We start from the raw sequence: 60,948 nt of genomic DNA, 5'->3' as shown, positions 1-60,948 counted from the left end.
ACAATAAAGAAGAGAAACAAAGTCAGAAACGATAGAAAAATGACTTAACGTACAACCCGTCGACTACTCCATTGAGACAAATAGAGGTAAAGTAACCGGAAAAGAGCCAATGTTGATATATGTTGTTGCAACACATGGCGAATGTACAACCCGTTATCTTCTCCATGGAGGTATAAGTGATGGGAAAAAAGTGTCAATTTTGAAAAGTGTCCAGGCAATCACAAGAACCACGTTCTCCCTTTCCTTGAGAGTTTATTTATTTTAAATTTTTAAAAACCACACACATATTTTAATTTATCCCTTTTTTGAACTCACCACTGAGTAAAAAAAAAAAAAAACAACAACCCCAAAGTCTTGGTCACAGTTAGCAGAGAGTTTACACAGTTATGAGGTTAGGAATGTAGTTTTCTATGACACCAAGGAAGGGTGAAACAGTGGCAAAAAGTTTGTGCAAAGTGCGCTTGGAGTCAAAAGTCCAATGGGGAGAACCCATTAAAAATCTGAGTCTTTGGTGCAGTGTGCTGTTCCCTTTTCATCTGGGTTTGGTTCCCTTTCCTAATGATGAAGGTCTTAATTGACCCCGAGAAACGGCTCCGCTTCCTCTGGCAGCTGGGCCTCTTGGACTCCGGTTCCCATCATCCCAGACACAGAGACACCATCTGCGGCAGAAAGACAAGACAGAACCATCAAGTCACATCCCAGCTTTTAAAAAAAGCAATACTGTATTTCCTTAAGTCTCACGCACCATCGAATCTAATGCGCATCTGTTCCTGGTTTGAAAGTGTCATTTCCTGTTTAATTGTGCAGTTCCGTTGTTAAAATAAATTTCCTGAAACACTCTGGGAAAACTCTCAATGGGATGAAACACTTTAGCCTCCTGGAGGGCATTTGGAAACCATTTTTAAAAAAAAAATCCCAATTTTTTGAGTGTTTTCATTATTTGATTCATTTCCATTTTTTTTTTCATTTTCCCCCCATTTTTTATTTTCTTGACAAATTTTTACAAGTTGTTTTGATTTTGTCGAAGGCTTTCATGGCTGGAATCACTAGGTTCTTGTGGGTTTTTTCGGGCTATAGAGCCATGTTCTAGAGGCATTTCTCCTGACGTTTCGCCTGCATCTATGGCAAGCATCCTCTGAGGATGCTTGCCATAGATGCAGGCGAAACGTCAGGAGAAATGCCTCTAGAACATGGCTCTATAGCCCGAAAAAACCCACAAGAACCTGTTTTGATTTTTCCCCATTTTGTATTTCTTTCAAAAAAATTCAAGTGTTTTTAATTTTATTTTTTCAAATGTTTTAATTTTTTTCAGTTTTTCATTTTCTTGGCAAACATTTCCAAGTGCTTTTGATTTTTTCCACATTTTTTAATTTTTTCCCATTTTTTTCTAAATGTTTCAAGTATTTTTAATTTTCATTTTCTTGGCAAATATTTCCAAATGGTGTTGATTTTTTGATTTTTCCTAAATTTTTCAAGTGTTTTCAATTTTTTTTAAAAATGTTTTCATTCTTTTTCAGTTTTTCATTTTCTTGACAAAATTTTCCATATGGTTTTGATCCCCCCCCCCCCACATATTTTTTAGTATTTTCCAAATATTTTCCATTTTTTTCTACATTTTCTAAACTTTTTTGCAAATGAGAAAATTTAGGGAAAATTGGAAAAAAATGAAAACTTTTGGCAGGAATGTTGTGCTCAATCAGGGCTGGGAAGTACAGCGTTGGCTCCCCATTTCTATCCCATCCACCCCGCTTTTCCCTACTGATTCCCCCCACTGAGCAAATGAGACTCACGGAACCGGATGCGAATGGGCCAGATCATGATGCAGCAAAGGAAGAGCGTTGCCACAGCAGCAATGCCTCCTGTGACGGCTACCATCACCCAGTGATAGAAGTTCACACATCCGGAGCAGCAGAAGATTGTCCTGGGTTCAAAAGCAGGAAGGAGAGAAAGAAGGAAAGATCAACATTATCCCATCCGTGAACGATCAAGGACTTGTGGGACTATATACGGGAATGCAACACGTCTGTCACTTACGGGCAAGGATGCATGTACTGAATGAGCATCACTCCCACCCCGTTGGCCACTTTGTCCGTGAAGCTCATGGCCCCGTAGACGAAGGCCCCACTGTGCTGCAGGAGGAATGAGGAGAATGAAATAAGAATCCATCATGTCAGCTTCAAATCGACCCTCAACGTATATGTGTGTGTGTGTGTGTGTGTGTGTGTGTGTGTGTGTATATATATATATATATATATATATATATATATATATAGTATATATCTGGGATGCGCTGTCATGTCCCTCTATTTCAAAGTGGTCTAAAAAACTCCAGGGTCTCTTTATCCAATCAAACACTGGAAGCAAGGAGATCGTTCAATAGGTTTATTTGATCGAATCACCCTGCCGAGTGAACAAAGGAGTGCCACACAAAACTTATACTCAACACTGTCAGCTGGAAAAATGCTGCATTAGATAGAAATACATTGCATGTACCTCCAGAATGTGGAAAAATGCAATTCTAATGCACATGTGTTCACAGCATAGTTCGATGAAGGGTTAAAACAAGTGGAGATGTGAACCTAGAGGGACAGCTGTGTCTGGACCATGTGACAGGCACGACAAGGCTTGCATCATTTCCTGTGGTCCCTGGAGTTAAAAAATTAGAGTGGCAGGTATGTGCACTTCCTCTTTGCCATGTGGATCTCATACTGAAATCCATAATTTTGGCCCCCTGACTTAGAGGTGAGATTGACTATTGGTAAGCCACAGGAGCTCTAAATGAAGACACCACAATACAATATACCATAATGTAATATAATATAAATAATGCAATATAATATAAAAGTATACTGCAGTATTATTTATCATCAAACTATAATATAATTTACAATAATATAATGTAAAATTATATATTGTAATCTACTACAATATAAATGTAAAATTATACAATCACATAATGTAATATACATATTATAATAACACACCACAATATACCTTGTGATATACTGTAACTATCCACATACCGTGTTGGAGCCAATGAGATCTGCCGTCATGGAGAGGGAGGTCACCAAAATGGTGGCTGATCCGGCCCCGAGGAGGACGGCTGCCCCATAGATCTCCACCCCAATCCGGTCAACCAGCGTCAACCAGGAAGCAAAGGCCAAAATGATCAGCAGCCCCAGGAAGTAGGTGAGCTGAAACAGGTAGAGAGGGCAGGTTTATTTATTTATTTATTGTTAGCTTGGGGAACCGTCGATGCCCAGGTTATTTGGAAAAGGCATTTTTTATTTTGGTTGAGTTCACAGTGCTCTCTGGACGTAAGTGAACTACAATTCCTCTAAATCATGGTGAATTCTTCCCAAGCCTCTTGTTCAGTTGCTGATGTATTCCTGTTTGTTGTGTGCCATAGGAAAGGGTAGGAAAGGGTTAAGTGGGAGGCAGTGGGTGGGGTCATGCAAATTGGGAGAGAAAAAGGAACCCTGGGATGTCCATTCTGGAGAAAAAACAGAACATCTCGGATGAAATGGTCCCCGAAAGAAAGCATTCCTTGGGTAGTTGGTGGAGGACATTAGCAGGGGTTGGACTACATGTTCATGGCGCTCGCTATAACCTGCAATGTCAGTGGAGGGAGAGCCTTTGGAGGCTTCTCAGCACTTGGAACTATAGCCTGTTTGTGGAGGCAGGAGTCTATCTGTGTAAGAGGACACCTCCGCTCATGCCCATAGCCAGGATTTTGATTTTTTTTGGGGGGGGGGCTGAATTTGATTAGGGGGGGTCTGAGTGAAAGAGGGTCTACCCTAGCAAACCTTTTGTATCGTTACCCCAATACCCCCATGCATATGACATATATTGAGCATGGTGATCAGATCATGATATGAATAAACATAACAGTTTAAATGATGTACCAGTAAGGCCTTTTCGCAGACCAACATGAGAATTGGGGGGGAGGGGGCTGAAGCCCCCAAAGCCCCTCCCCCCCCCCCCCCGGCTACATGCCTGCCTCCGCTGCATACACACATACATTCATTTTCACTATAATAATCTATTATTATTATTATTATTATTATTATTATTATTATTATGAGGAACCTGGTTGGGTGACTCACATTCCTGCCGATGAGCCGGTTCACCGTCTTCATCAGGAAGGAGGATAGGAAGCCACTGATGTACATGACCAAAGGGATTGTGGCAATGTATCTCTGCGGGAAAAAGGAGAGGAAGAGCCATTGGGATGTGGGCCCTCCTAGATAGATAGACAGATGGATGGATGGATTTATAGACAGACAGACAGACAGACAGACAGACAGACAGATGTTGGCTATAAAGGACCTCTTCAAAGGACTAAACCCTTCAGGTAGATAGATACATGACAATAGATGAATAGATAGATGACGATGGATGGATGGATAGATAAATAAATAGGAATGGATTGATAGATGGATGCATAGACACAGACAGATAGATAGATGACAATGGATGGAGGGATGGACAGACGGACAGATAGATAGATATGGATGGACAGACATACAGATGAATGTTGGCTTTCCTGAACTTCTCCAAGGAGCTGAATACTTCAAATAGATAGATAGATAGATAGATAGATAGATAGATAGATTAACAGACAGATAGATAGTGGATGGATGAATAAATAAATATTGGCTTCACTGGACTTCTCCAAGGGGCTGAACCCTTCAGATAGATAGATAATGACAAGAGAGAGAGAGAGACACGGACGGATGGACGGATGAACATTGACTTTCATGAACTTCTCCAAGGGGCTGAACCCTTCAGATAGATAGATAATCATGAGAGAGAGAGAGACAGACAGACAGACAGATGAAGATTGGTTTCATGGACTTCGCCAAGGGGCTGAACCCTTCAGATAGATAGATAATGACAAGAGAGAGAGAGAGACGGACGGACGGACGGATGAACATTGACTTTCATGAACTTCTCCAAGGGGCTGAACCCTTCAGATAGATAGATAATCATGAGAGAGAGAGAGACAGACAGACAGATGAACATTGGCTTTCATGGACTTCGCCAAGGGGCTGAACACTTAGAGAGAGAGAGAGAGAGAGAGAGAGAGAGGAGACTGGATGGATGAATAGATAGATAAGTATAAATGAATGCTGGCTTTAAGGGAATTCTTTAAGGGCTGAACCCTTCATATAGATATAGATGGATGGATGACAGTAGATGGATGGATAGGTAGGTAGGTAGGTAGGTAGGTAGGCAGATAGATGTTTGCTATAAGGGACCTCTTCAAAGGGCTGAACCCTTCAGATAGATGAGATAGATTATGATCGATGAATTGATGGATGGATGGACGGACAGACAAACAGACAGATGACAATGGATGGATGGATAGAATGCCTGGATGGATGGGAGGGAGGGAGGGAGGACGGATGGATGTTGGCTTTAAGTGACTTCCCCAAGGGGCTGAACTCTTGAGATAGATTGATAGATAGATTACAATGGAAGGATCGATAGATGGATGATGAACAGATGGATGTTGGCTATAGGGGACCTTTCTAAGGGGCTGAACCCTTCAGACAGACAGATAGATGGCGAGGGATGGATAGAGAGATAGATCAATAGATGAATGTTGACTTTTCTCCAAGATAGATAGATGGATGCTGGCTATAAGGGACATCTCCAAGGGGCTTAACCCTGCAGATAGACAAAAGGAAAGATGTATGACAGTAGATAGATGGATGGATGGATGGATGGGTGGATATGTATATAGAGAAAGAGAGAGAGAGGTGAATGTGGGCTTTTAGGGACTTCCCAGAGGGACTGGACCCTCCAGGACTGAATGCGGGTCTTCAGGGATCCCTCCAAGGGGCCTCAAAGCAGGCTTGGAAGGAGATATCCAAGGCCGTGGCTCTTAGGGAGATCTCCTCAGACTCTTTCCCAAAACCCAGGCAGGATCTCCACCCAGGAAAGACTCACCTTTGGGAGCAGCAGCGAGTTGGTGAGGTACATGGCGATGTAGGTTTGCGAGAGGTTCACAATGAGCCGGGTGGCCATGTACAGCATCGCCACCTGGAAGGAGGGCAGAGTTAGGGAAATAAATGGGGGGGGGGGGCTTTGAGGGAAGTTTTTAAGAGGACAGACTAGATGACCTTGAGGGTCCCTATAATATATATGTGTGGGGGGGGGGGCGTTGGACTCGCCTGGTAGAAAGCGGGCTCCAAGAGCCAGTGTTTCCAAAGCAGGACCCGGCGGAGAGGCGCCTTCCGATCCGGCGGCAAAAGTGGCGTCTCTTCTTCTGGATCCGGATGCCATTGGATTGGATGGGTTTTCTCTTTGGTCCCAATGTGGAAGAGGAAGGAAAAGACGGCGCCCACGCCGACAACAATCAGAGAGAGGTTCTGAGAAAGAGGGAAACATACAGCTTATAACATACAGCCGCTGTGGCTGTCTGGATAAGGAGGAACAAGCTGAAGATCAATCCCGACAAGACAGAGGTCCTCCTGGTCGATTGTAAACCGGATCGGGGTATAGGTTGGCAACCTGTGTTAGACGGGGTTGCACTCCCCCTGAAGGCACAGGTCCGCAGTCTGGGTGTCCTTCTGGACTCATCACTTATGCTTGAGTCACAGGTGTCGGCGGTGGCCGGGAGGGCCTTTGCACAATAAAGACTCGTGTGCCAACTGCAACCGTACCTCGTGAAGGCGGATCTGGCAAGGGTGGTCCATGCCTTAGTCACCTCCAGATTGGATTACTGTAATGCACTCTATGTGGGGCGGCCCTTGAAAACGGCCCGGAAATTCCAATTGGTACCACGGGCAGCAGCCAGGTTGTTAACTGGTGCTCCTTACAGGGAGCGGTCAACCCTTCTGTTTAAGGAGCTCCACTGGCTGCTGTTCATTTTCCGGTCCCAATTCAAGGTGCAGGTTCTTACCTACAAAGCCCTAAACGGTTTGGGACCTGCCTACCAGTGTGACCACAACTCTGTGTACGAACCCACACAATCTCTTCGATCATCCGGAGAGGCCCTGCTCGCGCTCCCACCTCCATTGCAGGCGCGATTAGTGGGGACGAGGGAGAGGGCTTTCTCGGTGGTGGCCCCTCGACTCTGGAACTCATTCCCCAAGGACATCAGGCATGCCCCAACGTTGGCAGTCTTTAGGAGGAGCCTGAAAACGTGGTTGTTCCAGTGTGCCTTCCCAGAATAAGGCATCTCCCAGCAATATGTCACTTTATTAATGATCTAAGATTGTCTGCATACCCCATCCCTCTCCGTAAACTCTATCCTAGTCATATTTCACCTGTTCATGCTCAGCATTATCTTTAAAATTTTAATTATTACATTTGGCCCAGCCATAGGTTTTTTAACGTCGTTGTGTTACTGTTAATGTTTATTGCGTATTTTTTGTTATGAGTTTTATTTTATTGCTGTATTATTGTTGTTATTGTTTGTATTACTTATGTATTGTGGGCTCGGCCTCATGTAAGCCGCACCGAGTCCCTTGGGGAGATGGTGGCAGGGTATAAATAAAGTTATTATTATTATTATTATTATTATTATTATTATGCCAAAAAGCGGACCTCATCCATCTGGGACTCTTCTAGGTAGCGTTCCCTCCATTACTCAAATTTCTTTCATAATAATCTGACTCTTGTGGCAAAGACAACATGTTCCCATACCCCATCATTCATTCCACGTGTTTCTTTGCTTATTTTGATTCACACCACCCAGAGGACAGCTTTTGTTGCTGCAAGATGCAATATGTTGCCATTATCATATATACATCCCAACATTATTGTGTCTTGAATTGTGTGGAAACACTTTCCCATTATTTGTTTGTATCCCCTAAATAGGATAATATATGGATGTATATCTCAGTGGCACGGGTATCATACAATTCCATATCTTTTGAACAACTCTGATGCATTCTTTTCTGAGACTGTTGCAAATTTTATTATTCTTGAGATTAGCAACTCTTAATTATACTTTCCTTTTTATCGGTGACTTCCTCTTGTTGTATATGTTTGTATTTTTGTATTATTCAAGCTGATTAGCTACTATACAAGGTCGGAGGCTGTGCTATAAACTCTCTGCTAACTGTGACCAAGACTCTGCAGTGTTTTAAAGGACTGGAATTAACTGCTTGCGTTTGAGACAGTCCGTCCCATTGCACAGCTGGAGGTCAAATAGTCCAGCTGAGCAGTCACTGATTGTGCGGCATCATATGGCGGTGAGTTCCAACGACCAACAAAGAAGGGGAAATTGGCCGAGAGGTACGTTTTCCTCCTCTTTCCCCTCCTTTTCAATTACATTCTTACCCGGAATACAGGGATATCGTGGTGCCCGAGGTCCTCGACGTGATCCGAGTGTCTGGCCTGGAAATGCAGGAGGAGCCAGGCCACCCCATAAACAGTGATGTTAGCCATGACAGTGAAGGCGTACCTGGAAACAACAGAAAAGAAATGCCTACCCTCAAGGAAAGAACGGCACTCCGTTTGCAAAGTGTTTAATTACAGGACTCGTAATTATTTATGTTTAATTATGGGGCTCCCCCAAGTTACAGAGGAAAATTAATTTTCCTATTTAATTTTGAGGAACAGGTGCCAAAGGGCCAGGAAAATCTCCGCAACTCTTTCTCAACCAAAAGTTTATTTTGGGTCATTTTCTAATGAAGAAATGCTCCCCTCTAGTGGCAGACATATTAATATATTTCTGCATATGTATTACCTGTATTATCATCATTACCATTATTACTGCAATTATTATTAACTTCTCCCACAATGTTGGGATCCAAAGCAACTCATAATAATAATAATAATAATAATAATAATAATAATAATAATAATAATGGTAAAGCTGACACAATATGAGGATTTAAAGATCTAACTGCAAAGACTCTGGCACAAACCAGTAAAGGTGGTCCCAGTGGTGATCGGCACACTGGGTGGAGTGCCTAAAGACCTTGGCCTGCACTTAAACACAATCAGCGCTGACAAAATTGCCATCTGCCAGCTGCAAAAGGCCACCTTACTGGGATCTGCATGCATTATTTGCCGATACATCACACAGTCCTAAACACTTGGGAAGTGTCCGACGTGTGATCCATTACAACAGCCAGCAGAGTGTCTGCTGTGGATTCATCTTGTTGTGTTTCTAATAATAATAATAATAATAATAATAATAATAATAATGACTATTATCCACTTCTCCCATGATATTGGGATCCAAAGCAACTCATTACTTCAAATAATAATAATAATAATAATAATAATAATACAGGTAATAGTAATGCAGATATTATATATACTTGCCACTCTACTCCCCCTGCTTTCAACTTGTAACAATACCATTTTATCAAACCTATTATTTAATCCAGTTTTATTGTGTTTTAATTTATTTTAGTTAACTATTATACGTATTTTTTACTGTCCAGTAAAACACAAAAACGGCCCAGGATATCATGAAATATTCTTCACTTCCCAGAATCCCCCAGCCAGGATCATACAGGAAATAGCAAGAGGAGGATGCTGGGAGCTGTAGTCCAAAAAGAACTTTTTTGGAAATGGAGGTCAATCTAGATATAGGAAATAAAGATTTGGAAGGGTAACATTGACCCCGCGTTACCAGACATGGTAAGTATTTTGGAGCAGATTGTTAGATAGACAATGCACTATTACACACACTTAGATACTGATAGATACAGGCATGCATTGTTTGTGTGCAATGCAGCCTATTATGCAAAACTGTTTGAAAATAAAGTTCTACTGGACCTGTGATCACACACCTACTGAAGGGTTAAGTGATGTGTAACTGGAGGGACAGGCTAAAGAAGCTGAGTCACGACCATGTGACAGTCATGACAAGGGTTGCATCATTAACTTTTGTCCCTGGCTGATGATGAGCAAGCAATGGCTATAAAAGAAGGCAGTTAGCGTGTATACTTACTCTTGCCATTATTCTCTTGCTTCTCATCATACATCTGCTGCTGATATCTGTTGCCCACATCATGATTATAGCTCGCTATTGACTGATAAGAGACCAAGGGATCCTGATGTGTGGATATATAGCCGGACATCAAGCAACATGTCAAGATTAAAAGCCTCCACTGAAGGGACATGAGAGAAGCCTTCCACAAGGACAGTAAAACATCCGGGGATCCCCTGGGCAATGTCCTTGCAGATGGCCAATTCTCTCACACCAGAAGCAACTTGCAGTTTCTCAAGTTGCTCCTGGCACACATCGTGCCACCCACTGAAGGTTTGGATGAAAACTGAGTCACAGAGTTTTCTGCAAGTAAAACTCTGCTATCAACTGATAAAGACTCTGCTATGCACAGGGTGATTTTCAAAGCTTGCCCCTGAGATAATCAGTCCATTGCGCAGTGTATTTAGGGAAGGAGTGATGGAGGAAGGGGGAAACTATATATCATGTGTGGACGTTGTACCTGAAGGCCGTTAACTCCACTTTCTCGTGTTCGTCGGAGGCAAGTTCGGGGATGAGTGAGAGGTGAGAGATCTGGGTGGCAGCCCAGCCGAACTGGAAGATGGCCACGAAGGGGAGGTAGTAGACCAGGGCTGCCCATTCGGGGGTGTTCTCCGCACATCCGATGCATGGGTTGAAGATGAAGGGGAAGGAGAGAAGGACGCACACTGTCCCTGCAGAGCGGGCCATAAGAGGGGAGGGGCACACACACAGAGGAGCGGCCTTAGGCACTTGGAAGGTGCTTTATCCAGCCAGTCAGGAGCATAGTAGACTCTCAATTAACTGGAACTCTCAAGCAATCAGAAAATGACATCAAAGAAATAATCTATTTATTGATATTATATTGTTCATTCGTTCAGTCGTTTCCGACTCTTCATGACCTCATGGACCACATATATACACTATATATAGGTATATCAGAACAATAGGCTCTCAATTAACCAGAACTCTCAAGCAACCAGAAAAAGACATCAAATAAATTATCAATATTTTATGCACACATACACAAACGCACATACATAATCAGAACAATAGAATTTCAATGTATTGTCGAAGGCTTTCATGGCCGGAATCACTGGGTTGTTGTAGGTTTTTTCCGGGCTATATGGCCGTGTTCTAGAGGCATTCTCTCCTGATGTTTCGCCTGCATCTATGGCAAGCATCCTCAGAGGTAGTGAGGTCTGTTGGAACTAGATAAAAATGGGTTTATATATCTATGGAATGACCAGGGTGAGACAAAGGACTCCTGTCTGTTGGAACTAGGTGTGAATGTTTCAACTGACCACCTTGATTCGCATTTGATGGCCTGGCAGTAGAATTTCAGTTAACCAGAACTCTCAAACAACCAGAAACAATTGATGGAATAATCTGTCTATCTCTATCTATCTATCTATCTATCGAGATTATAAATCAGTACAGTGGAGTCTCAGTTAACCAGAAATCTCAAGCAACTGGAAAAAATTATCAAGTATCTATCCATCTATCTTATAAATCAGTATAATAGATGCTTAGTTAACTAGAACTCTCAAGCAATCAGAAAAAGACATTGCAAAATTATCGATCGATTGATAAATCTACCTACCTAATAAACGTAATGAATAAATGGAAAATGTGGTTTCTGTCCCCAACCAGATGGTAGTTTCATCCACCCTGATAGGGGAAGCGAGAGCAGGAACAGAAACGCCTGCCCCAAATGGAAAGTCCAAAAAACTTTTGTAAAAAACTTTCAACGACAATCGATAAGGTCAACGGATTGCCCGTGATGTCCTTGATAAAAACAAGCCATGGCGACGACAGTTAACGGTTTGCGGCTCGTGAGACCTGAAAACTATGAACACCAATGAGGAGATGGAGATGTTCAGATGAGAGAAGGGCCATGTTTCCATATTTGGAAGGAGATCCAGGAGTCATTTTGTTCTGGATTCCTATAGGATCAAATGAGGTCAGACTAGATGCCTCTGGGGGTCCCCTTCAATTCTATTTCCCCTCTATCCAAATGTTGGGTCAGAATCAGGCAATGCTCTATTGAGATCCCATTAATTCCGGTTGTCACAATAAAAGATGCTGGGTTTTGCAGTCCAAAACCACCCATGTAAGGCATGTTTCCATTACTACTACTACTACTTTCTATATATGTTTCAGATTTCAATATTAATGTCAAAAATACGTAGTATGATTTAACATAGGATTTGTGCTACATTAGAACAGTAAAGACAAATATCACTTAAATAATAATAATAATAATAATACTTTATTTATACCCCGCTAACATCTCCCCAAAGGACTCGGTGCAACTTACATGAGGCCGAGCCCACAATACATCAATAATAAAAACAATAACAGCAAGTAATACAAAACAATAAAAATAAAACTCATAACAGAAAATAAGTAATAAACATTAACAGTAACACAACGACGTTTAAAAACCTATGGCTGGGCCAAATGTAATAATTAAAATTTAAAAAATAATGCTGAGCATGAACAGGTGAAATATGAACTAGGATAGAGTTTTCAGAGAGGGATGGGGCGTGCAGACACTCCTAGATCAATAATAAAGTGCATTTAGAGAGCATATTGCTGGGAGTTTCTTTATTCTGGGAAGGCACACTGGAACAACCACGTTTTCAGGCTCCTCCTAAAGACTGCCAGAGTTGGGGCATGCCTGATGTCCTTGGGGAGTGAGTTCCAGAGTCGAGGGGCCACCACCGAGAAGGCCCTCTCTCTCGTCCCCACCAATCGCACCTGCAATGGAGGTGGGAGCGCGAGCAGGGCCTCCCCAGATGATCTAAGTAAAATAAACATTAAATATTAAATAACCAGAAAAATAAAATAAAGTGTAAACACTAAACTAATCTGGGAATCTGCTATTGCAACACATCCAATGAAGTAGTTTAAACTCAGTATAAAAAAAATAGGGCTAAGTATGTTCCAGTCTACTTGGAATACTTGTATTATATTATGATTATTATATTATAGTATTATATATAATTACTGTTATATTGTTATTATAATTTGAAACACAACAAGATGAGTCCACAGCAGACACTCTGCTGGCTGTTGTATTGGATCACACGTCGGACACTTCCCATAATGTGTGCAGATCCCAGTAAGGTGGCCTTCTGAAGCTGGCAGATGGTAATCTTGTCAGCACCGATTGTGTTTAAGTGCAGGTCAAGGTCTTTAGGCACTGCACCCAGTGTGCCCATCACCATTGAGACCACCTTTACTGGTTTGTGCCAGAGTCTTATATTATTATTATTATTATATTATTATTATTATTAGTAGTAGTAGTAGTAGTAGTAGTATCCCATTGACCCCGGTTGGCACAGGAAAGGATGCTGGGTTTTGCAGTCCAAAAACACCCATGTGATTCCCAACGTCCCTGTAAGGCATATTTCAATTATTATTGTTGTTGTTGTTGCACTACTACTACTACTACTAGTAGTAGTGTAATGTTTCCATATTTGGAAGGAAGTCCTTATTATTGCTTCACTGCACTGTCCCAAAGGCTTGGTCCCACAGCCAGGTTTACCACCTTTCTGAAGGACAGAAGGGAGGGGGCTGATCTAATCTCGCCAGGAAGGAAGTTCCATAGCCGGGGGCAATCACTGAGAAGGCCCTCTCTCTCTCTCTCATCCCCGCCAAAGGCACCTAAGACACTATCAGGACTGAGAACAGGACCCCCCCCCCCCCCAAAAAAAAAAATCTTAGCCTTTGTGATGGTTCGTAAAGGGAGATGCATTCTGACAGGTGAACTGGGCCGGGGCTATTGATTTTCTAGAAAGTAACAATAAATGTGCCACTTCAAGGCTTTGAAGTTGAATGAAGGCTGCATGCTTCGTTTGTTCTGTGCCTCCTAGCAGTCGCTCTGAGGCCAATAAACTGACAGGCCCTGGAAATGAGCAGCCACGGGCCCATAATTACCATCGCTGGTGGCCGGTTATGCCACTTTACCCATTTCCCAGCCTCTCATATCCTGGTTTGCTCTTGTTGTTGTTCATTCGTTCAGTCGTCTCCGACTCTTCGTGACCTCATGGACCAGCCCACGCCAGCGCTCCCTGTCGGCCGTCACCACCCCCAACTCCTTCAAGGTCATTCCAGTCACTTCAAGGATGCCGTCCATCCATCTTGCCCTTGGTCGGCCCCTCTTCCTTTTGCCTTCCACTTTCCCCAGCATAATTGTCTTCTCTAGGCTTTCCTGTCTCCTCATGATGTGGCCAAAGTACTTCAACTTTGTCTCTAGTATCCTTCCCTCCAGTGAGCAGCCGGGCTTTATTTCCTGGAGGATGGACTGGTTGGATCTTCTCGCAGTCCAAGGCACTCTCAGAACTTTCCTCCAGCACCATAGTTCAAAAGCATCTATCTTCCTTCGCTCAGCCTTCCCTAAGGTCCAGCTCTCACATCCGTAGGTTACTACAGGGAATACCATGGCTTTGACTAGGCGGATCTTTGTTGCCAGTCTGATGTCTCTACTCTTTACTATTTTATCGAGACTGGACATTGCTCTCCTCCCAAAAAGTAAGCGTCTTCTGATTTCCTGGCTACAGTCTGCATCTGCAGTAATCTTTGCGCCTAGAAATACAAAGTCTGTCACGGCCTCCACATTTTCTCCCTCTATTTTCCAGTTGTCAATCATTCTTGTTGCCATAATCTTGGTTTTTTTGATGTTTAGCTGCAACCCGGCCCATTTCCTGGCTTTTCATATCCTGGTTTGCATTAGCCTGGACCAGAAGTTCTTAATTCTTTAGGCCCATTTTTTTGAAATCTTGGCCCTAACAATATGCATGAAAAATAGGCGGGATTACTTTTAATATATATATGTGTCGTTTTGACAATTTTATGCTTATGTTGTTTTGATAATTCTACGTTTATGTTGTTTATTCTGCATGCTTTGGTGTTTGTTACTTGAAAACTGCCTTGAGTCCTCTAGGGGAGATAGAGCGGTATATAAAAAAGTATCATCATCATCATCATCATCATTATTATTTGAAACAGAACAAGATGAGTCCACAGCAGACAAGATCACTCTGCTGGTTGTTGCATTGGATCACACATCGGACACTTATTTGAAACACAACAAGATGAGTCCACAGCAGACAAGATCCCTCTGCTGGCTGTTGTATTGGATCACACGTCGGACACTTACCAAGTGTCTAGGACAGTGTGAAGTATCAGCAAATAATGCGTGCAGATCCCAGTAAGGCGGCCTTTTGCAGGTGGCAGCTGGTAATCTTGTCAGCACCGATTGTGTTTAAGTGCAGGCCAAGGTCTTTAGGCACTGCACCCAGTGTGCCGACCACCACCTTTACTGGTTTGTGCCAGAGTCTTTGCAGTTCGATCTTTAAATCCTCATATCGTGTCAGCTTTTCCAGTTGTTTCTCTTCAATCCTGCTGTCACCCGGGATTGCAACATCAACGATCCATACTTTGTTTTTTAACATGATTGTGAGGTCAGGAGTATTGTGCTCCAAAACTGTCTGTCTGAATCCGGAAGTCCCAGAGGATCTTGATGTGTTCATTCTCTGTAACTTTTTCCGGCTTGTAGTAATCTTGTCAGTGCTGATTGTGTTTAAGTGCAGGCCAAGGTCTTTAGGCACTGTACCCAGTGTGCCGATCACCACTGGGACCACCTTTACTGGCTTGTGCCAGAGTCTTTGCAGTTCGATGATGATGATGATGATGATGATGATTATTATTATTATTATTTGTGCCCGGTAGCAAATAGGCAGCCAGTAGAGCTGATGTAACATGCGAGTTGTGTGCTCCCTGTATACTGCCCCAGTTATTAACCTGGCTGCCTTTCATTGGGCTATTGGAAGCTTCCGAACAGTCTTCAAAGGCAACCCCATGTACAGCGCGTTGCCGTAGTCTATCCTGGATGTAAAGAGAGCGTGCAGCAATGGTTCAGGACCTGAGTGGCTTCCTTGGCAGTGGGTGGAAATGAGTAATAGAGTTGGGTGTCATCTGCATACAGATGGCACTGAACCCCCAAACTCTGGAGGGACTCAAATGTTTGCTTCTCATAGACTTGGCACATGGATTTGATTAGTTATAATTCATGAGTAACCAGGTTTGTTTTTTTTTTACCTGAAAATTTTCAGGGGCAGTTTGAACCCCTAAACCACCCCCTTGGCTATGGGCTTGCTCCTCTCCTAGCGGCACAATACAAAATAGAATGAAATATGCAGGTTTCCTATTCAACGGAAGGATGCCTTCCTGTCCCTTGAATTCCCCAGAAAGGGGATTCTTTTGGGGATGATTCAGTGTCGTGTGACGATGCGTTGCCTCTTTCTGCAGAAAAAGGAACTTGCAGAAGAGGGGAAGGCGAAGTCACGCGCAGCTCTGTTTTCGAATCCTCCAAGATTATTTTTGTCCTTATCTGGCCTTTGCCGCTATCAGGGACCGACAGGCAGTCAAACAACGTCTTTTCTCAGGTTGAATAGATAAGCCTTGAAGGCACTGGGCCTGAAACTGGCATTGAGTGAATCATATGCTGGGGAAATCTGACCATGTCATGTCATTTCTGGTTGTTTGAAAGCGGCTAATACAGTGTTTCTCAACCTTCCTAATGCCGCGACCCCTTAATACAGTTCCTCATGTTGTGATGACCCCCAAACATAAAATTATTTTCGTTGCTACTTCATAACTGTCATTTTGCTACCGTTATGAATCGTCATATAACTATCTGATATGCAGGATGTATTTTCATTCACTGGACCAAATTTGGCACAAATGTCCAATACGACCAAATTTGAATATTATTGCGGTTGTGGGGGATTGATTTTGTCATTTGGAAGTTGTAGTTGCTGGGATTTATAGTTTGCCTACAATCAAAGAGCATTCCGAACTCCACCAATGATGGAACTGAACCAAACTTGGCACACAGAACTCCCACGACCAGCAGAAAATACTGGAAGGGCTTGGTGGGCATTGACCTTGAGTTTTGGAGTTGTAGTTCACCTACGTCCAAAAGAGCACTGTGGACTCAAACAATGATGGATCTGGACCAAAGTGGGCACAAATACTCAATATGCCCAAATGTAAACACTGGTGGAGTTTGGGCAAAATAGACCTTGACATTTGGAAGTTGTAGTTGCTGGGATTTATAGTTCACTTACAATCAAAGAACCCCACCAACGATAGAATTGGGCCAAACTTCCCACACAGGATCCCCATAACCGACAGAAAATACTGTGTTTTCTGATAGTCTTTGGCAACTCCTCTGACACCGCCTCATGACCCCCCCCCCCCCGAGATCCCGACCCCCAGGTTGGGAAACACTGGGCTAATAGAAATAGGCCTAACACACACTATATACCCCATACTCTATTCTGTCAACTCTGTATGGGCTTGATAGATGAACACTGAAATATTGAGAAAAATAAAGACAAACTTCATATAACACAGTTTTATATATGATGATGATAGCCCATATTAGTCATGTAACACAGTTTTATACAGATTTATTATTATTATTATTATTATTATTATTAGATTCTTTGCTGGTTGGCTGAGAGTTCCAGTTAACTGAGAGTCCACTGTGTTTGCATTTATAATACATAAATAATAATAATAATACACTTTATTTATATTCTGCTTTATCTCTCCGGAGGGAATCAAAGCAAATTACAATACACACGTATGAGGCAAACATTCAATGCCTTTTACACACAGCGAACAACGGTATACAACACATACAAAGGTAAAGGCCTTCCCCCTTTTTCCATCTCCAGTGTCTGGAGGTGATGCTCAACTCCGGGCATGGGGAAGTGCTCTTGTTCCATTTTTCCATGCTGAGGAGCCTGCTGTCCATAGACATCTCCGATCTTGTTGCTGACATGCTGGCATGGGACGCCTTTTACCTTCCCGCCGAAGCAGTACCTACTGATCTACTCGCATTGCATGCTTTTGAACTGCTAGGTTTGAAAGTGCCGGGATTTAGCAAAGCTGGTTAATGACCAGCAGCAATAGATATTACCAACTGTAAGGTTGGCAGTCCGAAGCCTGGATTGGGGTGAGCACCTGACCTTCAGCCCAGCTTACTGTCCACCTAAGCAGGTCGAAAACAGCTGTGAGTAGAGAAATTAAGCACCGCTTAAGCAGGGAGGTACTATAAAAGAAATACCAGAAAATGCTGGCGAACAAAGAAAAGAAGTCTGCAATGAAGGTTATAAATGATGGAGCGACAGCACTCCCTGTGGCTGGAATCGAGCACAACATCTAGGACGCTGACATCGGGGGGAAAATGCCTACATAATACTTCTTTCTGTTGTCTGTTCTGTCTGTTTAATGGCACCTTGAGTCTTTTAGGGGTGAGAAGGGCAGAATATAAATGCTGTAAATAAATAAATAAATAGGTTGGCAGAAGCTAGAGCTGACAGTTGGGAACTCGCCCCGACTTGCGGCTTCCAGTCAGCAGGTTTCCTGTGCTACCGCAGCTCCTAACTGTAATTTGTAATTTGTTTTTAAAATGTCAGCAAACTCCTTTGCATCTCAGTCAAGAAATCAAAGCAGGAATAATAATATTATTATTCCTGCTTTGATTTCTTGACTGAGATGCAAAGTGTTTCCCGACATTTTAAAAAACAAATTATAAATTACAATTATTATTATTAATAGTAGTATAATTTTAAAAACAAAATTACCAATTATTATTATTTCCATTATTATTATTATTATTATTATCTCATATCAGTCAGCTTCTGCATGGCTCCATTTTTCTATTAGTGTCTTCTTTTAGCCTTTTTGTATTTTAATATATATGTGCCTTAATGGTATTGTATTTTATCTGGGTGTTTGAACCATAAGGAGAGGTGGATAGCAAATAACATAATAATAATAATAATAATAATAATAATAATAATAAACAAACAAACAAATAAATAAATAACTTGGATCTGCGCGCATCATTCGAAAATACATCACACAGTCCTAGACACTTTGGAAGTGTTCGACTTGTGATTTTGTGATACGAAATCCTGCATATAGATCTCGGTTGCTGTGACATACTGTGTTTTTGTGTCAGTAAAATAATAATAATAATAATAATAATAATAATAATAATAATAATAATAATGTTTTCTCCCAAAAGGAGCAGGACAATGAGTTCTCCCTCAATGTTTTCCAATGAGTCAGGGAGGACATTGCTGGCTTCCGGAATACAAAGGTCAGCGGCTACGTTTCATTGTTTTCCAAGCTGATTTCAAGCTTTTTTTGCCCCTGAATCTCCAAACAGCAAACTCGGCAAAAAAAGCAAACTCTGCATGAAATGCTGTTGACTTTGCTATCTGTTCTTCCATTGCAAAGCTAAAAAGCAGACTGGGGGAAAAGTCTCCATTGAGAGACAGGATTGGCTATTTATTGACTGACTGATTGGAAAGCCAACGGAGGAAAGTGTTGCAAGGCCATTCGGAATCACAGCAGGAAAAAATTACCTTCTAATCAAAATCAGGATTTAAATGTAACAATTACTATTACACTATGTAACAAAATTGGGAGAGAGAAAAAAATCTGTTCCTGGTTTGAAAGTGTTCTTTCCTGTTTAATTGTGAGGTTCTTACTTTGAAAGTCGTTCTGCTCCAGGAACTTTGTTTTTTGTGCCACAAACTATGTCGAATTGATTGAGACTCGATGAGAAAGTCATTGGAGAGTTAAATGTGGTGCATGATGTCCCTTCCCGCAAGAACAAAGTTTATGCAGTTGAATCAACTTTTTCCATGTTGATGACTAAGGCTTCCTTGTCTTACATGCCAGGCTGACAAATGCCAAGCCTTCCTCTGGCCCAATGCCAAGACTGACCAACCAAACCCCAAGATCAAGACTTCCTTTGCCCCAAATGCCAAGATACCCAAAGCCAAATGCCTCTTTTGCCCCAGTGCTAAGACTTCCCAAATGCCAAATGCTCACGCTGCCTTTGCCCCAATGCCCAGCCCTTCCAATGCTAAGTGCTACTAAAGTTCCCAATCACTATGCTAAGGTCTTACTCAATGTAAATACGAAGGCTTTCTTGTATCCCTGCCAAGCCGCCCAATGCCAAATGCTTCCTTTACCTCAGTGCCAAGACTTCCCAACTAAATGCTAAGCCTTCCCAAGTGCCAAGTCTTCCTTGGCCCAAATGCCAAGGCTTCCCAACCGCCAAGTGCCAAGGCTTCCCAGTCACAAGGCCAGGACTTGCAGAACACCAAGGTCAAATCGCCAGATGCCAGGACTTCTCCTGCCCCAAATGCCAAGTTTCCCAATGCCAAATGCTTCCTTTGCCCCAGTGTTAAGACTTTCCAAATGCCAAATGCTAAGTGCCAAGGCTTCCCAGTCACAAGGCCAGGACTTGCAGAACACCAAGGTCAAATCGCCAGATGCCAGGACTTCTCCTGCCCCAAATGCCAAGTTTCCCAAGACTTTCTAGTATCAAAGCCAGGACTTACTTAATGCAAATAGGAAGCTTTCCTTGTCTCACATGCCAAGTTTCCCAGTGCCAGGTGCCTCCTTTGCCCCAAGGCTGAGACTTCCCAACCAAAAGTCAAGACTTCCCCAATGCCAAACGCCCAATCTTCCTTGGCCCAAATGCCCAGCCTTCCCAGTCCCAATGCCAGGACTTGCTGAATGCCAAGGCCAAATTGCCAGATGCCAGGACTTCTTCTGCCCCAAGTGACAATTTCCCCAATGCCAAATGCTTCCTTTGCCCCAGTGTTTAAGACTTCCCAAATGACAAGTGCTAAGACTTTCTAGTACCAAAGATAGGACTAACTGAATGCTTCCTAGTCCCAATGCCAGGACTCGCTGAACGCAAACACCAAGGCTTCCTTGTCTTACATGCCAAGTTGCCCAATACCAGGTGCCTCCTTTGCCCCAAGGCTAAATTTCCCTAATGCCAAGCACCCAGTCTTACTTGGCCCAAATGCCCAGCCTTCCAATATGCCAAATGCCAAGGCTTCCCAGTCCCAATGCCAGGACTTGCAGAATGCCAAGGCCAAATTGCCAGACGCCAGGACTTCTCCTGCCCCAAATGCCAAGTTCCCCAATGCCAAATGCTTCTTTTGCCCCAGTGCTAAGACTTCCCAAATGCTGAGTGCTAAGACTTCCTAGTACCAAAGCCAGGACTTGCTGTATGCAAATACAAATGCTCCCTTGTCTCCAACACCAAACCTTCCTCTGCCCCAAATGCCAAGTTCCCGATGCCAAATGCCTCCTTTGCCCCAAGGCAAAGACTTCCCAAGTGCCCAGTCTTTATTGGCCCAAATGACGAGCCTTCCTAAATGCGAAGTGCCACGACTCCCCAGTCCCAATGCCAGGACTTGCCGAATGCCAAGGCCAAATCACCACATGCCAAGCCTTCCTCTTGCCAAGCTGCCAAACACCTCCTTTGCCCCAGTGCTAAGACTTCCCTACCAAATCCCAAGCCCTCCCAAATGCCCAGTGCTACTAAGACTTTCTAGCGCCAGCGCCAGGACTTAACAAATGCAAAGGCCAAGATGCCAAATGCCAAGCCTTCCCAAATGCTAAGTACTACTAAGACTCCCTAGTCCAGCTTACTCAGTTTTCCGTTCTTGAGTTCAGAGTAGAGCAACTGCTTTGGGAGACGGTGGTCAGGCATCTGGACAACATGGCCAGTCCAGTGGAGTCTCTAGCCCAAATGAGAGGACTCACTAAGGCAGTGGTTCTCAACCTGTGGGTCCCCAGGTGTTTTGGCCTATAATTCCACACAATCCCAGCCAGAAGAAAAGTAAAAAATTGGATAGGAACCAAGCGTTTGGGCAGTAAACAGTACAAGGAATGATCAGGGATTATGTGCAGTAGATATCTGGAATGGCCCGGATTATGATTGTTGGATTATGTGATTTTAATCTTTATATTGATATGTTTTTAATTCCATGTTTTAATGTTAAATGATGTCGTGTTTTATGATTTAATTGATAACTGTATGTTATAATCTTATGTTAGGTTTCTGTATGTGAGGTATTACATTTGGCCATAATTATGCTGGAAACAGCTTTGAGTCCCCCACTGGGGTGAGAAAAGTTAAGTAAATAAAAAAGGCTTGCCATTTGGGCAGAGAAAGACTGGGCGCTTGGCATTTGGGAAGTCTTGGCCTTTGGTTGGGAAGTCTTAGCCTTGGGGCAAAGGAGGCATTTGGGACAGAAGTAGTTTTGGCATCTGGCGACTTGGACTTTGGATTTCGCAAGTCCTGGTTTTGGGACTGTAAAGCCTTGCCGCTTGGCGTTTAGGAAAGCTTGGCATTTGGGCCAAGGAAGACTGGGTGCTTGGCATTTGGGAAGTCTTAGCCTTGGCGTAAAGGAGGCACCTGGCATTGGGCAACTTGGCATATGAGACAAGGAAGCCTTCATATTTGCATTCAGCGAGTCCTCCCAAGATGTACCAAATGCCAAGTTGCCCAATGCCAAATGCCTCCTTTGCCCCAATGCCATGACTTCCCAAATGCCAAGTGCCCAGTTTTCCTTTGCCCCAATGCTCAGTCCTTCCAAATGCCAAGTGCTAAGGCATTTGGCATTCGCAAATGCGGCAGGGGAAGGCTTGGCATTTGGCAACTTGGCCTTTGCATTCCGCAAGTCCTGGCATTGGGACTGGGAAGTCTTAACACTTAAAAGAAGGGACCTGGTATTGGGCAACTTGGCATGTGAGACAAGGAAGCCTCCATATTTGCATTCAGTGAGTCCTGACTTTGGTACTAGGAAGCCTTAAAACTTGGCATTTGGGAAGTCTGAGCACTGGAGCAAAGGAGGCCTTTGGCATTTGGCGACTTGGCATGCAAGACAAGGAAGCCTTCATATTTGCATTCCTCAAGTCCTGGCACTGGAATAGAAAGTCTTAGCATTCAGCATTTGAAAGGGCTGGGCATTGGGGAAAAGGACAACTGGGCACTTGGCATTTGGGGAGTCTTAGCATTGGGGCAAAGGAAGCCTTTGGCATTGGTCAACATGGCATCTGAGACAATCCTGGCACTGGGAAACCTTAGTTCTGGGCATTTGGTAGGACTGGGCATTGGGGCACTGAGCCTTGTCATTGGGGCAAAGGAGGCCTTTGGCACTGGGTAGCTTGGCATTTGGGCAGAGGAAGGCTTGGCATGTGGTGATTTGGCCTTGGCATTCGACAAGTCCTGGCACTGGTTCTGGAAGTCTTGGCACTTAGCATTTGGGAAGGCTCGTCATTTGATCCAATGAAAACCGAGCACTTGGGAAGTCTTGGCCTTGGGGCAAAGGAGGCATTTGGCATTGGGAACTTGGTATTTGGGGCAGAGGAAGGTTTGGTGTTGGAGACAAGGAAGCCTTCATATTTACATACAGCGAGTCCTGGCTTTGGTACTAGGAAGTCTTAGCACTTGGCATTTGGGAGCAAAGGGAGCATTTGGCATTGAGGGACTTGGCATTTGGGGAAAAAGTCTTGGTACCTGGTGATTGGGCCTTGGCATTAGGCAAGTCCTGGCATTGGGACTGGGAAGCCTTGGCCCTTGCTGTTTGGGAAGGCTGGGTATTTGGACCAAGGAAGACTGGGCGCTTGACATTTGGGAAATCTTAGCCTTGGGGCAAAGGAGGCACCTGGCATTGGGCAACTTGGCATTTGGGGCAGAGGAAACCTTCCTATTTGCATTTGCATTTCGCTCCCTCTGTCAGCTCCAGCTCCTCATGCGGGGACATGAGAGAAGCCTCCCACAAGGATGGTAAAAGATCAAAATATCCTGGCATCCCCTGGGCAATGTCCTTGCAGACAGCCAATTCTCTCACACCAGAAACGACTTGCAGTTCCTCAAGTCTCTCCTGACACGACAAAAAAAAATTGCATTTAGTAAGTCTTGCTTTTGGTACTAGGAAGTCTTAGCACTTGGCATTTGGACAGTCTTAGCACTGGGGCAAAGGGAGCATTTTGCATCAGGGAAGTTGGCATTTAGGGCAAAAGAAGGCTTGGCACCTGGCAATTTGGCCTTGGCATTCGGCAAGTCCAGGGACTGGGAAGTCTTGGCACTGGCCGTTTGGGAAGGCTGGGCATTTGGGCCAAAGAAGACTGGGTACTTGGGAAGTCTCAGCCTTGGGGCAAAGGAGGCACCTGGCATTGGGCAACTTGGTATATGAGACAAGGAAGCCTTGGTTTTTGCATTCAGTGAGTCCTGGCATTGGGATTGGGAAGCCTTGGCACTGGGCATTTGGGAAGACTAGGCATTTGGACCAAGGAAGACTGGGCACTTGGCATTGGGGAAGTCTTCGCCTTGGGACAAAGGAGGCACCTGGCATTGGGCAACTTCGTATATGCATTCAGTAAGTCCTGTCTTTGGTACTAGGAAGTCTTAGTAGACACTTGGGACGTCTTAGAACTGGGGCAAAGGAAGCATTTGGCACTGGGGAACTTGGCATTTGGCAAATAAATAAATAAATAAATAAATGGCATTTGGGGCAGGGGAAGTCCTGGCATCTGGTGATTTGGCCTTGGTGTTTGGCAAGTCCTGGCATTGGGACTGGGAAGCCTTGGCCCTTGGTGTTTGGGAAGCCTTGGCATTTGGGCCAAGGAAGACTTGGCATTGGGGAAGTCTTCGCCTTGGGACAAAGGAGGCACCTGGCATTGGGCAACTTTGTATTTGCATTCAGTAAGTCCTGTCTTTGGTACTAGGAAGTCTTAATACTTGACACTTGAGACATCTTCGCACTGGGGCAAAGGAAGCATTTGGCACTGGGGAACTTGGCATTTGGGGCAGGGGAAGTCCTGGCATCTGGTGATTTGGCCTTGGCGTTTGGCAAGTCCTGGCATTGGGACTGGGAAGCCTTGGCACTTGGCGTTTGGGAAGTCTTGGCATTTGGGCCAAGGAAGAGCGGGTGCTTGACATGTGGGAAGTCTTAGCCTTGGGGCAAAGGAGGCACCTGGCATTGGGCATATTTGCATCCATCGAGTCCCTGGGATTGGGACTGGGAAGCCTTGGCACTGGGTGTTTGGGAAGCCTTGGCATTTGGGCCAAGGAAGACTTGGCATTGGGGAAGTCTTCGCCTTGGGACAAAGGAGGCACCTGGCATTGGGCAACTTTGTATTTGCATTCAGTAAGTCCTGTCTTTGGTACTAGGAAGTCTTAATACTTGACACTTGGGACATCTTCGCACTGGGGCAAAGGAAGCATTTGGCACTGGGGAACTTGGCATTTGGGGCAGGGGAAGTCCTGGCATCTGGTGATTTGGCCTTGGCGTTTGGCAAGTCCTGGCATTGGGACTGGGAAGCCTTGGCACTTGGCGTTTGGGAAGTCTTGGCATTTGGGCCAAGGAAGAGCGGGTGCTTGACATGTGGGAAGTCTTAGCCTTGGGGCAAAGGAGGCACCTGGCATTGGGCATATTTGCATCCATCGAGTCCCTGGCATTGGGACTGGGAAGCCTTGGCACTGGGTGTTTGGGAAGGCTGGGCATTTGGGCCAAGGAAGACTGGGGAAGTCTTGGGGCAAAGGAGGCACCTGGCACTGGGCACCTTGGTATTTGCATTCCAGAAGCCCTGCCTTTGGGGCTGGGGATTTTGGGAAGCCCTCGTCCTCGTCCTCCCTCGGCCCCAAGGTGGGGAGACTCACCGGCGAGGTGCCAGGCCTTCCTCCTCCCGCAGTGGTCGGCCTCGTAGCCCACGAGCGGGGTGCAGACTCCGTCGGCCAGTTGCCCGGCGAGGAGGAGGAGGCCCGCGTGTCCGGTGCTGAGCCCCAGCACGGCGTGGAAGTAGACCAGCAGGTAAGTGAACCACATGGAGGCGCAGAGGTCGTTGAGGAAGTGTCCCACGGCGAAGCCCAGCCGGGAGAGGAAGGGCAGCGGGGCCCGCGGGTCGCCCATGGCGGGGAACGAGACGCCCAGTCAGGCCCACAGGCCGAAGCGTCCGGCCGCACCGCCGCCTCCCAAGCGCATCCCCTAGGAAAGCCCTTCCCGGAAGAAGGAGCCCTTTTGGAAGGGGAACGCCAAAGCCGAGCCGGGCCAGCTCCAGGGGAAGCCCTGCCCTGCCATGGGGCCCGAGGAGGGTCCGACTCCACCCCGGGAAGACCCCGTTCCGAGCCGGCGAAGAAGGGCCCCCCAGCGGCTCTCCAAGCCGACGCGCCCGGAGGGGAAGAAGCAGGCGGAGGAGGAAGGAGAGGAGACAAGCCACGCCCAAGGGGAGGAGTTGGCCCGGCTTGGCCTTGGCCCCGCCTGCCTCTCGGGGGACGCCGGGCTCCGGCTGCAACATCAGCCCCTTTGGCCCCCCGAAAGCGGATTTTTTGTGAGGGGGGGGGGGTGTTCAAACAGAGGCAGCATTAGGTAATTTTCAAGGGTAAGCAAACAGTATTTTGGCGCCCCCCCCCCCAACCTATCACTGATATATATTTTCTCTTCGTCGTGAGAGTTCTGTGTGCCAGATTTGGTTCCATTCCATCATTGGTGGAGTTCAGAATGCTCTTTGATTGTAGGTGAACTAAACATCCCAGTAACTACACTTGCCACATTTGCTCCCTTGCCTGGCCCGCTTTGGGTCTGGAGGCGTGCCTGAAGACCCCGGCATGTGCTCCAAAAGTCACCTCTTCCCCTGACTTTCTCCTCAGCCATTGGCACCGAGAGAGAGAGAGAGAGAGAGGTGGAGATGCCCACCTTTTCTGAAGGTAGGTGCAAAAACAAAGGAGGGAGCGGAGGTGGGAGATACCTCCAGCCGGAGGGGCTCTCTCTCTCTCTCTTTCTCTTGGTCAGGAGAAGAGGCGACTTTTGGTGCGCACACTGGGGTCTTCAGACACGCCTCCAGACCCGAAGTGGGCCAGGCGCGGCAACTCCGCCCCTTGGCCCACCCACGGATTGGGGAGAGGAGAGGAGGCGGGTGGAGCGCCGGGGGATCGGGAAAGGGAGCCAGTCATGGGGAAGGGATCGAACGCGAAGAACGATTGAGCGCTGGCTCTGCTCGCGCACCCGGTGGCCGGGTGGAGCAGGAATGAGAGGGGTTAGGCGAGGCTCGAGGGCCCGGCCCCTTTGGGAAGAGGATCACCTGGCAGTGAGGCAAGAAAGCTGAGGCTCCCCCCAGACTGCTAGGGCTGTTGTGAGCTGAGGGGGCGCTCCTCAAGTGATGGTCGAGGGGCATTTACAGAGGTGCCTCTGCGCCCCTGGCAAAAAAAGTGTTTTGCGACCGCTTACTTCGCCTAATGGACAGGCTGCCCCAGGGTCCAAAAGAAACGTTCCCCTCCCAGCCTGTCACCTTCCTTTTGGAAAATGACATTCATAACCTTTTGGGAAAAAAACACCCTTTGGAGATCATTTGAATGCCAGGGACATTCCCAACAACCAAAGGAAGAACAAGGAGGCGACAGGGCAGGGTTCCCAGTCCCTCAAACTGTTGGAGGGCCAGATTATAATTTGGAAACATCGTGAATGAATTCCTATGCACACTGCACATATCTTCTTTGTCGTGCAAAAAACCACTTAATACAATAACTAAAATGAAGAACAATTTTAACAAATAGAAACTTATTAGTATTTCAATAGGAAGTGTGGGCCTGCTTTTGGCTGATGAGATAGGATTGTTGTTGTTGCTGTGTGCTTTCAAGTCGTTTCAGACTTAGGTTGACCCTGAGCGAGAGCCGGGTAAATGAGTATGCAGTCCCCGGGCATTCGTTTGAGGGCCCCCTACAATAGGGCCTCTGTGAGGAGAATATGGGGCAATGCTGACAGGGGATCAGGAAAAGGGAGAACTACTCAGCTTCGTGATGGTTCATAGCAGGAGATACGTTCGGACAGGTAATCTGGGCCAGAACCATTCAGGACTTTCAAGGTTTAAACCAGCACTTTGAATTGTGCCTGGAAGCTAATTGGCAGCCAGTGGAGCTAGCCAGACTACTAACGGGAGTGGGGTACAGGGAGCATACTACTCCTCTGTTGGAGCATACTACTCCTCTGTTGCGCCAGCTCCACTGGATGCCAGTCAGCTTCTGAGCACAATTCAAAGTGCTGGTCTTAACCTATAAAGCCCTAAACGACTCCGGCCCAATTTACCTGTCCAAACGTATCCTCCCCTATGAACCATCAAGATTGCTAAGATCGTCTGGAGGGGCCCTGCTCTCAATCCAGAGGAGGGCGACTAAAATGATCAAGGGTCTGGAGAACAAGCCCTATGAGGAGCGGCTTAAGGAGCATGTTTAGCCTGAAGAAGAGAAGGCTGAGAGGAGATATGATAGCCATGTATAAATATGTGAGAGGAAGCCATAGGGAGGAGGGAGCAAGTTTGTTTTCTGCTTCCATGGAGATTAGGGCAAGGAACAGTGGCTTCAAACTACAAGAAAGGAGATTCTATCTGAACATGAGGAAGAACTTCCTGAGAGCCGTTCAGCAGTGGAACTCTCTGCCCCGGAGTGTGGTGGAGGCTCCTTCTTTGGAAGCTTTTAAACAGAGGCTGGATGGCCATCTGTCAGGGGTGATTTGAATGCAATATTCCTGCTTCTTGGCAGGGGGTTGGACTGGATGGCCCATGAGGTCTCATCCAACTCTTTGATTCTATGATTCTATGATCCCACCGGTCTCACAGGCGCGGCTGGTGGGGACGAGAGACAGGGCCTTCTCGGTGGTGGCCCCTCGACTCTGGAACTCCCTTCCACTGGAGATCAGAACTGCCCCTTCTATCTTAACATTCGGGAAACAGGTGAAAACTTGGCTTTGGGGATTGGCATTTGACGAATGAACCATGATCCTGTGATATGGATGGATAACGACGAATAATGATTTTGATGACGACTGACCACTGTAATCATATGATTGTATTTTGCTGTTTTAGTGTGATTTAGAATATGATGTTTTAATGACTGTCTGTAATATTGATGTTGGAAACCGGCCTGAGTCCCTCGAACGGAGGTGAGAAGACCGGTATACAAAACTGCTAAATAAATAAATAGATAAATAAAGGCAGCCCCACATAGAGAGCATTGCAGTAGTCTCTTTGAGATGTAACCAGAGCATGGACCACGGTGGCCAAGTCAGACTTCCCAAGGAACGGGCGCAGCTGGCGCAAAAGCTCTCCTGGCTACCGCCGAGACCTAGGGTTCCAGCTCAGCGATGAGTCCAGGATCACTCCCAAACTGCGAACCTGTGTCTTCAGGAGGAGTGTAACCCTATCCCCTGTTCAGCCTTTCAACTGACCAGGAGTACCTCTGTCTTGTCTGGATTAAGTTTCAGTCTGTTTGCCCTCATCCGGGCCGACACAGCAGCCAAGCACCGGTTCAGGACCTGCAGAAGAAACAATAGAACAGACGACACAGGCCTGGAAAATCAACATGGAGTTCGCGCAATGCATGATATGGGTCGGACTTGGCAGACGAAGCGAGGAAGCAGTAAGGCATAGCCAGGCCTGTAGCGAGGGGGTGGTTTTAGGGGTTCAACCCCCCCCCCCCCGAAATGTTTCAGATTTTTTTTAAAAAACCTGGTTTACTCATGAATTTTAACTGGTTAACCAAATCCCCATGCTAAGTCTATGAGATGCAAAAAATTAAGAGTCCCTCCAGAACTGCAAGCACTATCTCAGGCAAATATTGACAATTTATTCACACTGTCATTACTTGCAGCAATAGCTGATTTATTTATTTATTTATTTATTTATTTATTTCGAGGTTTTATATACCGACCCTCTCACCTTCACCTGATGTAGTGAAGCAACCGAGTTGGGAGTGTGCATGTTGAATGCTCTCATTAAGGAGGCCAGACTTGGTGGAGGTGTTTGACAGGGACGGAGCTGCATGCTATTGAAGGCTGCTCTGCCCTCTGCTGTGCTCTTTGCTTCAGCGTGAGCTAGGAGGCAGGTTTCAACCCTCCCCCCCCCCGGCCGAAAATTTCAACACCCCCCCCCCCCCCGAAAATTTCAACCCCTCCCGAAATTTTTTTCTGGCTACGGCCCTGGGCATAGCCGAATAACAATGGACAATGAGATGTGCAGCAAGCGTGTAAGGAGTGTGCAGGAGGTACCTCATAAGTCATATGGCCTGGAATGTGGATGTCTTGAACCCTCAAGAACAGGACAGCATGTTCATTAAGAAAGCTTGATTTTGGCCTATAAAGGCAGAGGACCCCAAGATTATGCACGCTTCCTGATTCGCAGCAACAGGAACGTCCACACCTTCTCGGAAGCAAACTGATCATCTTCGTCCGGAGAAGGCCTGTGTGTGTATGTGTGAATGTTTGGAATGTCTGCACAAGAGTTCTCTCTTGATGTGAATCCCACTGGAGCATTGCAGCACACCAACATGCCTGACCTACAAGAAGCACTGCTTGAATATCAAGCAAAAAGTAGGTGCTAGAAATAACATCTTATGAAAGCTGACTGGCAGAACCTAGGGATCACAACCAGACACAGTGAAGACATCTGCCCTTGCGCTTAGCTACTCTGCTGCTGAATACGTATGCCCAGTGTGGAATACATCTCACCACGTTAAAACAGTGGATGTGGCTCTTAATGAGACATGCTGCATTATCACAGGATGTTATAATACTGTTATACTGTTTAGTTGGTATTTCAGTACCTGACATCTGCTGGGAAGTAGCAACCAATAATGAAAGGACCAAGGCAGGGACACCACCGGCCCATCCTCTGTTTGGATATCAGCCAGTACACCAATGCCTTAAATCAAGAAATAGTTTTCTAAGATCTACAGAGATACTCACAGGAACACCTCAGTAAGCAAGAGTCCAAAAGTGGCAGGCGAAAACCCAGAACCTCAGTTAGTTGCTGAGACTGGGTAGGAAACTCCCTCCTGGGCACACAGAAGACTGGGTGACTTGGTAAGAAATGGGACTATAAAGTGGAGTCCACAACATGCGAGTGTGGAGAAGAGCAAACCACAGACCACCTGTTACAATGCAGCCTGAGCCCTGCCACATGCACAATGGAGGACTTTCTCACAGCGACACCAGAGGCTCTCCAAGTGACCAGCCACTGGTCAAAGGATATTTAATATAATACCAAGTTTTTAAACTTTATGCTTTCTAAATACATTACAACTGTACCCATGGTTCGCTTCTGATACGATAAAGACATTATGCAAGGCAATGGTTGACAACAACAACAACAACAACAACAACAACTTTATTTCTATCCCGCCACAATCTCCCAAAAAGTTACTAGGAGCGGCTAACAAAACAACACCTAATAGTGCTATAAAACCCCATAAAATACATCAACATTTGTTACAATAACATTATAATTTGCATAAGACAACGTTTACAACTCAATTTAATTAAAAAATACTTAATAAAAATGCAGCGATAGCTTACTATGATGAACCTCCCAGCCACAAAGCAAGTTAACAGCATTGTTAATCTGCCAGCATCAGTTTGAGTTGTTTGAATAACCGGTTCTCTTTGATCTATTAGATAAACAGAGATTTTGCCAGGGCATAAAAACCACAGAGCTTCAGAAGTGTTTTTCAGTGCCCACATACATACATACATACATACACACACACTCGGGGGGGGGGGGGTGAGGGTGGTGCTCATCTCCATTTCTAATCTGAAGAGCTGGCGTTGTTTGTAGACACCTCCAAGGTCACGTGGCCAGCATGGCTGCTTGGAGCGCTCTTACCTTCTCACCAGAACCTATTGATTTACTCACATTTGCATGTTATTGAACTGCTAGGTTGGCAGAAGCTGGGGCTAATAGCGGGAGCTCATCCCACTCCCCGGATTCGAACTGCTGACCTTTCGGTCAGCAAGTTCAGCATCTCAACGGTTTAACCCACAGCGCCAGCGGGGATTTTATGGGGTTATACTCTCCCATAAAACAAATTCTTTTGTATCATGCACTCAAGTGACAAAAATGACCTCACCTCTGAGGATGCTTGCCATAGATGCAGGCGAAACGTCAGGAGAAATGCCTCTAGAACATGGCCATATAGCCCGAAAAAACCCACAAGAACTGAGTGATTCCAGCCATGAAAGCCTTCGACAATACATCAGACTTAGATTTTTAAAAAATCACATATTTGGTTTACTCACAACTTTCATGTGTACAGTATACACAGGTACAAAACGTATCAGTTCAGTTTCAGATACGTTTGAGATAATTTTCTGTGCCATCCGGCCAGGGCATCTTTTAGAGCAGTGTTTCTCAATCTGGGGGTCAGGACCCCTGGGAGGGGGGGGTCTCAAGGGGGCGTTCAGAGGGGTCACAAAAGACCATCAGAAAGAGGTCTTCGCAGATGACACCCAATTCCACTACTCTTTTCCATCAGATTCCAAGGAAGCCCCGAGGATACTGGACCAGTGCCTGGCTGCTGTGACGACCTGGATGAGGAAGAACATGCTGAGGATCAATCCTGACAAAACAGAGGTCCTCCAGGTCAGTCGCTCAGCTGACTGGGGTATTGGGTGGCAACCTGTGCTGGATGGGGTTGCACTCCCCCTGAAATCACAGGTCCGCAGTTTGGGGGTCCTCCTGGACTCAGCGCTGATGCTTGATGCGCAGTGTCGGCGGTGGCCAGGAGGGCCTTCGCACAATTAAAACTTGTCCGCCGACTGCGACCTTACCTTGTGAAGTCTTACTTGACCATGGTGGTCCATGCCTTAGTTACGTCTAGACTGGACTACTGTAATGCACTCTACGTGGGGCTACCCTTGAAGACGGCCTGGAAACTACAACTTGTCCAACGTTCAGCAGCCAGATTAATAACTGGGGCGACTTACAGGTAGCGGTCAACCCCCCTGTTTAAGGAGCTCCACTGGCTGCCGTTTATTTTCCGATCCCAATTCAAGGTGCAGGTTATCACCTATAAAGCCCTAAACGGTTTGGGACCTGCCTACCTTCATGACCGTATCTCCCTCCATGAACCAACTCGGCCCCTCCATTCTTCTGGGGAGGCCCTTCTTTCGCCCCTGCCAATTTCACAAGTTCGTCTGGTAAGTACGAGGGAGAGAGCTTTTTCCTCTGTTGCTCCCCGACTCTGGAACTCACCACCTGGAGAAATTAGGAAAGCCCCTACCCTAGAAACCTTTAAAAAGAACCTTAAAACTTGGCTCTTCCGCTGCACCTTTGATGAGTAGGTATACAATCTCATACTATTGCTTAGCCTCAACATATATGCCCCCCCCCCCTTCGTGGGAAAGCCTGATTCCACAACCCTCACTATAATGAGTCCTCCTCCGCAAATAATCTGTCTCTCTTTTATCTTGCCCGAGTTTTTAATTAGTTTTAATCAGTTTTTCTTTTAATCATTAGCCCGCCCATTAGTATCATAGAATCAAAGAGTTGGAAGAGACCTCATGGGCCATCCAGTCTAACCCCCTGCCAAGAAGCAGGAATATTGCATTCAAATCACCCCTGACAGATAGCCATCTGTTTAAAAGCTTCCAAAGAAGGAGCCTCCACCACACTCCGGGGCAGAGAGTTCTACTGCTGAACGGCTCTCACAGTCATGTTCAGATGGAATCTCCTTTCTTGTAGTTTGAAGCCATTGTCATTGTGATTGTGCCTATTGAAATTTTATATTGCTATGTATTCACATGTTTTAGGTAATTATGTTGTTGTTGTTTATTGTTTGCATTTTCGGTTTGTGTTTTCGGTTTTACTTTATTGTAAATTGTTGTTTGGGCTTGGCCTCATGTAAGCCGCAGTGAGTCCCCATTGGGGAGATGGTGGCAAGGTATAAAGAAAGATTATTATTATTATTATTATTATTATTATTATTATTATTATTATTTTCTGGTGGTCTTAGGAACTCCTTTGGCAGAGAAGGCTGCAGATCATTCCACTTGTCCTTCTCTTCCTTTTTGGAAACAGATCGCAAATCTTCCCACCAAAAGTCCTCCTCCTGCTGTGATTGGTCAGCCTCTCAGCGAAGGGAGGGCTGTTTCTGAGACTCCAAGCAGGGGAAGGAGAGCAGGCGTGCTTGGCGCATGGCAGTGTGGTGCATGAGGAAGAGCATGCAAGGCTGGAGGGAGGCTCGCAAGTCCCTTCAAAGTAGGGGGAAAGCGCTGGTGTGACATGGGACTGAGAGTAGCCCAGCAGCATCAGGAGGAGCAGCAGCAGCTTAGGTAACTTGCAACACTACTAGAAAAAAGTCAGTCTTTCCTTTTGTTTTTTATTAATGCTCCCATTAGAAAATGCATAAGAACTGCAACTCCCGAAATCGTGGGTCAATCCTCCCCAAATCCCACTAGTATTCACAGTTGGCCATGTTGGGTTTGTGTGCCAAGTTTGGTCCAGATCGATCATTGTTTGAGACCACAGTGCTCTCTGGATGTAGGTGAACTACAACTCCCAAACTCAAGATTAATGCCCACCAAAACCCTTCCAGTATTTTCTGTTGGCCATGGGAGTGCTGTGTGCCAAGTTTGGTTCAGTTCCATTGTTGGTGGAGTTCAGAATGCTCTTTGATTGCAGGTGAACTATAAATCCCAGCAACGACAACTCCCACATGACAAAATCAACCCCCCTAAACCCTACCAGTAATCAAATTGGGCATATTGGGTATTTGTGCCAAATTTGGTCTAGTGAAGGAAAATACATCTTGCACATTACGATTCATAACAACAGCAAAACTACAGTTATGAAGTAGCAACGAAAATAATGTTATGGTTGGGGGTGACCTCATGGACCAGCCGACGCCAGAGCTCCCTGTTGGCCGTCACCACCCCCAGCTCCTTCAAGGTCAATCCAGTCACTTCAAGGATGCCATCCATCCATCTTGCCCTTTGTCGGCCCCTCTTCCTTTTTCCTTCCATTTTTCCCCAGCTTTTCTCTAAGCTTTCCTGTCTCCTCGTGATGTGGCCATATTATATTACAATATTATTATTATATTATATTATACTATAATAATATTATTGCTACCGGCTGTGGAGGAGAGCAAACCACAGACCACCACAGACCACGTGTTACAATGCAACCTGAGCCCTGCCACATACACAATGGAGGACCTTCTTATAGCAACACCAGAGGCACTCCAAGTGGCCAGCTACTGGTCAAAGGACATTTAGTATAATGCTGATTTTTAAAACTTTGTTTGTGTTTTTAAATACATTACAATTGTACCCCCGCTTCACTTCTGATATGATGAATAAATAAATACATTATCAGCTGTTAGGAATTGTGGGAGTTTAAGTCCAAACCACCTGGAGAGAGGGCCAAAGTTGGCCCAGGCCTGCCCTATGGGGTGACCTTACAAAACTACAACTCCCAGGTTTACAGCGCATGGGATCCCTGCTTTCCCAAAAGCATTGATTAAATTGTTGTTATTATTAATCAGTTATTATTATTATTATTACATTGAGTATTAATCATTAATAAAAATAATTTATTAATCATTAATCATTATTATTCTTACATTTACTAATAATAATTATCATTATTAGAGTTTATTAAATTATTATTAATAATTTATTAATATTATTTGTGTATTTATTATCATGTATTATTATTATACATTTATTATTATTATTATTATTATTATTATTATTATTATTTGAGACACAACAGGATGAATCCACAGCAGACACTCTGCTGGCTGTTGTATTGGATCACACGTCGGACACTTCCCAAGTGTCTAGGACTGTATGATGTATCGGCGAATAATGGATGCAGATCCCAGTAAGGTGGCCTTTTGTAGCTGGCAGATGGTAATCTTGTCAGCGCTGATTGTGTTTAAGTGCAGGCCAAGGTCTTTAGGCACTGCACCCAGTGTGCTGATCACCACTGGGACCACCTTGACTGGTTTGTGCCAGAGTCTTTGCAGTTCGATCTTTAAATCCTCGTATCGTGTCAGTTTTTCCAGTTGTTTATTTCCATTATTATTATTATTATTATTGGCTTTCATGACTGGAATATCACTGGGGTGTTGGGTGTTCTAGCAGCATTTTCTCCTGACATTCCACCTGGATCTGTGGCTACTGCCATCTTCAGAGGATTATTATTATTACTAATGTTTTTTATTATTTATTGCATTATGTAACATGGTTTTTGTTCCTGGGTTATCAGTGTCATTTCCTAATTGGTTCTATCATCAAAACACGAACAAAGTGTATTAAACTGCAAAAACTTTGCTTAGGCAGAAGGGACATCATAGAAGTATGTGTATATATCTATGTATCGAAACAAAAGGGAATCTTTTAATGATCAGCGCTCTTTTATTGACGACCCTTCAGCTTTCAAAAAGCACCCCGAAATCTAACTCTTTCACCCCCAAAACTAATAGATTGATTTATTTGTGTGTTTCTAAACACAAAGTAAGTGCCTTAAGCAATGCAAATGGTCCTTCTCTGGAGTTGCCATTGCAATGAATTGGGGAATCCAAGCGCCGGTTCGCTTTTCCTCGTCCCGACTCTTCGCCCTTTCCTCACATCGTGGTCAGTTTCTCATCGGTCACTTTGGCCTCTGAAGACGGTCCCTCTTCGGCTACATCCAGCGCAAGGTTGTCATACATGTTGCTTGTAGTTTGCCTGTTGGGAGGAAAAGCCAGAGGGAGAAACCGAACAAACAATATCCACAGCTGTATTTTTCAAAATTTCCTTTATTGTCGTCCCACCTTTCTCCCAGTTGTCCCCACAAAACTGATATTGAAGTCAAACATGACCCCCACCCCCCATCCCCATAAAAGATAGTAACTTATAGTTTTGCTAAGGACAAGGACACCAGACTGGATAATAAGAGTTAAGCCTTGGTCAATTTGCCAAGACACTAACAACAACAAGGACCCTTCCCATGTTAGATAGATTTAATCAAGGTTTTATGCCCTAGGTTTCATATATAGCAGAAGGTAGCACATTTATTACTGAGAAACCATCTCCCTTTACACTTATGTGCTCTCTTGAACTTCTATGGGACTCTGGGGGGAGGGATAAGTGGGTATATTTTCTGTATCGTGATTTCTATACTTTCATATTTTCTCCCTGTGTATCTGACCTTTTCCTGACCCTTTTGCCCAATTCCCCTTTATTGAAAAATGTATAAAAATACAAGGCAGCCACCCCTCATGACCCTGGAAAGAAGGAAATCTCCAGTTGAAAAGACCCTTATCAAAAGACACTTTTTGCATGGACAATAACAAAGGATCGTGACCTCTGGCTTCGGAGTTGGCCCCCCAGAGGAAGCGGTCGCTTGGCCTTTATGATCGTACCTCAATAGGACAAAGGAAGTCTTTGGAAAGCCACACTTTGCCCTAATCTGTTACTGATTCAACCACCGCCAAGATTCCCTCATTGTTTCTGTATCTCAGCACTGGAAAAATCCGGATTATGGCAGGTTTGCCAGACAATCAACGTTTATTGCAGCCACTCAATCACAATAGGAATGGCTGGCTCGCAGGCCCCAGGACTCACTGGCCGCATGGACATTTCCTACCTCCATAATCCTCTCAAGAATCCATTGTTTCCCTCTCGTCCCGCCTCCCTCTCTCCTGATTTGTCAGGATGCCGAGGTGGCAGAAGCCCAGCGATTGGCCCAGGCGCTCAGGAGGTGGCCAAGCCTCCTCCCAGCTGTAGAGTGCCAGCCAATCATCGTCGAGCCGGCAGAGGGACGGGGAATGGGAGATTCAAACCTGGCAAACCTATTTTACGTATAAAAAGGCCTTTATTTTTGTACACTGTATGCTTAGCTTGGCGAAATATTGCTGCTTTGCATCCTTTTCAGCTGAATCGCAATAAAACCATCTCGGTGGCGCTTCCTTCAACTTTGGTGAGATTTCTTTTGGGAACTTAGGAAAAACCTTTTAAATTGGACTTCTCTTTGCTCCCCATTGTAGCGAGCCCTCTTTGGTGGGTCCGCAGGGTCTCTCCTTCAGGGCCAGACCCTTTTAAATTCCTCCATGATTTCAATATGTTACTGTGAGAGGCCGGCTATCCCCTATCTAAAATACTCGGGACTTGAAGGGTTTTATATATATTTGTTTGCATTGCTGTGAGGCTTTGGAGCTGTATGGCCATGTTCCAGTAACATTCTTTCCTGACGTTTCGCCTGCATCTAATAATAATAATAATAATAATAATGAAAAAGTTACAGAAAATGAACATGTCAAACTACTCTGGGACTTCCAAATTCAGACAGACAGAGTTCTGGAGCACAATACTCTTGACCTCACGAAATGTGAGAGTTTAATAATAATAATAATAATAATAATAATAATAATAATAATATAGGCTCTGCAAGGAAGCAGATAAAACAATAGATCACATCCTCAGCTGTTGCAAGAAGATCACGCAGACAGACTACAAGCAGAGGCATAACACCGTTGCTCAGATGATTAATTGGAACTTGTGCCACAAACACCACCTGCCTGCGACAAAGAACTGGTGGGATCACAAGCCGGGAAAAGTTACAGAGAATGAACATGTCAAACTATTCTGGGACTTCTGAATTCAGACAGAGAGAGTTTTGGAGCACAATACTCTTGACCTCACAATCGTGCTAAAAGACCAAGTATGGATCATCTATGTTGCAATCCCAGGTGACAGCAGGATTGAAGAGAAACAACTGGAAAAGCTGACGCGATATGACACCGCCAGGACACCGACCTTGGAGGACTATGAGGGATCACCTAAGTAAGTAAGTAAGTAAGTAAGTAAGTGAGCTACCCCAAGTCTCTTCAGGGAGATGGTGGCGGGATATAAAAATTAAGTTGTTATTAGTATTATTATTGTTATTATTATTTGAAACACAACAAGGTGAGTCTACAGCAAACAAGATCACTCTGCTGGCTATTGTATTGAATCACACGTCGGACACTTCCCAAGAGTCTAGGACGGTGTAATATATCAGCGGATAATGCGTGCAGATCCAATTAGGGTGGCTTTTTGCAGCTGGCAGATTGTAATTTTGTCAGCGCTGATTGTGTTTAAGTGCAGGCCAAGGTTTTTAGTCACAGATACACACACACTCCATACTCCACTTGCTTCACTACTTCTATTCAGAGACCCTCACTGACTGACTTTGAAGTTTCATGACTCCTCAGTGCTATTCAAGCTTGCTAGGTGCAACAGTCACACTTTGCTTCAAACAGACAAGGGTTCTTTCTCCCACCCTGGACCTTATTCAACAGATATATTTGTGTGTGTGTGTGTGTGTGTGTGTGTATACAGGGGCGGCTCAACCCATTACACAAAGTAAGTATTTGCAATATAGTTGATTTTGCCCAGGGGCGCTCTTGAGGCGCTCTTGGGGAAAAATAGACCATGACATATGCAAGTTGTAGTTACTGGGATGTAACTTCCGGCTTGTGATCCCACCAGTTCTTTGTTGCAGGCAGATGCTATTTGTGGCACAGGTTCCAATTATATTATTATTATTATTATTATTATTATTATTATTATTATTATTAGATGCAGGCGAAACATCAGGAGAGAATGCTACTGGAACATGGCCATACAACCTGAAAAATTCACAGCAACCCAGTGATTCTGGACAGTAAAGCATTCAAAAACATATATACGTTTGGATTGTGGTAAAACAATATTTTCATAGAGGTATCCTCTGCAAGTTATTAGCATTCTCTGGCAAAATGACAACTCTCCGGATGCCATACCATTGAGACACAGTAATTAACGTTTATTTATTTTGCAGTGTAGATGGGGTGAAAATAATAGGAGGAAATGACTTTGTTGGATGGCCGGCATCTCTAAGAGCAGCCAATGGAACGAATTATTATTATTGTTACTATTATTATTATTATTATATTTATTTATACCCCGCTTTATCTCTCCCAAAGCAGACTGAGACGTATTCTTACCTGAGTTCAACATCTGCATACACTCTCGTTTCTGTTTCATCTTTCCTGAAAAGCAAGCAATATGTTCACAAATGCATTACAGCGAGATTTGGGTTTGGGACCCCAATCTGTGCACGCTGAAGTCTCGTTATACACAATTTTGATAGTAAACTAGTGGCATAAATCGAGCGTTGAAGTCCCCAAAATAGTGTTGTTGTGAGGTCCTTTGGAGTGAGTGGGGTTGTTATGGCCTATCACCTTGAGATTTGCCCAAAGTTGACCAATAGGGACAAAGGAAAGAGACTCACGTCTTGTTGGCGAAGAAGATCCGGTTGATGAGTGATGCCACGAAGATCACCCCAAGGAAACCCACAACGGCCGCCAGCCCCACAAGCCAGGGCTGAAGGGAGTTTGAGCCATCGGTGGTTCCGGTGACCTCTGGTGAAGATGAAAGCACAAGAAAGTGGGACTATCCTTATATTGTTTGAGTCATGCTCGGGCTGTATGGCCATGTTCCAGCAGCATTCTCTCCTAACGTTCCGCCTACATCTGTGGCTGGCATCTTCAGAAGACCTGTTGGCATTGAGGCAAGTGGAGTGTATATATCCCTGTGGAATAATGTCCAGGCTGGGAGAAAGAACCCTTGCCTAAAGCAAGTGTGAATGTTACAATGAGCAACCTTGAATAGCATTGAGTAGCCTCACAGATGCAAAGTCAATCAGTGAGGGTCTCTGCATAGAGGTAGCGAAGCAAGTGGAGTGTATATATCACTGTGGAATAATGTCCAGGCTGGGAGAAAGAACCCTTGTCTGAAGCAAGTGTGGATGTTACAATGAGCAACCTTGAATAGCATTGAGTAGCCTTGCAGATGCAAAGTCAATCAGTGAGGGTTTCTGCATAGAGGCAGTGAAGCAAGTGGAGTGTATATATCCCTGTGGAATAATGTTCAGCGTGGAAGAAAGAACCCTTGTCTTAAGCAAGTGTGGATGTTAAAATGAGCAACCTTGAATAGCATTGAGTAGCCTTGCAGATGCAAAGTCAATCAGTGAGGGTCTCTGCATAGAGGTAGTGAAGCAAGGGGAGTGTATATATCTGAGGTGGGAGAAAGAATCCTTGACTAGGTTGTTGTAGATTTTTTGGGCTGTATGGCCATGTTCTAGAAGCATACTCTCCTGACATTTCACCTGCATCTGTGGCAAGCAGATTGCAGGCGAAACGTCAGGAGAGAATGCTTCTAGAACATGGCCATACAGCCCGAAAAACCTACAACAACCCAGTGATTCTGGCCATGAAAGTCTTCGACAATAGATTGAATCCTTTTCTGTTTGAAGCAAGTGTGGATGTTGCTGTTGGAAATAGCAATCTTCTCAGGCCTCCACTAGTTATTTGTCATGTGTATGTGTCTGTGTGCGTGCGTGTGTTGTAATTGCTACTGTATTGTAATTGCTACTGTATGTGTGTATTGGTTTGCTTACAGATTTGTTACACTCTCAAAACAGAGAGATGCTTTGGACTATGGACTATTCCAGAGGTTAGCTAGACGAGATAAGGAACTATTTTTAAACAAGCAATGCATGGAAGTGGAAGAAGACAACAGAATAGGAAGGACAAGAGATCTCTTCCAGAAAATTAGAAACATTGGAGGTAAATTTCAGGCAAAAATTGTTATGATAAAAAACAAAGATGGCAGGGACCTAACAGAAGCTGAAGAGATCAAGAGAAGGTGGCGAGACTATACAGAAGATCTGTATAGGAAGGATAATAATATCGAGGATAGTTTTGATGATGTGGTGAGTGAATTAGAACCAGACATCCTGAGGAGTGAGGTTGAATGGGCCTTAAGAAGCATTGCTAACAACAAGGCAGCAGGAGACGACGGGATCCCAGCTGAACTGGTTAAAATCCTGAAAGATGATGCTGTCAAGGTGATGCATGCCATATGCCAGCAAATATGGAAAACACAAGAATGGCCATCAGACTGGAAAAAATCCACTTATATCCCCATACCAAAAAGGGAAATGCTCAAACTTTTGTACGGTGGCCCTTATTTCTCATGCCAGTAAGGAAATGCTCAATATCCTGGAATGGAAGACTCCAGCAAGTCATGGAGCGAGAGTTGCCAGATGTTCAAGCTGGGTTCAGAAAAGGCAGAGGAACAAGAGACCAAATATCCGCTGGATAATGGAGAAAGGCATTCCCTGTAGTAACCTACGGATGTGAGAGCTGGACCTTAGGGAAGGCTGAGCGAAGGAAGATCGATGCTTTTGAGCTGTGGTGTTGGAGGAAAGTGCTGAGAGTGCCTTGGACTGCGAGAAGATCCAACCAGTCCATCCTCCAGGAAATAAAGCCCGGCTGCTCACTGGAGGGAAGGATACTAGAGACAAAGTTGAAGTACTTTGGCCACATCATGAGGAGACAGGAAAGCCTAGAGAAGACAATTATGCTGGGGAAAGTGGAAGGCAAAAGGAAGAGGGGCCGACCAAGGGCAAGATGGATGGATGGCATCCTTGAAGTGACTGGACTGACCTTGAGGGAGCTGGGGGTGGTAACGGCCGACAGGGAGCTCTGGCGTGGGCTGGTCCATGAGGTCACGAAAAGTCGGAGACGACTGAACGAATGAACAACAATGGAGAAAGGCAGGGAGTTTCAGAAAAACATGTATTTCTGTTTTATTGACTATTCCAAATTCCTGTGTGGATCATAATAAATTGTGGCAAGTTCTTGGTGGGATGGGCATCCCAAGCCACCTTGTCTCTCTCCTGAGGAATCTGTAGAAGGACCAAGTAGCAACACTAAGAACTGACCACCGAACAACAGACTGGTTCAAGATTGGGAAAGGCGTACGGCAAGGCTGCATACTCTCCCCCAACCTATTCAATTTGTATGCAGAACACATCATGCGACGTGGGGGGCTTGACCAATCCAAGACTGAAGTTAAAATTGCTGGAAGAAACATAAACAACCTTAGATATGCAGATGATACCACTTTGATGGCCGAAAGCGAGGAGGAGCTGAGGAGCCTGATAACCAAGGCAAAAGAAGAAAGTGCAAAAGCTGGGTTGCAGTGAAACTTAAAAAAATAATCCAAGATGATGGCAACCAGACTGATTGACAACTGGGAAATAGAGGGAGAAAACGTGGAGGCAGTGACAGACTTTGTATTTCTAGGTGCAAAGATTACTGCAGATGCAGACGTCAGCCAGGAAATCTGAAGACGTTTCCTTTACACTTTTAATTTACACAGACAAGCGTTCTTTCTCCCACCCGGGACATTATTCAACAGATATATATACACACACACACTCCATACACCACTTGCTTCACTACTTCTATTCAGAGACCCTCACTGATTGACTTTGAAGTTTCATGACTCCTCAATGCTATTCAAGTTTGCTAGTTGCAACAGTCACACTTCCTTCAAGCAGACAAGGGTTCTTTCTCCCACCCTGGACATTATTCAACAGAGATATATATGTGTATGTGTGTGTGTATGTGTATACAGGGGTGGCTCAACCCATTACGCAAAGTAAGCATTTGCAGTATAGTTGATTTTGCCCAGGGGCGCTCTTGAGGCGCTCTTGGGGGAAAATAGACCTTGACATATATGCGAGCTGTCGTTAATGGGATGTATAGCTCACCTACAATCAAAGAGCATTCTGAACTCCACCAATGAGGGAATTGAACCAAATATGGCACACAGAACTCCCGCGACGAACAGAAAATATATATCAGTGATTGGTTTGGGGGGTGGTGTGTGTGTGCCAAAATACTGTTTGCTTACCATTGAAAATTACCTAGGGCCACCTCTTTGTGTATACACACACACACACACACACACACACACACACACACACAGCAACATGTTTGGAGAGAATGCTGCTGGAACAGGGCCATACAGTCCCAAAAAATCACGGCAACCCATACTATTGAAATTGCATTGGCCTTTTTGGCTGCCGCATCACACTGTTGGCTCAGCTTGAGATTAGGGTCTATCGCAGTGGTTCTCAACCTGTGGGTCCCCAGGTGTTTTGGCCTACAACTCCCAGGAATCCCAGCCAGTTTATCAGCTGTTAGGATTTCTGGGAATTGAAGTTCAAAAACATCTGGGGACCCCAGGTTGAGAACCACTGGTCTATCGAGACTCCTAGATGCTTTTCACATGGACTTTCCCTTTCCCAAAGTTTTGACTTGTGGACTGAATGGTCTTTGCACACATTCATGGCATCATTCCTCCCCAGACATCTGTTCCCTTCTAATGTATAGCATTTCCATACCTTGACCGTACGAACCAGGAGCAAAAAGGAGGAACCCCACAAGCAGAATTGTGTGCAAAGCCGACTCCATTATGCTTCTCTGCTCCGCTGCTTTCCTTTGGGCAACAAACGGAGGTGGGTTTCTCTTTTAACGTCATCGTCTTCAACTCTGGACTTGGACTCAAAGGGCAGCAGATAAAATCCTGCCAATCTGGTTCCTTCGAGAGCCTGATATTGAACCGTTTTGCCTTTGTTCCCAGCAACAAAGTTCGTAACCATCTTGGGAAGCGGAGTGTATAAATGAGTCGCCTCGGGGAGATAGGGCGGGTTATACATAAAGTATTTGTGTAATTATAATTATAATAAATGCCACCCACCTAACAGTGCATCTATGCTGTCAAATTAATGCAGAAGTTTAACTGCCATGGCTTAATGCGATGAGATCCTAAGAGTTATCATTTGGTGAGATATCGTCCCTTCTCTGCGTATGAAATTACTGCAATTTGAGAGAGACGGCGGATAGGAAGGGAACTAATTTAAAATGTGCCCCCCAAAAGCTAAATACATGTTGGGGAACTAACAATCATGCGTGTGCACTAAATGATTTGTCTGTATGTCCTGTCTTTGCTCCCTTCTTATCAGTTTTATTATAACCCACCAACCCACCCAATCAATATTTGCATGCTTATCTTCTAGAAAGGTATCTTCATCTATGCTGAGGATCGTGCCATCACCACCCGAACAGGGAGCTTTGAAATGGTTGAACAGAAACTCTCCGAAGCTTTAGATGCTCTTACTGCATATTACAGGGAAAAACAGCGGATTCCTAATCCATCTAAAATGCAGACGTGTGCTTTTCACCTTAAGAACAGACAAGCATCTCGAGCTCTGAGAATGACCTGGGATGGAATCCCGCTGGAGCATTGCAGTACACCAAAATATTTGGGAGTCACTCTGGATCGTGCTCCGACTTACAAGAAGCACTGTTTGACTATCAAGCAAAAAGTAGGTGTTATAAAAAATATCACGAGAAAGCTGACTGGCACAACCTGAGGATCACAACCAGACACAGTGAAGACATCTGCCAATCTGGTTCCTTCGAGAGCATTGCAGCACACCAACATGCCTGACCTACAAGAACCATTGCTTGAATATCAAGCAAAAAGTAGGTGCTAGAAATAACATCTTATGAAAGCTGACTGGCACAACCTGGGGATCACAACCAGACACAGTGAAGACATCTGCCCTTGCACTTTGCTACTCTGCTGCTGAATACGTATGCCCAGTGTCAGGCCCATAGCCAGGATTTTGATTCGGGGGGCGGGGGGAGGGCTGAGTTTGATTCGTGGGGAGCTGAGTCTGAGTGAGAGAGGATCTACCCTAGCAAACCTTTTGTATTGTTACCCCAATACCCCCATGCATATGGGATATATTGAACATGGTGATCAGATCATGATATGAATAAACATAGCAGTTTAAATAATGTACCAGTAAGGCCTTTTTGTGGACCACCCTGAGAATTTCGGGAGGGGGGGCTGAAGCTCCTCAAGCCCCTCCCCCCCCCCTCCCAGCTACATGCTAAAACAGTGGTGAGATGTGTTCCACACTGGACACATCTCACCACTAATGAGACATGCCACATTATCACAGGATGTCTGCGCTCTACACCACTGGAGAAATTATACTGTTTAGCCAGCGTAAACAGTGGGCCTGTTCAATGCATGGTTCTAAATGGTTCTAAAGTACTTACAAAACTAAAGTTCTGGTGGTGGAAATTTCAGAACTCTAACAAAACTCTCAAAACTTCATTATAAATGGCAGTTCCTAATTGTATTGTCGAAGGCTTTCATGGCTGGAATCACTGGGTTGTTGTAGGTTTTTTCGGGCTGTATGGCCATGGTCTAGAGGCATTCTCTCCTGACGTTTCGCCTGCATCTATGGCAAGCATCCTCACAGGTAGTGGGGTCTGTTGGAACTAGGAAAATGGGTTTATATATCTGCGGAGTTCCTAATTGGTTCTGTCATAAAAATTTGCCAATAATGAAATAATAATTTTGAAAGAGTTCTGAAATTTTCACCACCAGAACTTTAGAACCATGCATTGAACAGGCCTATTTATTTATTTCGAACATTTTTACCCCGCCCTTCTCAACCCCTGGGGGGACTCAGGGCGGCTTACAATTGGCAATAATTCAGTGCCGCATCATAAAATACAGAATAACAAATATAACAATTAAACATGAACATTAATAAATAAAGATTAAAACAGTTTTAATCTTTTTGCCCGTCTGGTGGCTGTTTAGCTAGCCATCTACTAATGATTACTCCGCTTAACTTATCCAAATCCTCTTCCATGCCATAGTCAAACATTATCAATTGTCCTTTAACCCGATTGCCCAAAGGCCTGGTCCCACAGCCACGTTTTAACCTTTTTTCTAAAGGTGAGGAGGGATGACGATGACCTAATTTTCCCAGGGAGCAAATTCCACAGGCGGGGGGCCACCACCGAGAAGGCCCTGTCCCTCATCCCTGCCAAGCGTGTTTGAGACAAAGGCGGGGCCGAGAGCAGGGCCTCCCCAGAAGATCGTAAGCTCCGAGGTGGGACGTAGAAGGAGATACACTGGACCAGAGCCGTATAGGGTTTTATAGGCCTAATAAACAGTGTAACAGTTGGGAAGTAGCAGCCTATAATAAAAGGATCAAGGAAGTGACATCTCCGGCCCATCCTCTGTTCGGATATCAGCCAGCAGCAAGTCAAAGTCTTAAATCAAGAAACAGCTTTCTAAGATTTACAAGATACTTGCAGGAATACCTCAGCAGGCATGAGTCCAAAAGTGGCAGACAAAAATCCAGACCCTCAATCCATGGCTGAAACCGGATGAGAAACTCCCTCCTGGGCACACACATGATGCGGTGACTTGGAAGCTGTTGAACACACTACGCTCGGGAACGAGATGAAGAGCCAGCCTTAAGAAATGGGGCCACAAAGTGGAGTCCTCGACATGCGAGTGCAGAGAAGAGCAAACCAGAGACTACTGACTACAATGCGGCCTGAGCCCTGCCACATGCACAAAGGAGGACCTTCTCACAGCAACACCAGAGGCACTCCAAGTGGCCAGCTTCTGGTCAAAGGACATTTTGTATAACTTTGTAGTTTTTCTATACATTATAACGATTTTCTCAATTTGCTTCGGATACGATAAATAAATTCTAGAAAGGTCGTGCTGCAAGTCTCATAGGCAATGAAGTTAGGAAGTTATAAAAGAAGGGTCTCCTCCTTTGTTCCCCAGTTCAGTCCAGTCCAGTTATTGGTTACGTAGTACCATTGTCTATCTTCCTATATGGAGCATGGCCGTGCTTCTTGGGCCTGTGTGGAAGCTGAGGAATCCACCTTTCCTTCTCCATTTCTTTTGGATTATTTCTTTGATATACTGCAACTTTTTCAAAGGAATTACTTTGGCCTCTGGCCTAGCAAACCAGATTTCACATTTCAGATTCACATTTCAGTGTAAACAATAAACGGGTGTCAAAGAAAACCAGATCCTTCTGATAATATGACTTTTATTAGGCACGACAACACCGATATTTCAAGACGTCTTGACTATATTTACAACTGGGTAGCTGTGAGTTTTTTGGGCTATATGGCCATGTTCCAGTAGCATTCTCTCCTGATGTTTCACTCATATCTGTTGCTGATATCTTCCGAAATCTGTTGTCAATGAGGCAAGTAATGTAATGTTCGTTTGTGGGATTAAGAGAACTCAAAAACCACTGGATGAATTGTCACCAAATTTGGACACAAGACACCTAACAACCCAATGTAGGTCCTTCACTCAAAAAAAATTGATTTTGTCATTTGGGAGTTGTAGTTGCTGGGATTTATAGTTCACCTACAATCAAAGAGCATTCTGAACCTCACCAATGATGGAATTGAACCAAACTTGGCACACAGTTCTCCCATGACCAACAGAAAATACTGGAAGGGTTTGGTGGGCAATATCCTTTGGTTTTGGAGTTGTAGTTCACCTACATCCAGAGATCACTGTGGACTCAAACAATGATGGATCTGGACCAAACTCTACACAAATACTCAATATGCCCAAATGTGAACACTGGTGGAGTTTGGGGGAAATAGAATCTTGACATTTGGGAGTTGTAGTTGTTGGGATTTATAGTTCACCTACAATCAAAGAGCATTCTGAACTCCACCAACAATAGAATTGGGCTAAACCTCCCACACAGAACCCCCATGTGGACTACAGCAACGTGTGGCAGGGGATGGCATTGCTGTGGCCCAATCTGTCCATATGTGTATGTATATATTTGTGTAAGGTAAAGGTAAATGTTTTCCTGTGACATTAAGTCCAGTCATATCCGACTCTGGTGGGTGGTGCTCATCTCCATTTCTAAGACGAAGAGCTGGTGTTGTCCATAGACACCTCCAAGGTCATGTGGTCAGCATGACTGCATGGAGCACCGTTACCTTCCCGTCGGAGCGGTACCTATTGATCTACTCACATTTGCATGTTTTAGAACTGCTAGGTTGGCAGAAGCTGGGGCAAACATGCCCCAGATTTGAACCTGTGACATGTGTGTTTGCGTATATATATGTGGTTTTGCACATGTGTTGTAATGTATCTTTTGTTTTTTGGCTTTTTAATTCCCTTCTGCTGTGTTTTTGTGTTTTTTGAGTAATGGTCACTCGTTGGCCTGATATGTGCATTGTGTCCAAATTTGGTGTCGATTCATCCAGTGGTTTTTGAATTGTGTTAATCCCACAAACGAACATTACATTTTTATTTATATATATATATAATTCCACAGGGATTTATATATATATATATAATTCCACAGGGATATATATATATATATATATATATATATATATATATATATATCCCTGTGGAATAATGTCCAGGGTGGGAGAAAGAACCCTTGTCTGTTTGAAGCAAGTGTGAATGTTGCAGTTCGCAAGCATGAATAGGATTGAGTAGCCATGAAGCTGGAAAGTCAACTGGTGAAAGGTATCTGCATCGAGGTAGCCTGGCCTCTGTTGCCTGGAGGCACCCTCTGTGGAATGATGTCCAGGGTGGGAGAAAGAATCCTTGTTTGTTGAAGCAAGTGTGCATGTTGCAATGAGCAAGCTTGAATAGCATTGAGTAGCCATGAAACTGCAAAGTCAATCAGCGAGGATCTCTGTATGGAGAGAGTGAAGCAGGTGGAGTGTGTGTGTGTGTATCTATCTATCTATCTATCTATCTATCTATCTATCTATCTATCTATCTGTGGAATAATGTTCAGGGTGGGAGAAAGAACAGTTGTCTGTTTGAGGCAAGTGTGAAAGTTGCAGTTTGCAAGCCTGAATAGCATTGAGTAGCCATGAAGCTACGAAGTCAAACAGTGAGGGTCTCTGCATAGAGGTACTGAAGCAGGTGGAGTCTGTCTGTCTGTCTGTCTGTCTATCTGTGGAATAATGTCTGGGGTGGGAGAAAGATCCCTTGTCTGTTTGAAGCAGAGGCGGATATTACATTGAGCAAGCTTGAAGCAAGTGTGAATGTTGCAGTTCGTAAACTTGAATAGGATTGAGTAGACATGAAACTGCAAAGTCAATCAGCGAGGATCTCCGTATAGAGGTGGTGAAGCAGGTGGAGTGTGTGTGTGTGTATATATATATATATACATGTGTGTGTGTGTGTATATATATATATATACACACACATATACACACACATATACACACACATACACACACATATATATACACACACACATACATACATATACATATATATACACATATCTGTGGAATAATCTCCATGGTTGGGAGAAAGAACCCTTGCCTGTGTGAAGCAAGCGTGAATGTTTCAGTTAGCAAGCTTGAATAGGATTGAGTAGCCATGAAGCTGCAAAGTCCATCAGTGAGGGTATGTGCATAGAGACAGTGAAGCAAGTGGAGTATGTGTGTGTGTGTATGTATATCAATCAATCTATCTATCTGTGGAATAATGTCCCAGGTGGGAGAAAGAACTCTTGTCTGTTCAAAGCAAGTGTAGATGTTGCAATGAGCAAGCTTGAATAGGATTGAGTAGCCATGAAGCTGCAAAGTCAATCAGAGAGAGTAATAATAGGAGATTCCATCTGAACATTAGGAAGAACTTCCTGACTGTGAGAGCTGTTCAGCAGTGGAACTCTCTGCCCCGGAGTGTGGTGGAGGCTCCTTCTTTGGAGGCTTTTAAACAGCGGCTGGATGGCCATCTGTCAGGGGTGCTTTGAATGCAATATTCCTGCTTCTTGGCAGGGGGTTGGACTGGATGGCCCATGAGGTCTCTTCCAACTCTATGATTCTAATAATAATAATAATAATAATAATAATACTTTATTTAATACCCCGCCACCATCTCCCCAATGGGGACTCGGGGCGGCTTACATGAGGCCAAGCCCAACAGCATATTACAATAAAGTAAAACCAAAACACAATAACAAAACAGTAAAATACTGTACTGCATAGAGGTAGCCTACCAATTGTTGCTTGGAGGCACCCTCCGTTTGGGTGGTGTTCACTGGCACTTGGTTTTTTGCTGTCTGGAGTTCCCCTGTTTCTGAGACTCGAGACAGTAAAAAAGGAACACCACTCAGAAACAGAGGAACTCCAGACAACAAACAACCAAGTGCTAGTGAACACCACCTAAAGAGAGGGTGCCTCCAAGCAATAACGTATTTGTCTTCGCATTGAGTTTGCTGTATTTGGGTTCCCCTTCAGTTTCCCCATCTGGACCCGGGAAATCCGGGCAAGAGGCGAGGAAGGTGGCCATCTCCGCTTTCCTCTGCCATTAAGAATATATCCTCTCCTTGCCAATCCAAGGGAATTTCGATGGATCCCATTTCATTCCGGTCTTGTTCTCTGTCCTCTTTCGGGGGTTTCTTCTCTTCCATTTTGGGGCCGAAAGCCCAGTCTGGGGAAAAAAAGGGTGTCAAGGAAATCCCATTATTATTATTATTATTATTATTATTATTATTATTATTATTATTAGTATTAGTATTATTAGTATTATTAGTATTATTATATATATATATCCACATACATACACTCCACTTGCTTCACTACCTCTATGCAGAGACCCTCACTGATTGACGTTGCAGCTTCATGGCTAATCAATGCTAATCAACCTTGCTCATTGCAATATTCACACTTGCTTCAAACAGACAAGAGTTCTTTCTCCCACCCTGGACATGATTCCACAGGGATATACAAACACTCCACTTGCTTCAGTACCTCTATGCAGAAACCCTCACAGATTGACTTTGCAAACACATCTGGCTTACTCAAATGCTAATTCAAACTTGCTGATTGCAACATTCACACTTCCTTCAAACAGACTAGAGTTCTTTCTCCCACCCTGGACATCACTCCACAGGGATAGATACACTCCACTTGCCTTACTTGCTGCAGAACTTCTGAAGATGCCAGCCACAGATGTAGGTGAAACGTCAGGCAGTGAAGCAAGTGGAGTGTTATATATATGTGAAATAATGTCCAGGGTGGGAGGAAGAACCCTTGTCTGTGTGAAGCAAGTGTGAATGGTGCAACGAGCGAACTTGACAAGCATTGAGCAGCTATGAAGATGCAGAGTCAATCAGTGATGGTCTCTGCATAGATGTAGCCTGCTCCCTGTTACCTGGAGGCACCCTCTGTTTGGGAGGTGTTAACAGATGAACCAACCTGGACACAGAATATCATTCGAGAACTCAGAAATGTTGTACTACTCGGACAACACAGAGAAGCCACTGAAATCCACAAGCCTGTCAAAAATTTCACAGAAAGGAGGAAACCATGAAAATGAATAAAATCTATTGTCGAAGGCACTGCAGACTACTCCAACCAGAGAAATCAGCCATAGCAGAGCAGAATTCCAGACAGCTAACAATCAAGGCCCAGTGAACACCTCCCAAACAGAGGGTGCCTCCAGACAACAAAGACTAGGCTACCTCTATGCAAAAGCCCTCACTGATTGACTTTGCAGCTTCATGGCTACTCAATGCTAATCAGGCTGGCTAATTGCAACATCCACACTTTCTTCAAACTGACAAGGGTTCTTTCTCCCACCCTGGACATTAATCCACAGGGATATATACACTCCACTTGCTTCACTACCTCCACGCAAAGACACTCACTGATTGACTTTGTAGCTTCATGGCCACTCAATGCTATTCAAACTTGCTCATTGCAGCATCCATACTCGTTTCAAACAGATAAGAGTTCTTCCTCCCACACTGGACATCATTTCAGAGAGGGTTCCTCCAGCCAACAGAGGCCAGACCACCTCTATGCAGATACTCTCACTGATTGACTTTGCAGCTTCATGGCCACTCAATGCTATTCAAGCTCCCTTATCGCAACATCCACACTTGCTGGAAACAGACACGGGTTCTTTCTTGCACCCTGGACATTATTCCGCAGGGATATATACATTCCACTTGCTTCACTAACTCCACGCAGAGACCCTTACTGATTGATTTTGCAGCTTCATGGCAACTCAATGCTATTCAAGCTCCCTTATCGCAACATCCACACTTGCTGGAAACAGACATGGGTTCTTTCTTGCACCCTGGACATTATTCCGCAGGGATATATATACTCCACTTGCTTCACTACCTCCAGAAAGAGACCCTCACTGATTGACTTTGCAGCTTCAAGGTTACTCAATGCTATTCAAGCTGGCTAACTGCAACATCCACACTTGCTTCAGACAGACAAGGATTCTTTCTCCCACCCTGGACATTATTCCGCAGGAATATATACACTCCACTTGCTTCACTAACTCCACGCAGAGACCCTCACTGATTGACTTCACAGCTTCATGGCCACTCAATGCTATCCAAGCTCCCTTATTGCAACATTCACACTTGCTTGACACAGACATGGGTTCTTTCTTGCATCCTGGACATCATTCCACAGGGATATATATACACTCCACTTGCCTCCCTGCCAACACAATATCTGAAAATGCCATTAACCACAGATGCAGGTGAAATGTCAGGAGAGAATGCTACTGGAATATAGCAACCCAGAGAAAAAGAGCCATCACCCCCATTCCCCTTCTCAGTCCCTCACCGGCAAAGTCGTGGACCAGGTCGTCGATGAGGTGCCCCACGATGGCGTAGGCCACGCCAAAGACGATGAGCACCGCCATCACCAAGTATAAGGCGTACCGTGGGAGGCGGATAGAGTCCAAGGATGGGGGCCGGTATTCTGCAAAGGCAGCACTCTCCTCCGCCTCTTCTCCAGGGAGCTCCATTGCAATGCCAGAGGGAAATTAACTGGGAATGGAGGGAGATACTGGGATGCAAACCTCTGCCATCAATAGATGCAGGAAGACAAAACCCAGAGCTTCCTCTCTGCCCCCAACATATGCCAAGCTGGACCAGCTTGGCTCTATTAATGGGTTTAGAACAAACAAAAATGAAAAAAACACAGTTAAGAGGATTGAGGGAAAAAGCACTTTGCGGGACAGAAAGCAAGCTTTGACGGCCAAACCAATCCCAGATGTCATTTGCCAAGAATTAAAAAAAATGAGAGATCAAGCCGGGCAAAGCCATCCGCAAGCTTGCAAACAGGCTTTTTTTAAATTCCTCTTTTGGAAAGCCTTGGAAATCCTCATTTGTGTATCTGAAAAGCTGTCGTTTGTCATACAGAGTGTGACTATTTCTGGATATATTGGGGAGACATTTATCGTACCAAATCTCAGGAATTCCATTCCAAAAGAGGTGGTAATAATAGCAATAAGCATAATAATAATGTGTTGTTGAAGGCTATCATTGCCGGAATAACTGGGTTACTGTGAGTTTTTTAGGCTGTATGTTAAGCAGCATTCTCTTCTGAAGTTTTGCCTGCATATGTTAATAATGCCATCTTCAATGGTCTGTTGCAAGTGAGGCAAGTGGATGGTACTTGCCTCATTTCCAATAGGCCTCTGAAGAAATCTCTGAGGATGATGCAGGCGAAACATTAGGAAAGAATGGCACTCAAGCATGGCCATACAGCCCGAAAAACTCACAGTAACCCAACAATATTAATCAGAACAATGTCTGATTTTAATGCATCTTGGGAGACAAATTAAGGTGTCACACGGAAAAGAACAACAAGAAGCCAGCTCTGCAATAGGAATAATTTCAGGGGCTCCTTCATATTAAGTGACTGAAAGGGGTAACTCAAATTAATCAAGGGGAGTACCAATTCCTCTTAAAAGATGGCGCTCTCTCTTGTGCGAAAAACCAACGTTAAAAGTAGGTGAGCATGCGATGGCTCATTTTAGCTCAGAAACTGGGATGAGATGCCCTGCAAACAGAACAAGAGGAAACTCAAGAAAATTGGGAAAGAGCAGTTTTTATTTTTCCCCATTGCCTTCTTTCCCTGCTTAACAAAGAAAACAGTTTCCGGCAAAATAATCTCCTCCTGGAAGAACGAGTAGCTGAGGAAGCTTTGTAAACTGTATGCATTTGCAACGGGAAGCTCTTGAGATACTGCTAGTATTCATCCATAGCGGAATATAGATGAAACTCCCCACTAGTATCGATTGAGAGATTGCCCCTGAGGTTACTACTTGTCCATAGTAATGGACGATGGACATATTGCACTTTAAGCTCTTATTTCCCCATAGTGGCATACAAGTGAAATTCCCCACTGCCATCTATTGAGATATTGCTCCTGAAGTTACTACTTGCCCATAGCAGCATATAGATGAATTTCCCCATTGCCAGCTATTGAGATATTGTTCCCAAAGCCCATGATCGCATTCAGAAAATCTCCCGTTTTCTTACAGAAAGGCAATGAGCTTTTCCCCAAGAGTCCACAAAAGTGACCAGACTGGATTATAATACTTGGAAGCCCACCATAAAAGTCCATAAAAGGGATGTTGGCAAACGCTACAATATAATACTTGGAAGCCCACCATAAAAGTCCATAAAAGAGATGTTGCCAAACTCTAAAAAAGTTTTGTTTTAAATAGCTACCATCACCAAAATGGTGTTCTTGGACCCTTGATGCCACCAGGCCCCTTCACCGAGAGAAAAGTAATAACTTAAAAGAGAATATGACCACGGAGTATAGGATGTTTCAAAAGGTGTGGAAAGGGGGGGGGGGGGACCAGTGCTCAGTCCGAGGCTTTGAGCTGGCCAAGTGCGTCGGCGTACTGGAACTCATTGGCGTTGTTTTCATGCTCGTACATGTCCAGGGCCACCTCGCAGCTCTCGCGCACCACCCGCTCGGCATCCCTGGAGTGGTCCCGCAAGGCAGCCAGGCAGGAGGTCTTGGCGATGGCGCCCAGGGCCTCGGCACACTCGTGGCGCACCATGGGGCTCTCGGTGGGGCTCTCCAAAGAGGCCACAAGCTGCGGGACGGCCGCCTCGTGCTGCAGCTGTCCTAGGACGTAGGCAACTTCATGGCGGAAGAGGGCGCTTCCGCACCTGAGGCCTGCGGGGAAAGAGCAGGGAGCGTCACTATGTTGTACTCATCATCATTAATCTTTATTCATTATAATTTTTGTTGGGTACAAAATATTAGAAAGAAACATCTATAGATAGCCAAATACATTTAATACAGGTATGTGGGGCTGTGGTGGCACAATGGGTTGAACTGCTGAGCTGCTGAACTTGCAAAAATCATGAAGACATGAACAAAGATCCAAAAATGCAGAAACCTGAATTTAAAACAGCTATAACATGACAGGATGCAACACCCAGGAGCTTGAAACTTGAAATAACAGTTACACGAACAGGGCCCAAAAAATCCAAAGATAGAACATTGGAGAGATCCTCACTCTTAGAAAGCAACGTTCTCATAACAATGCTGCCTGGAAGAGACCCACTTAAAGCCTTAATTCCTACTCATGATATCACTTATCGTACACCTGCTCCGCTTTTGCTTATCCCAAAGCCGCTGGGAAAATCTAACCTGTTGTTTTGCACCCTCTTGCCGATATCTCAACCTTTCTATCTCGCAAACTCTTCCTCCTCCACATTCTACCCAGGAGCAAACTCTCGACGGATTGTCATGGGAAAAGCTTTCTCTTTCTTTGACATCCTGAGAACTAGCAAGCAATTCATTAACACATCTTTCCATGCCATTTCCATCCCCACAAACTGTCTTCTGAGATCCCACAAAATCCCTTTCCTATCCTTTGAGTCCTCCGAATCGTTGCAAACCATAAAAGTCATCTGGATCCATTTCATTCTGGTTTCAGGCTTGGCTATGGGACAGAGATGGCATTGGTCGCCTTGCTGGATAATCTACTAAGAGAGCTAGACAGGGGGAGCGTGTCCCTACAAGTTCTCCTGGACATCTCAGCGGATTTTGATACCATCAACTATGGTATCCTTGGTCATCTCTCCAGGATGGGGCTTGTGGGCACTGTTTTACAGTGGCTCCAGTCCTTCCTGAAGAACCGTACACAGATGGTGGAGCTGGGGGACAACTGTTCGACTCACTGGCCAGTGACCTGTGGGGTCCCTCGGGGCTCAATTTTGTCCCCCGTGATGTTTAACATTTACATGAAACCATAGGGAGAGATCAGTTTGGTGTCAAACTTATGCTGACGACAACCCAACTTTACTACTCCTTCCCACCAAATACCAAGGATATTGTCCTGCCCCTAAACCAGTGCCTGTTATCAGTAATGGACTGGATGAGGGCTAATAAGTTGAAATTAAATCCAGACAAGACGGAGCTACTCCTGGTTGGGGGGGGGGGGGGGGGAGGAGATCAGGGTGTGGGGATACAACCTGTGTGGGATAGGGTCACACACTCCCCCTGAAGACACAGGTTCACAATCTGAGGGTGATCCTGGACTCATCACTGACCCTGGAACCCCAGGTATTGGTGGTGGCCAGGAGCACCTTCGCACAATGATAACTTGTGGGCCAGCTGTGCCTGTACCTTGAGACGCCAGACCTGGCCACAGTAGTTCATGCTCTAGTTACATCCTGTTTGGACTATTGCAATGCTCTCTACATGAGGCTACCTTTGAAGATAGTTTGGAAGCTACAACTGGTTCAGAGATCAGCAGCCAGGTTACTAACTGGAGCGCCAATCAAGGAGAGCACTACTCCCATGTTGCGGCAGCTCCACTGGCTGCCAGTCTGCTTCCGAGATAAATACAAAGTGCTGGTCATTACCTAGACCACATCTCCATATACAAACCAGCATGAGCACTGAGGTCTGCGGAGGAGGCCCTGTTTTCGGTCCCACCCCCGTCTCAAGCACGGTCGGTGGGAACAAGAGAAAGGGCCTTCTCTGTAATCGCTCTCAGTCTCTGGAACTCACTCCCTAAAGAAATAAAAACAACCCCCATCCTCCTCTCCTTAAAAAAAAAAACTCACTTATGCACCTTAGCATATGGAAAGGAGGCCAACCTTAAAAGCTCTGACATAGACACTGAGAACTGGCAAGCCCTGGCCCTTGAGCGCTCCAGCTGGAGGTCAGCTGTGACCAGCAGTGCTGCAGAATTTGAAGAGGCACGAATGGAGGGTGAAAGAGAGAAATGTGCCAAGAGGAAGGTGCATCAAGCCAACCCCGACCAAGACCGCCTTCCACCTGGAACCCAATGCCCTCACTGTGGGAGAAGACGCAGGTCAAGAATAGGGCTCCACAGTCACCTACAGACCCACAAGAATATTGATCCTGGAAGACTATCCTACTCGTCCAACGAGGGATCGCCTAAGAAGAAGAATGGAGAGGAGGAAGACTACTACACTTTTATATATATCCTCGCCTACATATTGGACACCTACTTCAGCCTGTGGAAATTGTGTGATGAGTTATATTATGTTTATGTAAGTTCAATTATGTATTTTTGTTTACTTTTATAAGTTTATTTTGAGATTGTTTTATCCACTGTTTCGATTTCAGCACTGAACGTTCACCATTTTAATACTTTTGTTGGAAACCGCCCTGAGTCCCCTCGGGGAGATGAGATGGGGTAAAAAGAAAGTATATTATTATTATTATTATTATTATTATTATTATTATTATCATCTGCGCAAGACTCACCCTCCGCCAAGGCCAAGACGGCGGTTTCTCCTCCCACGTTGCGGAGTGCAAACATGGCCCGGTAGCGCTCAAACAGCGGCCGCGACTCCTCCAGCAGCACCTGCCTCAGTTTCCCCACGTCGGCCTCCTCAGACGGGGGCGCTGGGTCCACAGAGTGGTATGGCCCCGCAACGGGCCCACCTCTGTGTGCCTGCAGCCACTCCATCCGCTTTACGGCCAACTGACACGTCTCTGCGACCTAAGGTGAATGGAAAACAGGTGCCTTTGCTCATACAAACTGGAAAAGGTATGGGTCAATTTTTGGACACAGGGCTACAAAAATATAATAACTAGCTTGGGTCCCTGGCATTGCCCGGATTATTTGAAAAAGTCAGTTTTTAAATTGTACAAAATGCATACGGTTGTGGGTGAACTACAACTCGCATCATGCGAGGTCAACCCCCTGAAACTCCATCAGTACTTCAAGTTTGCTCTAGATGCATCATTGGTGGGGTTCAGTGTGCACTCTGGCTGTAGGGTAAACTACAACTCCCACTATTGTGAGTCAGTCCCCTCAAACCCCTCCAGTAGGTTGAGTTAGTCATGGGGGTTCTGTGTGCCGAGTTTGGTCCAGGTTCATCATCGGTGGAGGTTGCAGTGTTTCTGGTTGTGGGTGAACGACAACTCCCAGAAATGAAGGTCAATTTCCCCCCCACCCCCAGTAATGTGCCAAGTTTGGTCCAAATCCATTGGTGTTTGGGTTCACAGTGCTCTCTGGATGTAGGTGGACTACAACTCCCCCAAAGCCCTCCAGCTGCTCACGAGGGCTCTGTGTGCCAAGTTTGGTCCAATTCCATCTTTGGTGGAGTTCAGAGTGCTAACTGATTGCAGGTGAACTATAAATCCCAGAACCTACAATTCCAAAATGTCCAGGGCAATTCCTCTCAAAACCCAACAATATTCAAATGGGGGCATATTGGGTATGCATGCCAAATTTGGTCTGGATCTATCATTGTTTGAGTTCATAGTACTCTCTGGATGCAGGTGAACTACAACTCCTATAAAACCCTCCAAAGACCTCCAGTATGTTTTGTTGTTCATGGGGCTTCTGTGTGCCAAGTTAGTTCCAGGTCCATCATTGGTGGAGTTCAGAGTGCAGGTGAACTACACATCCCAGACCCTACAATTCCTATACATCATAGTGAATTCTCCCCAAACCTCTCTAGTATGTTCACTTGCTGATCAATTCCCCTATTTGTTGTGTGTCATAGAAATGGATAGGAAAGGGTTAAGGAAGAGGCAGTGGGCGGGGTCATACAAATTCCACAAGAATTGAGAGAGTCAGAAACACTGGGATGTCCCTGGTGGAGAAAACCCATACAATCTAGGATGAAATTGTTGTCCCATATCAAAGTCTTCACTTGGGAGGTGGGCAGTATGGTGTTTGTGGAGAACATTGGCAGGGCTATTGTAAATGTTTATGGCGCTCACTATAACCTGCAGTGTCATTGGAGGGAGGGCCTTTGATGTCTCCTGACTAGTGGGAACTATAGCTGTTTGTGGAAGTGGGAACCTGTCTAAGTGGACACCCCAGCCACACATATACATATATATTTTCACTTTTATTATGGATATAGAAACAGATATATAGATAAATAAATGCAATTGAGTATAGGACTCATGTGTCTTAGCTGTATAAGCAAACGGATACTTCTAAAGGCTAGAGAACAAGCCCTATGAGGAGCAGCTTAAAGAGCTGGGCATATTTAGCCTGCAGAAGAGGAGTTTGAGAGGAGACATGATGAGGGCCAGGTATATTTGTGTGATGGGAAGTCATAGGGAGGAGGAAGCAGGCTTGTTTTCTGCTGCTCTGGAGATTACGACGCAATGGAACAATGGCTTCAAACTACAGGAAGGTAGATTCCACCCAAACATTAGGAAGAACTTCCTGACTGTGAGAGCTGTTCAGCAGTGGAACTCTCTGCCTCAGAATGTGGTAGAGGCTCCTTCTTTGGAGACATTTAAGCAGAGGCTAGATGGTCATCTTTTGGGGGTGCTTTGAATACAATTTTCCTGCTTCTTGGCAGAATGGGGTTGGACTGGATGGCCCAAAAGGTCTCTTCGAACTCTAGGATTTTATGAGCCTGTACATTAATGATGATACCTCAATTACAGGATCGTCGGAATACTGCTTTAAGATGTCCAGGACTTTGGGGTTCCCAATAGCTCCCAATGCCTCCCCTATAAAAAAACAGCAACAATACAGCAATGAAAGAAATGCCTGGAAATCTTATACATAGAAATAATAATAAGTACAGTAATAGTAACCATTACTTTTTGCGTTTCAATCAAGACATAAAAGCGGAATGTAAATAAATACAAAAATACTGCATTCAAATATATTAAAAGAACCCACTTGTGATTCTAAGATGCACCCCATTTTAAGAGATGGCTATAAGGGGGGATATATATATATCTTAGAATAAAAAATACAGTAATAATAACCATTGATTTTGTCGTCTTAATCAAGAGATAAAGGCAAGGTGTAAATAAATATAAAATTAATAAGCACTTTTTTGCTATTTCAACTGTAAAAGACAATAAGTATTATTATTATTAGCTGTTAACAGGTCATTATTATATTAATAGAATATTAATAATGTAATGTTATATGGCTACACTAATATTATATAGTATGGATATGTTACTATTATGTTATATGATATAGTAATATGTTAAAATAATATATTAGTATAATGTTATATGGATGTAATACTAATATTATAACATTATATGGATATTAATATTGTTATAATTATATATTATTAATGCTATATGGATATAAATAATATGTCATATAGCTGTAATATTAATATTATAACTATATGGGTATTAATATGTTATATGAGATAAATATTATAACATTATATGGATACATATTATGTTATATGGATATAACATTAATATAACATTATATGGACATATAACATTACATGGATATAATATTAATATTATAATGTTATAGGGATATAATATTAATATTATAACATGGATATTCATATTATTATGTCAT

General features: G+C 44.5%; 4 protein-coding genes across 4 annotated transcripts in view; all 4 read right to left on the bottom strand.

The window, feature by feature from the left end:
- Positions 1-232: 232 nt before the first annotated feature.
- MFSD12 (major facilitator superfamily domain containing 12) lies at positions 233-26,052 on the bottom strand. The gene is made up of 10 exons (XM_067473350.1): positions 25,506-26,052; positions 10,422-10,632; positions 8,296-8,419; positions 6,180-6,377; positions 5,956-6,048; positions 4,107-4,199; positions 3,024-3,194; positions 2,035-2,129; positions 1,791-1,921; positions 233-659 (listed from the first exon to the last, which is right to left on the bottom strand). The coding sequence occupies exons 1-10, from the start codon at positions 25,753-25,755 to the stop codon at positions 571-573; spliced, it is 1,455 nt and encodes a 484-aa protein (XP_067329451.1). The 5' UTR covers positions 25,756-26,052; the 3' UTR covers positions 233-570.
- A 9,955-nt stretch (positions 26,053-36,007) lies between these two features.
- On the bottom strand, positions 36,008-44,161 carry SMIM24 (small integral membrane protein 24). Its single transcript, XM_060785186.2, has 4 exons — positions 43,874-44,161; positions 39,908-40,037; positions 39,621-39,665; positions 36,008-36,339 (listed from the first exon to the last, which is right to left on the bottom strand). The coding sequence occupies exons 1-4, from the start codon at positions 43,941-43,943 to the stop codon at positions 36,237-36,239; spliced, it is 348 nt and encodes a 115-aa protein (XP_060641169.2). The 5' UTR covers positions 43,944-44,161; the 3' UTR covers positions 36,008-36,236.
- Positions 44,162-48,716: 4,555 nt separating this feature from the next.
- SMIM44 (small integral membrane protein 44) lies at positions 48,717-54,141 on the bottom strand. Its single transcript, XM_060785187.2, has 2 exons — positions 52,965-54,141; positions 48,717-50,805 (listed from the first exon to the last, which is right to left on the bottom strand). Exons 1-2 carry the CDS (start codon positions 53,146-53,148, stop codon positions 50,609-50,611), a joined length of 381 nt encoding a protein of 126 aa, XP_060641170.2. The 5' UTR covers positions 53,149-54,141; the 3' UTR covers positions 48,717-50,608.
- Positions 54,142-54,220: 79 nt separating this feature from the next.
- Positions 54,221-60,948, bottom strand: part of DOHH (deoxyhypusine hydroxylase) — a 14,842-nt gene continuing 8,114 nt past the window's right edge. Inside the window, exons 3-5 of the mRNA XM_060785189.2 lie at positions 60,040-60,116; positions 57,897-58,134; positions 54,221-55,322 (exon numbers count right to left, since the gene is read on the bottom strand). Of these exons, the coding sequence (XP_060641172.2) occupies positions 55,003-55,322; positions 57,897-58,134; positions 60,040-60,116 (635 nt within the window). The 3' untranslated portion in view covers positions 54,221-55,002. The remainder of the gene's footprint in view (positions 55,323-57,896; positions 58,135-60,039; positions 60,117-60,948) is intronic.

This window comes from Anolis sagrei, chromosome X, assembly GCF_037176765.1.
Source record: "Anolis sagrei isolate rAnoSag1 chromosome X, rAnoSag1.mat, whole genome shotgun sequence".
NCBI classification, from domain to species: Eukaryota; Metazoa; Chordata; class Lepidosauria; order Squamata; family Dactyloidae; genus Anolis; species Anolis sagrei.
The sequence above is the reverse complement of the archived record's forward strand: the minus strand, read 5'-3'. Positions and strand labels throughout refer to the sequence as shown.

Coding starts and splice junctions, on each gene's coding strand:
- SMIM24 (XM_060785186.2), bottom strand. CDS start 43,943: ATGGAGTCGGCTTTGCACACAATTCTGCTTGTGGGGTTCCTCCTTTTT. Junction 40,038..43,873: donor TCCTGGTTCGTACGGTCAAG/GTATGGAAATGC, acceptor CATCTTCACCAG/AGGTCACCGGAACCACCGAT. Junction 39,666..39,907: donor ATCTTCTTCGCCAACAAGAC/GTGAGTCTCTTT, acceptor CTTGCTTTTCAG/GAAAGATGAAACAGAAACGA.
- MFSD12 (XM_067473350.1), bottom strand. CDS start 25,755: ATGGGCGACCCGCGGGCCCCGCTGCCCTTCCTCTCCCGGCTGGGCTTC. Junction 8,420..10,421: donor GTGGAGTTAACGGCCTTCAG/GTACAACGTCCA, acceptor TGTTGTTTCCAG/GTACGCCTTCACTGTCATGG. Junction 660..1,790: donor GCCCATTCGCATCCGGTTCC/GTGAGTCTCATT, acceptor TTTCTGCCGCAG/ATGGTGTCTCTGTGTCTGGG.
- SMIM44 (XM_060785187.2), bottom strand. CDS start 53,148: ATGGAGCTCCCTGGAGAAGAGGCGGAGGAGAGTGCTGCCTTTGCAGAA. Junction 50,806..52,964: donor CCTGGTCCACGACTTTGCCG/GTGAGGGACTGA, acceptor TTTTTTCCCCAG/ACTGGGCTTTCGGCCCCAAA.